This window comes from Balaenoptera musculus, chromosome 14, assembly GCF_009873245.2.
Source record: "Balaenoptera musculus isolate JJ_BM4_2016_0621 chromosome 14, mBalMus1.pri.v3, whole genome shotgun sequence".
NCBI lineage: Eukaryota > Metazoa > Chordata > Mammalia > Artiodactyla > Balaenopteridae > Balaenoptera > Balaenoptera musculus.
In genome coordinates, this window is record NC_045798.1 from 37346776 (window position 1) to 37418864 (window position 72089).

The following is a 72089-nucleotide window of genomic DNA, read 5'->3' on the forward strand; positions in this document are numbered from 1 at the left end:
GTTTTGTTTCTTCTTCTTTCTCTAGTTCTTTTAGGTGTAAGGTTAGATCGTTTATTTGAGATGTTTGTTGTTTCTTGAGGTAGGAATGTATTGCTATAAACTTCCCTCTAAGAACTGCTTTGGCTGCATCCCATAGGTTTTAGATCATTGTGTTTTCATTGTCATTTGTCTCTAGGTATTTTTTGATTGCCACTTTGATTTCTTCAGTGATCTCTTGGTTATTTAGTAATGTATTGTTTAGCCTCCTTGTGTTTGTGTTTTTTACGTTTTTTTCCCTGTAATTGATTTCTAAACTCATAGCGTTGTGGTCAGAAAAGATGCTTGATATGATTTCAATTTTCTTAAATTTACTGAGGCTTGATTTGTGACCCAAAATGTGGTCTATCCTGGAGAATGTTCCATGCACACTTGAGAAGAAAATGTATTCTGCTGTTTTTGGATGAAATGTCCTATAAATGTCAATTAAATCTATCTGGCCTATTTTGTCATTTAAAGCCTGTGTTTCCTTATTAATTTTTTGTTTGGATGATCTGTCTATTGGTGTAAGTGAGGTGTTAAAGTCCCCCACTATTATTGTGTTACTGTCAATTTCCTCGTTATAGCTGTTAGCAGTTTCCTTATGTATTGAGGTGCTCCTATGTTGGGTGCATATATATTTATAATTGTTATATCCTCTTCTTGGATTGATCCCTTGATCATTATGTAGTGTCCTTCCTGTCTCTTGTAATATTATTTATTTTAAAGTCTATTTTATCTGATATGAGTATTGCTACTCCAGCTTTCTTTTGATTTCCTTGGCATGGAATAACTTTTTCCATCCCCTCACTTTCAGTCTCTATGTGTCCCTAGGTCTGAAGTGGGTCTCTTGTAGACAGCATATATATGGGTCTTGTTTTTGTATCCATTCAGCAAGCTTGTGTCTTTTGGTTGGAGCATTTAATCCATTCACGTTTAAGGTAATTATCGATATGTATGTTCCTATTACCATTTTCTTAATTATCTTGGGTTTTTTTTTTTTAAGTCCTTTTCTTCTGTTGTGTTTCCCACTTAGAGAAGTTCCTTTAGCATTTGTTGTAGAGCTGGTTTGGTGGTACTGAATTCTCTTAGCTTTTGACTGTCTGTAAACCTTTTGGTTTCTCCATCGAATCTGAATGAGATCCTTGCCGGGTAGAGTAATCTTGGTTGTAGGTTCTTCCCTTTCATCACTTTAAATATGTCATGCCGCTCCCTTCTGGCTTGTAGAGTTTCTGCTGAGAAATCAGCTGTTAACCTTATGGGAGTCCCCTTGTATGTTATTTGTCATTTTTTCCTTGCTGCTTTCAATAATTTTTCTTTGTCTTTAATTTCTGCCAATTTGTTTACTGTGTGTCTCAGCTTGTTTCTCCTTGGGTTCATCCTGCCTGGTACTCTCTGCGCTTCCTGGACTTGGGTGGCTATTTCCTTTCCCATATTAGGGAAGTTTTCGACTATGCTCTCTTCAAATATTTTTTGGGTCCTTTCTCTCTTCTCCTTCTGGGACTCCTATAATGTGAATGTTGTTGTGTTTAATGTTGTCCTAGAGGTCTCTTAAGCTGTCTTCATTTCTTTTCATTCTTTTTTCTTTATTATCTTCCGCAGCAGTGAATTCCACCATTCTGTCTTCCAGGTCACATATCCGTTCTTCTGCCTCAGTTAGTCTGCTATTGATTCCTTCTAGTGTAGTTTTCATTTCAGTTATTGTATTGTTCATCTCTGTTTGTTAGTTCTTTAATTCTTCTAGGTCTTTGTTAAACATTGCTTGCATCTTCTCAGTCTTTGCCTCCATTCTTTTTCTGAGGTCCTGGATCATCTTCACTATCATTATTCTGAATTCTTTTTCTGGAAGGTTGCCTATCTCCACTTCATTTAGTTGTTTTTCTGGGGTTTTATCTTGTTCCTTCATCTGGTACATAGCTCTCTGCCTTTTCATCTTGTCTATCTTTGTGTGAATGTGGTTTTTGTTCCACAGGCTGCAGGACTGTAGTTCTTCTTGCTTCTGCTGTCTGCCCTCTGGTGGATGAGGCTATCTAAGAGGCTTGTGCAAGTTTCCTGATGGGAGGGACTGGTGGTGGGTAGAGATGGCTGTTGCTCTGGTGGGCAGAGCTCAGTAAAACTTTAATCTGCTTGTCTGCTGATGGGTGGAGCTGGGTTCCCTCCCTATTGGTTGTTTGGCCTGAGGCAACCCAACACTGAAGCCTACCTGGGCTCTTTGGTGGGGCTAATGGCAGACTCTGGGAGGGCTCACACCAAGGAGTACTTCCCAGAACTTCTGCTGCCAGTGTTCTTGATCTCATGGTGAGAAACAGCCACACCCCACCTCTGCAGGAGACACTCCCAATACCAGCAGGTAGGTTTGGTTCAGTCTCCTATGGCATCACTGCTCCTTCCTCTGGGTCCCGATGCACACAGTACTTTGTGTGTGCCCTCCAAGAGTGGAGTTGTTGTTTCCCCCAGTCCTGTCGAAGTCCTGCAATCAAATCCCTCCAGCCTCCAAAGTCTGATTCTCTAGGAATTCCTCCTTCCATTTTCGGACCCCCAGGTTGGGAAGCCTGACATGGGGCTCAGAACCTTCACTCCAGTGATTGGACTTCTGTGGTATAAGTGTTCTCCAGTTTGTGAGTCACCCACCCAGCAGTTATGGGATTTGATTTTATTGTGATTGCGCCCCTCCTACCATCTCACTGTGGCTTCTCCTTTGTCTTTGGATGTGGGATATCTTTTTTGGTGAGTTCCAGTGTCTTCCTGTCAATGATTATTCAGCAGTTAGTTGTGATTCTGGTGCTCTCACAAGAGGGAATAAGAACATGTCCTTCTACTCCACCATCCTGAACCAATCTCCAAGTCTATGGTTTTAAACACTTTTTATACTTGGGGAGTCTTAAATTTTTAACTCCAGGCCAGACTACCCTCCTGAATTTCATACTCTCATATCCAACTGCCTTCTAAATTTTCCAGTTGGATGTCACAGGTCTTATATTAAACTTATCAAAACTGACTCTCGGGCTTCCCTGGTGGTGCAGTCGTTGAGAATCTGCCTGCCAATGCAGGGGACACGGGTGTGAGCCCTGGTCTGGGAAGATCCCACATGCCGCGGAGCAACTAGGCCCGTGAGCCACAACTACTGAGCCTGCGCGTCTGGAGCCTGTGCTCCGCAACAAGAGAGGCCGCGATAGTGAGAAGCCCGCGCACTGTGATGAAGAGTGGCCCCCACTTGCTGCAACTAGAGAAAGCCCTCGCACAGAAACTAAGACCCAACACGGCCAAAAATTAATTAATTAATTAATTAATTTAAAAAAAGAAAAGAAAAACGGTTTAAAAAAAAAAAACTGACTCTCAATCTTCCCTCCAAAATCTGCTCTTTCCAACTCCCCACTGTCTTTCCCATTTTCATTAATGGTAACTCCATCCTTCTCATTGCTCAGGTCAAAAAATTTGAGTCATCCTCAACATTCTCCCATAACACACATCTAATAAGTCAGGGAATCCCACTGGCATTGTCTTTTTTCAGTTTGGGCAGGAGATGAGATTTTCCTAGTTACAAGTTTGATGTAAACCAAAACTTAGAAACAAAGTTAAATAAAGTAGGGATTATTCATCTCTGTATATCATTTTAGTACAAATGACAAAATCTTAGATATTGGCCTTTTAACTGTATCAATAAAGATGGCATGCAAAAATATTACAGAGCTCCTCAGTATAGGAATAGAAAGAAAGGAACTTGTCCCAACCAAAATACTTCCATAAATTTAGGGTATTTGAGTCTTATTTGATCTTTATATATTGACCATTTAATTTACACACAGATATATGAATAACAGTCATTAACAGTATTATTAAAATATCTTAAAGTATCATTATCAACATTAACAACTACATTATAAATAACATCACCAAAACTGTTGATTCAGGAAGTAAAGAAAATAGATTTATCTATGGATGCGATGTTCCAAGAATGTTATATATGTGATTGCACCATAGCCACTTTTTTTTTAATATGAGAAGGGCTGTGGTTTATTCCTCAGCTTAAATTGCATTTTCAAGCCTAAGACATCCTGCAAAATACACATGAAAATGTCAGTTGACTGTATTATTAACAAAACTAGTGGCATGAGTTCTTAATGACTTGTGTATACTCTATTCCCAGTTAAAACAATTGATAAATCACGAAGATGTGTCTTATATTCCTTCCTTCCTTCATCCTATTAAACTGAAATAAGCATACTCGATCATGGTTTATAGAAATTTATTCAAATTGAAGGTTGTTTAATCTTCTATCCCATGAGCAACCATCCGACTGCCTTTCCACTGGTAAGTGCATGATTGCTGCTGTCATAAATGCCCTTGAAGTCTTCAGACTCACAGGTCTGCTGCACTTCCCCAAATTTGAATATGTAATACTTTGCTTAAAACTTTTTGTCCCATGTCTTGTTGCTAACCCAACTCGTTATACTTTTATTTAAAAGTCTCTAAATCTGCACCCAAGCAAGCCATCCACTTAAAATAAAACAAAAACAAAAAAACAAACAAACAAACCTCCCAGAGGAAATGATTGATTGGTCTCAGTGTTGAAGTTAATTGCATATCCCCTGAGAAATTAATTTGACTTTATCTTGTTGCTGTGAATTGTTTAACTAGCCAGGTTTATTTTTTTGTTGTTGGCTACTTAGGGTCAAATTAACAAGCATACAGATTATTAGGTTATGCATGTCATGTCATGGCCCCACTGTAACCTTATATCTATGTCCTTTATTTTTTTATTCTTTCACTGCCATTATTAAATTCTGTAACTTTAATGTATTTTCTGTATCCTCCCAAGCCACTTTTATCTATTGTAAAATAAGGTGGGGGTACAAATAAATAATTGAGCCACTAAATAAATGTATACATACATAACACACAGACATACATAAACACAGAAGGGTTAACTAGAAGTCCAAAAAGGAAGATGTCTAAAGTTTAAAAGATAGGTCATCTGTGTTTCTATGTCAGGGCAAATTCTAAAAGAAGAGTGTGAATTGGTATCAGTAGGGAACAGGAAAAGCATTTATAACTTATTCCAGGATTAGTTCAGAAGGAATGGGGTTCTTCCTTTAAGAGATTTCTAAACAAAAACATATTGGATTACCTGCCACATGTTCTTAAAATCAAAGAACTGATATAATACTATTCAACCAACTAAAATAGAAATAATCATAAATATACATTATCTTTCTGGTCATGTTAATTTTGTTTTTCTACCAACGCCTGACAAATTTATTAAGCACAAAAGCTATAGCAGCTGATTTGGACCAAACAGCAACACAAAAATTTAGTGTGGACATGATTTATTTCACTCTTTCACACAGTTACCCAATCTATTTTTCTTATTTATAGGAAGAGATTCACTCTGTCATCAGATGAGGCAGAAGGGGCCAGAAAAGAATTAGATGTCTGAAAGACAAATATGGATGAAACACATTTCCTATGTGAAGTTACTATTTAGCACCAGTTGTTTTGATGACTAATTTTTTTTAATGAAATAGTTTAATAAAAGTTTTAATAAATAATTTTACTGTAGGATGTCCAGTCAGTTTATGTGTTTTCTGAGGTTCTGGGGCAAGTGAGGTACATTGGACCACATACAGAAAAAAATGAGGAGTGGTAGCAGTCTGCTATGTCTGATGGTAGCCACAAACAATTTATATCAGAAGTGGAAAACAGAGCTGGTTTCTGTGTCTTGTTACCCATTCTTCAAGCCAAATGTTAATAACTGAAGAATTTTCAGCATTTCAGACCAAGATTATACTGTGAGAGAACAATGATTCCCAAGCATGATGGGTAACTAGACACAGTAGTTAATTTTTTTATAACACTTTTTATAACACTTTCTAATGTGTTATAATAAAGCCAAAAAGAGACACTACACATCTTTAAAAATGTGCATGAAAACACCAGAGGGCAGACAGCAGAAGCAATAAGAACTACAATCCTGCAGCCTGTGGAACAAAAACCACATTCACAGATAGACAAGATGAAACGGCAGAGGGCTATGTACCAGATGAAGGAAAAAGATAAACCCCCAGGAAAACAACTAAATGAAGTGGAGATAGGCAACCTTCCAGAAAAAGAATTCAGAATAATGATAGTGAAGATGATCCAGGACCTCAGAAAAAGAATGGAGGCAAAGATTGAGAAGATGCAAGAAATCTTTAACAAAGACCTAGAAGAATTAAAGGACAAACACCTAGAAGAATTAAACAACAAACAGAGATGAACAATAAAATAATTGAAATGAATATACTACAAGAAATCAATAGCAGAATAACTGAGGCAGAAGAACGGATATGTGACCTGGAAGACAGAATGGTGGAATTCACTGCTGCGGAAGAGAATAAAGAAAAAAGAATGAAAAGAAATGAAGACAGCCTAAGGGACCTCAGGGACATTAAACGCAACAACATTCACATTATAGGGGTGTCAGAAGGAGAAGAGAGGGAGAAAGGACCCAAAAAATATTTGAAGAGACTATAGTTGAAGACTTCCCTATCATGGGAAAGGAAATAGCCACCCAAGTCCAAGAAGCACAGAGTCCCAGGCAGGATAAATGCAAGGAGAAACACACGGAGACACATATTAATCAAGTTGACAAAAATTACAGACAAATAAAAATTATTGAAAGAAACAAGGGAAAAACGACAAATAACATACAGGGGAACTCCCATAAGGTTAACAGCTGATTTCTCAGCAGAAACTCTACAAGCCAGAAGGGCGTGGCATGATATATTTAAAGTGATGAAAGGGAAGACCCTACAACCAAGATTACTCTACCCGGCAAGGATCTCATTCAGATTCCACAGAGAAATCAAAAGCTTTACAGACAAGCAAAAGCTAAGAGAATTCAGCACCACCAAACCAGCTCTTAAGCAAGTGGTAAAGGAACTTCTCTAAGTGGGAAACACAAGAGAAGAAAAGGACCTAAGAAAAAAACCCATAACAACTAAGAAAATGGGAATAAGAACATACATTTCAATAATTACCTTAAACGTGAATGGATTAAATGCTCCAACCAAAAGACACAGTCTCGTTGCATGGATACAAAAACAAGACCCATATATAAGTTGTCTACAAGAGACCTACTTCAGACCTAGGGACACATATAGACTGAAAGTGAGGGGATGGAAAAAGATATTCCATGCCAATGGAAATCAAAAGAAAACTGGCATAGCAGTACTCATATCAGACAAAATAGACTTTAAAATAAAGATGTTACAAGAGACAAGGAATGTTACATAATGATCGAGAGATCAATCCAAGAAGAAGATATAACAATTATAAATATATATGAACCCAACATAGGAGCACCTCAATACATAAGGAAACTGCTAACAGCTATAAAGAGGAAATTGACAGTAACACAATAATAGTGGGGGACTTTAACACCTCATGTACACTAATGGACAGATCATCCAAACAGAAAATTAATAAGGAAACACAAGCTTTAAATGACAAAATAGACCAGATAGATTTAATTGATATATATGACATTCCATTCAAAAACAGATTACACTTTTTTCTCAAGTGCACACAGAACATTCTCCAGGACAGATCACATCTTGGGTCACAAATTAAGCCTTGGTAAATTTAAGAAAACTGAAATCATATCAAGCATCTTTTCTGACCACAACACAATGAGATTAGAAATCAATTACAGGGAAAAAAATGTGAAAACCACAAACACATGGAGGCTAAACAATACGTTACTAAATAACCAAGAGATCACTGAAGAAATCAAAGAGGAAAACAAAAAATACCTAGAGACAAATGACAATGAAAACACGACAATCCAAAACCTATGGGATGAAGCCAAAGCAGTTCTATGAGGGAAGTTTACAGCAATACAAGCCTCCTCAAGAAACAAGAAAAATCTCAAATAAACAATCCAACCTTATACCTAAAGCAATTAGAGAAAGAAGAACAAACAAAACCCAAAGTCAATAGAAGGAAAGAAATCATAAAGATCAGAGCAGAAATAAATGAAATAGAAACAAAGAAAACAATAGCAAAGATCAATAAAACTAAAAGCTGGTTCTTTGAGAAGATAAACAAAATTGATAAACCATTAGCCAGACTCATCAAGAAAAAGAGGGAGAGGACTCAAATCAATAAAATTAGAAAAGAAAAAGGAGAAGTTACAACAGACACAGCCAAAATACAAAGCATTCTAAGAGACTACTACACGCAACTCTATGCCAATAAAATGGACAACATGGAAGAAATGGACAAATTCTTAGAAATGTATAACCTTCCAAGACTGAACCTGGAAGAAATAGAAAATACGACCAGACCAATCCCAAGTAATGACATTGAAACTGTGATTTAAAATCTTCCAACAAACAAAAGTCCAGGACCAGATGGCTTCACAGGTGAATTCTATCAAACATTTAGAGAAGAGCTAACACCCATCCTTCTCAAACTCTTCCAAAATATTGCAGAGGAAGGAACACTTCCAAACTCATTCTATGAGGCCACCATCACCCTGATACCAAAACCAGACAAAGATACTACAAAAAAGAAAATTACAGACCCATATCACTCATGAATATAGATGCAAAAAATCCTCCACAAAATACTAGCAAACAGAATCCAACAACACATTAAAAGGATCATACACCATGATCCGGTGGGATTTATCCCAGGGATGCAAGGATTCTTCCATATATGCAAATCAATCAATGTGATACACCGTATTACCAAATTGAAGAAGAAAAACCATATGATCTCAATATGATGATCTATGATCTCAATAGATGCAGAAAAAGCTTTTGACAAAATTCAACACCCATTTATGATAAAAACTCTCCAGAAAGTGGGCATAGAGGGAACCTACCTCAACATAATAAAGGCCACATACAACAAACCCACAGCAAACACCATTCTCAATTGTGAAAAACTGAAAACATTTCCTGTAAGATCAGGAACAAGACAAGGATGTCCACTCTCACCACTAATAGTCAACATAGATTTGGAAGTTTTAGCCACAGCAATCAGAGTAGAAAAAGAAATATAAGGAATCCAAATCGGAAAAGAAGAAGTAAAGCTGTCACTGTTTACAGATGACATGATACTATACATAGAGAATCCTAAAGATGTCACCAGAAAACTACTAGAGCTAATCAATGAATTTGGTAAAGTTGCAGGATACAAAATTAATGCACAGAAATCTCTTGCATTCCTATACACTAATGATAAAAAATCTGAGACAGAAATTAAGGAAACACTCTCATTTACCATTGCAACAAAAAGAATAAAATACCTAGGAATAAACCTACCTAGGGAGACAAAAGACCTGTATGCAGAAAACTGTAAGACACTGATGAAAGAAATTAATGATGATACAAACAGATGGAGAGATATACCATGCTCTTGGACTGGAAGTATCAATATTGTGAAAATGACTATACTACCCAAAGCAATCTACAGATTCAATGTAATCCCTATCAAATTACCAATGGCATTTTTTACACAACTAGAACAAAAAACCTTAACATTTGTATGGAGACATAAAAGACCCTGAATAGCCACAGTGGTCTTGAGAGAAAAAAACCGAGCTGGAGGAATCAGACTCCCTGACTTCAGACTATACTACAAAGCTACAATAATCAAGAAAATGTGGTACTGGCACAAAAACAGAAATATAGATCACTGGAACAGGATAGAAAGCCCAGAGATAAACCCACACACCTATGGTCAACTAATCTATGACAAAGGAGGCAAGGATATACAACGGAGAAAAGACAGTCTGTTCAGTAAGTGGTGCTGGGAAAACTGGACAACTACATGTCAAAGAATGAAATTAGAACACTCCCTAACACCACACACGCAAATAAACTCAAAATGGATTAGAGACCTAAGTGTAAGTCCAGACACTATAAAACTCTTAGAGGAAAACCTAGGAAGAACACTCTTTGACATAAATCATAGCAAGATCTTTTTTGATCCACCTCCTAGGGAAATGGAAATAAAAACAAAAATAAACACATGGGACCTAATGAAACTTCAAAGCTTTTGCACAGCAAAGGAAAGTACAGACAAGACGAAAAGACAACCCTCAGAATGGGAGAAAATATTTGCAAACGAATCAACGGACAAAGGATTAATCTCCAAAATATATAAACAGCTCATGCAGCTCAATATTAAACAAACAAACAACCCAATCAAAAAATGGGCAAAAGACCTAAATAGACATTTCTCCAAACAAAATGTACCGATGGCCAAGAAGCACATGAAAAGCTGCTCAACATCACTAATTATTAGAGAAATGCAAATCAAAACTACAATGAGGTATCACCTCACACCAGTTAGAATGGGTATCATCAGAAAATCTACAAACAACAAATGCTGGAGAGAGTGTGGAGAAAAGGGAACCCTCTTGCACTGTTGGTGGAGATGTAAATTGATACAGCCACTATGGAGAATAGGATGGAAGTTCCTTAAAAAACTAAAAACAGAATTACCATATGACCCAGCAATTCCACTACTGGGAATATACCCTGATAAAACCATAATTCAAAAAGCACATGCACCGCAGTGTTCATTGCAGCACTATTTACAATAGCCAGGTCATGGAAGCAACCTAAATGCCCATCGACAGACGAATGGATAAAGAAGATGTGGTACATACATACAATGGAATATTTCTCAGCCATAAAAAGGAATGAAATTGGGTCATTTGTAGAGACATGGATGGATCTAGAGACTGTCATACAGAGTGAAGTAAGTCAGAAAGTGAAAAACAAATATCATATATTAACGCATATATGTGGAACCTATAATAATGGTACAGATGATCCAGTTTGCAGAGCAGAAATAGAGACACAGATGTAGAGAACAAACGTATGGACACCGAGGGGGGAAAGCGGTGGTGGGTGTGGGGTGTTGGTGATGAATTGGACGATTGGGATTGACATGTATACACTAATATGTATAAAATGGATAACTAATAAGAACCAGCTGTATAAAAAAATTAATGAAATAAAATTCAAAAAAATGTGCATGAAATAGTACCAACTTTATGAAATATTTTCTTGTATATTAACACTCCAGAAATCCCTGGTGAATTTTTTCTCTAAAAATGTCAAGTCTTAGACTTACACATGTTTTCCAAACCTCATCATGTATCTTCGTCATTTAAAAGAAAGTTCCATAGAAACATTTGCTTGGATTGGTTTTATTTTTTCTCCAAGAATTACCAAAAGAAAAATGCATTATTAACATGTAGCTCACAGTCATTTGACAGCCAGGGCGAGAAGCGAAACCATTTTCAAGAAGCAGCTGATAAAGGGCTAGACTCATTAGAGTGAATTCAAAGGCTCATGGCTAAGTGGTAAAATATTTCAGAGGATCAACTCTAATAAACTAATAAGAAAGCTAAACAAATCCCATATCTACTATGCACCAATTTAATTCAATGGTGCATACATGGTAAACCTCTTAGCCCAACACTTGATAAAATAATTACCTCATTAAAGGAAGAGTGTAAGTGTAGTTTAGAAATCTTCATGGACTCGGGTTTTCCCAAGAAAAATAAAAGCTTTATATAATCCATTCTCTGCTTGATAAGAGAAAACAGAAACTTAAAAATGGTATCAGATGGGCTTCCCTGGTGGAGCAGTGGTTAAGAATCTGCCTGCCAGTGCAGGGGACACGGGTTCGAGCCCTGGTCTGGGAAGATCCCACATGCCTCCGAGCAACTAAACCCGTGAGGCACAACTACTGAGCCTGCGCGTCTAGAGCCTGTCCTCCGCAACAAGAGAAGCCACAACAATGAGAAGCCCGCGCACCGCGATGAAGAGTAGCCCCTGCTCGCCGCAACTAGAGAAAGCACACGCACAGAAACGAAAACCCAACACAGCCAAAAATAAATAAATAAATAAATAAATTTATTTATTTAAAAAAATGGTATCAGGTTTTTTTTGGAGAGTTGAAACAGGACTCCTCTTAAAAAATAAAAGCATATAGACAGAATTTTTTAAAACATACAATTTATATTTTTGTTTTATTCTCTACTGTATTTATGATAGTAGCAGAGGTCCAAGCTTTGCTTTCTTTGTGGAGTACAACATATATTTTCAGAAAATAGAATTACAGGATTCAGTTAAGATAGGAATGGAAGGAAAGATCCTCCAGGCCAAGGATTCTCAATCTTGTACATTAGAATCACCTGGGAAGCTTTGAAAACTGCCTATGCCTGTGTTTCATCCTCGGGGTTCTGATTTTAGTTGGTATGCGTTCAATGTCTAGGCATCTATACTTTTTTTAAAAAAGTATTCAGGGTTCCTCTAATATTGAAGCAGGGGTGAGAAATCACTGTTCTAAGTAAGTGACCATATCAATTACTGGAGTGCTTTGGAGAGTAAAAGGAGCCCCATTAATAATTACACCTGAATTAAAGAGTAAACAGCCACTGTCATGGGCAAACTGAGAGATATGGTCACTCTACCACATACCAATGCTGAATACACCTACAATGTCTCTCATAGGAGACAGAAATAAGAGTCTACACCTCATTACCTGCAGACTAGGAAGTTCCTTGTTTCTCAAGACAACACCTTAGATCTTTTGACAACTGGAATATGCTCCCCGTTAGTTTTACCCATTGTTTCCTGAATTCACACATAAGAGTTTAACCACTCTTCCACAGACAAGCCCTTAAGATATTTGGAGATCTATATCTTGTCCTAGTTTTATGGTTAGGGATACTGTTATTACTACTGATGCTGTTGGATTAAAGATTTTTGTAACAGTTCATTGGCCGGAGTAAAACAGGTTAATGATAACAGCTATTATAAGTAACATTGATGCGGTCGCTTGTGTTAGAAAATATTTAGTGGATGCTTCTATAGCTCGTGGGTTAAACCTTTTTATTATAATGGGAATAATGGCTAATATATTTATTTTGAAACCGATTCAGCTAAGTAGTCAGTGGGAGCTGGTTACTACAATTTATGATTCCTGAGATAAAGGTTGTTAGGATGATGATAAAAATTATGTGATTTATTAGTACGGGAAGCATATAAACCAACATTTTCTGGGTATGGGCCGGATAGCTTATTTACCTGGCCTTATGTGGTAGCATGAAGAATTTTGAAATGTTAAGGGTAGGTTCAATTCCTATGATTCTAGAAATAAGAGGATTTAAACCTCTATTATTTACTCTATCAAAGTAACTCTTTTATCAGACATATTTCTTATGTTTGGAGGAATGCTTGATATTATAATAGGTAGTAAAACATGTCATATGCATAGCGCTAGTGTTAGTGGTACCAAGTTTTTTCAAAGTAAAGGTATTAGTTGATCATATCGGAATTGAGGGTAGGATGCTCAAATTCATAGGAAAGTTATTGTTAGTAGTAGCGTTTTGATAATAAGGTGGGTTGTTTATAGTTCTGGTATGTAAGGGGTTATGGAACGCTCCTAGAAATAGGATTGCTGTGAAAATTTTTATTATGATAATTTTGGCATATTCTGCTAAGAAAAATATGGCGAATGGGCCTGCTGCATATTCTATGTTTAAGCCTGATACAAGCTCAGATTCTCCTTCTGTTAGGTCAACTGGGGCTCGGTTAGTTTCTGCTAGAGTAGAAATAAATCATATTATAGCTAAGGGTCATGATGGGAAAATTATTCACAAATGTTCTTGTGTTGTGATATGGGTTGAGAGGGTGAAAGATCCATTTATTAAGAGGACTGATAAAAGGATAATTGCTAGTGTTACTTCTTATGAAATTGTGCTACTGCTCATAGGGCTCCCACTAATGTGTATTTTGAGTTGGAAGCCCATCCAGATCGTAAAATGGAGTATACAGCTAGGCTTGAAATAGTTAGCATAAATAATACTCCTAGATTTATATTAATGAGGGGATAAGGTATGGATAGGGGAGTTCATATAGTTAGGGCTAGAGTTAGGGCTAGGATTGGTGCAATGATAAATATGGAAATGGAGGATATAGCTGGTCATAGCGGTTCTTTAATGAATAATTTGACTGCATCAGTGATGTGTTGTAATAGGCCATATAGTCCCACAATATTTGGCCCTTTTCAAAGTTGCATATAACCTAAAATTTTTCATTCAGTTTATGTTAGGAATGCTATGGTTAAAAGAATGGGGATAGGGCTTCCCTGGTGGCGCAGTGGTTGAGAATCTGCCTGCCAATGCAGGGGACACGGGTTCGAGCCCTGGTCTGGGAAGATCCCACATGCCACGGAGCAACTGGGCCCGTGAGCCACAATTACTGAGCCTGCGCGTCTGGAGCCTGTGCTCCGCAACAAGAGAGGCCGCGATGGTGAGAGGCCCGCACACCGCGATGAAGAGTGGTCCCCACTTGCCGCAACTAGAGAAAGCCCTCGCACAGAAACGAAGACTCAACACAGTCATAAATAAATAAATAAAAGAACGTGAATTTCTTTAAAAAAAAAAAAAAAAGAATGGGGATAATGAGTATTAAGATATTAATTATAAACATTTTGTTAGGGAGAAGATTTGAACCTCTGGTTATAAAGGTTTAAGTTTTACACAATTACCAGGCTCTGCCACCTTAACAAACCCTGATCTTGGGTAAATGTTTTGTATATATTAATTAAATTGAGATTATATCATTAATTAGTTTTAAGGCACTTTTTAAAGTGGGCCTTGGGCTTCCCTGGTGGCGCAGTGGTTGAGAGTCTGCCTGCCAATGCAGGGGACACGGGTTCGAGCCCTGGTCTGGGAAGATCCCACATGCCGCAGAGCGGCTAGGCCCGTGAGCCACGACTACTGAGCCTGCGCGTCTGGAGCCCGTGCTCCGCAACAAGAGAGGCCGCGACAGTGAGAGGCCCGCGCACCGCGATGAAGAGTGGACCCCACTCGCTGGAACTGGAGAAAGCCCTCGCACAGAAACGAAGACCCAACACACCCATAAATTAATTAATTAATTAATTAAAGTGGGCCTTATTTTTCTTGTCCTTTCATACTGCAAGAAATATATAATAGATAGCAACCAACCTGGATTACTCCAGTCTGAACTCAGATCAAGTAGGACTTTAATCATTGAACAAATGAACATTTAACAGCAGTTACACCATTGGGGTGTCCTGATCCAACATCGAAGTCATAAACCCTACTGTCGATATGAACTCTAGAATAGGATTGCTGCTGTTATCCTTAGGATAACTTGTCCCGTTGATCAATGGTTTGGATCAATAAGTGATAATATGTTTTGACTGGTAAGTCTAGACTTTAATCACTTGGAGGCTTTTTTGTTCTCTGAGGTCACCCTAACCAAACCTGTCAATCCATACAAAATTTTGTTATCCATTGGTGGTTTAGTTAGGTTTTGGGAGGACAGTTAATTAAAGCTCCATAGGGTCTCTTCTCATCTTATTTTGTTATTCCTGCCTCTTCACAGGAAGTTCAATTTTACTGATTGAAAGTAAGAAACAGTAAAACCCTCATGTGGCCATTGATACAAGTCCTTATTTAGAGAACAAATGATTATGCTACCTTTGCACAGTCAGGATACCATGGCCAGGCAGTACTCTAATGCTAGTTATGCTAGAGGTGATGTTTTTGATAAAGAGGCAGGGTTTGTGTTTCCCGAGTTCTTTTTACTTTTTTTAATCTTTCCTTGAGTGTATGCCTGTGTTGGATTAACAGTGTATTTAATAAATAATTTAATGTCAAGTTGTATTATTTACTGTTAATTATCAGTATATTATTAGTTACTGATGAAAACTTATACAAGGAGAAATACTTCTTGTTACTCATTTTAACATTATTGCCTCTATTGGTCAATAGATTAGTTCAGTATAAATCTAGGAGTTGGTTTGCTTGTTATTGGTATTAAGATAAAATTATTGTTGACCTTGAATGCTTTCTTAATTGGTAGTTGCTTTTAAGTCAACTATGGTGTTGCTTGTCTCTAGATAAGATTGTACCCATTTCTAAAAAGCTGTACCTTTTTAGATTAACATTTAAAAATACATTAAAATTTATAAATTTTTTTGATAATTTTTAAAGTTGAACTGAAATTCTTTTCCTGGACAACCAGCTATCACCAGGTTCATTAGGCTTGTCACCTCTACTTATAAATCTTCTCACTATTTTGCTACTTAATAAGTAGCTGGTCTGCTTTTGGGATATTTAACTTAAGTTCTCTTTGTTAAATGTTTGCTAGTCAAATCATTATGTGAAAGGTACAAGGGGTAAACTTTGCTTTTTCTTACTTTTAATGCTTCTTTCATCACTCCCTTATGGTACTTCCTCTATAGCGCCAGAGGATATTTTAAATTTCTATCTCATATACTTTAAATGTTGAGTGAATGTTTTATTTAGCTTGCTTGTACTAGTAGAACAGGGAGGGAGGTGTTGGGCTAGATTTAGTTCAAAGTATTCATAAATTATGAGATCTCCTAGGTTTAAACTAGGTGCTTTATTTAAGCTATGCTTTGATTTATTCAAGCACACTTTCCAGTATGCTTACCTTGTTACAACTTGTCTCCTCTCATATAATTAGTATTTGCTAATAGATTATAGGAAATTATTATAATACTTGAGGAGCGTGACAGGCAGTGTGTGAGCGCTTTTCATGGCCTTATTCAATTAACCACTCTATTCTTAATTTACTAAGTCCTCCTTTGGTTTTTAATTTTCATAAAAATTTTCATGTGGTGAAAAATATATTCTTAAAGTAGAAAATGTAGCCCATTTCTTCCCACCCCATAGGTTACACCTTGACCTAACGTTTTTATGTATAATAATTATGCTTACTCTTATCCCTTTTTAGGGTTTGCTGAAGATGGCAGTATATAGACTGAATTAGCCAGGGCTGGCGAGGTTTATCGGGGTTTATCGGTTATAGAACAGGCTCCTCTAGAGGGGTGTGAAGCACCGCCAAGTCCTCTGAGTTTTAAGCTCCTGCTAGTAGTACTCTAGCGAATAATTTTGTTCTTATAATTATTTGGGTTTAGGGCTAAGCATAGTAGGGTATCTAATTCCATTTTGAGTTTTAGCTGTCGTGTAATCAGGAAATACTAAAGTCACTTTCATAGTCTATTTTTACTTTAGTTATGGCTTTTTACAGCTTAATTAAAATTTAACTTTATTTTATATCACTCTTTAACACACTTTCTGCCGAATTTCTATTAACTGGGGTTAATCATATGACAGAGGTGGCTGGCACGAAATTTACCAACCCTAGTTAGTATAACTTAGTTGAACTTTTGTTTATGGCTTAGTTTTTAACACTGCTGTTTCACGTGGGGTGTGGTTAAGCAAGACATTATGAGCTACTAATATTAGTGTGCTTGATGCCTGCTCCTTTTAATTTTAATTATTTAGAGGGCATTCTCACTGGGGCAGGAATGCTTGTGTGTGTAATTTTATTAAAAACTAATAGAAAGGCTGGGACCAAACCTATGTGTTTATGGAGTTGGTAAATTCATCTAGGCATTTTTAGTGCCTTGCTTTAGATTTTAAGCTACATTAACATGCTGTTTTTGCATAGTGAAGTAAAGTATATAGTTGTTTTATGTGGTTTATGTTGGGTTTAGTGTTAGAATTTGGATAAAAATGGTTGATAGATCTAGGGAGATGTCTGTCTATATAGACAGTAAATATCTAAGTAGTTTATTGGTACGATTAGGGTTTATTTTCTAGGTCTATCTAATTTTGAGCATTAAGTTGCTCATGTTTATTGGGTAGATAGCTAAGTTATATTATTTGTATGTTTTTGCCTCATTTTGGGGGTTTGGCAGGGCATTATAGGCATGTAGAACATGGGAGTTAATACGGGGTAAGAGAGGTTTGTTAAACAGGTCATTTACCTGTTCAATGCATGTGCATGTATGCCTACGTGTATATGTACATATACATGTACATGTACACACATGCACGTGTACATATGTGTATGTGTATGTGCCTGCAATTTCCATATGTCCTGTAACCATTGACTGAATAACACCTTATGGTTGATGATGTTGGTAAATAATATTCAATTAAAGTCCAGCTACAATTTATTTGACTGTGTCAAGGCCTCAGATGGCCATAGCTGAGTCACAGCATCCCTTTAAAAATTAAAAAATACCAAATGCATGAAACCAGTTATGTGTGAGCATGGGCTGATTAGTCACTAGTCCATGGAGATGTCTTATTTAAGCAGAAAGAGTGGGCGATTTTAAGTGAGATGGTCCTGAAGTAAGAACCAGATGTGTGATAAAGTTCATTAATAGAAACTCCCACAAATTATGGTACCGGCGTGAGAAGGACACCTGCCAAGCGGTTGATGGTTTCACGCGGCTTACTGATTAAACTCGTGAGCTATTGGATATGATACACATGTTGACTAGAATTGATTTGACTTAGTGTGCTATGTACAACTAATAATAATATGTACTATGTAATATCAAATATATGACTTGCAAGTTTTTCATTCTGTGGATTGTCTCTTCCCTTTCTTAATGGTTTCCTTTAAAGGACAAACATTTTTAACATTATTGTACTCCAATTTGTCAATTTTTTCTTCTACTGCTTGTGCTTTGGGGGGTCATATTTCAAAGGGTTTGCTTAACCCAAGATCACTAAGATTCACTCCTCTCTTCTCTTCGAGACTTTTATGGCTTTTAGCTCTTATATGTAGGTCTATGATTTATGTGAAGTTAATTTTTGTGTATGATGTAAAGAATGGATCCATCTTTATTTTTCATGTGATATCCAGTTGTCCCAGCACCATTCTTTCCCACAATAAATATCCTTGGCACTCTTGTTGAAAATCTATTAACTAAATGTGAGCATTTATTTCTGGACTCTTAATTATATTCCATTAACCTATATGTCTATTCTTAGGCCAACCACACTGTCTTGACTATTCTACTTTAGTACTAAGCTTTGAAATCAAGAAGTGTGACTCCTCCAACTTTCTTTCTTAAGATTGCTTTGGCTATTCTGAGAACCTTGCATTTCCATATGAATTTTAGGATCATCTTGTCAGTTTCTGCAAAAAGCCAGCTGTGCAGCTAGAATTTTGATAAGAATTGTGATTAATCCAATTGGTAGATCAGTTTGGGGAGTATTGCCATCTTAACAATATTAAGATTTATGATCCATGAGTATGGCATGGGTTTCCATTTATAAAGGTTTTCTTTAATTTCTTTCAGCAACATTTTATAGTTTTCAGTGCACAAGTCTTGCACCTCCTTGGTTAAATTTATTTCTAAGTATTTTATTCTTTTTGACACTATTTTAAATGTTGATGCTGCTGTTCATTTCATTTTGGAATTGTCCATTTCTAGTGTATAGATACACAAGTTATTTTTGTATATTGATCTTGCACCCTGTAAACTTTGTTAGTATTTTCTATACACTAGGTCATGTTATCTGCAAATAGATAGTTTTACTCTCTCCTTCCCAATTGGAATGACATTTTTTTCTTGCTTAATTGCCCTCACTAGAATCTCTAGTGCAATGTTCAATAGAGTGGCAAGTGTGGACATCCGTATCTTGTTCCTGATCTTATGCAGAAAGCATTCAATTTTATCATGAAGTATGGTGTAATTTTCACCATATGTATGGTGGGATTTTCATAGAAGTCCTTTGAAGTTGGACAATTTTCTTCTGTTTTTTAGTCTGATAAATGCTTTTTCATAAAAGGGTATTGGAGTTAGTCAAGTGCTTTTTCTGTGTCTACTGAGATTATCATGTGGTTTTGTCTTTTATTCTATTCAAATGGTATATTACATTAATTGATTTTTTAGATATAAACCAACCTTGCATTCCTGGGATATTTCCCACTTAGACATAGTCTGTAATTCTTTTTACATGTTGCTGAGTTTAGTTTACTAATATTTTGTTGAGGATTTCTGTTTGCCTACAATCATAAGAGATATTAGTCTGTGTCCTTTTTTTGTGATGTGTTTGTCTGACTTCAGTATCCCGGTAACTTTGCTTCACAGAATGAACCAAAATTTGTTCCTCCTCTTCTACTTTTTAGAAGAGTTTTTGAAGAATTGGCTTTAATTCTTCTTTAAATATTTAGTAATATTTACTAGGAAATCTTGGCTGGCTTTTTCTTTGAAGGAAGGTTTTTAATTACAAATTCAATCTCTGCTTGGTGAAGGTGTATTATGGATTTTCTGTTCTAGTATAAATTTCATTAATTTGTGTTTTTCTAAGAATTTTCTATTTCATTTAAATTTTCTAATTTGTTGGCATAGAGTTGTTCATAGTATTAACATACAATCTTTTATTACTCCCGTAAAGTCGGTAGTAATGTCTCTTCATTCCTGATTTTAGTAATGTGAGTCTTCTCTCTTTTCTTCTTGGTAAGTTTAGACAAAGATTTGTCAACTTTGTTGATCTGTTCAAAGAACCAATTTTGATTTATTGATCTTCTCTACTGTTTTTCTCTTTTTGATTTCATTAATTTCCATTCTAATCTTTATTATTTCTTTCTTTCTGCTTGCATAGGTTTAGTTTGTTCTTCTTTTACTAGTGTCTTAAGGTGGAAGGTTATGTTATTTATATTTTTATTTTTATTGTGGTATAATTGATGAGTAAAATTATGTATATTTAAAGTATAAAACATGATGATTTGACTTGCATATGCTTTAGGAAATGATCATCACAATCTGGATAATTAACACATCCATCATCTCACATTTTTACCTTTTGGTGTCTGTGTGGTGAGAATGCGGAAGAACTACCCTCCTAGCAAATTTCAATCACAAAACGTAGTATTATTAACATAGTCACCATGCTGTACATTAGATCCTCAGAGCTTATTTATTGTAGGCTTGTAACTTTGACCAGCATCTCCCCAACTCCCTCACTCCTCCAGCTCTGGGTTAACTACCATTCTGCTCTCTGCTTCTATGAGTCCAACTTTTTTTTTTTTCAGATTCCACATAAATATGATATCACACATTATTTCTCTTTTGCTGTCTGGCTAATTTCACTTAACATGATGTCCTCTAGATTCATCCATATTGTTGCAAATGGCAGGATTTCTTTCTTTCTCATGGCTGAATAGTATTTCACTGTACATATATACCACATCTTCTTTATCCATTCATCCATTTACAGGGACGTAGGTTGTTTCCACATCTTGGTTATTGTGAATAATGCTGCAATGAACATGAGAGTACAGATATCTCTTCAAGATACTGATTTTGTTTCCTTTGAATATATACCCAGAAGTGAGATTGTTGGATCATATTATAGTCCTATTTTTAATTTTTTGAAAAACTTTCATACTGTTTTCCATAATGGCTGTACTAATTCCCATCCCCCATGTACAAAGGTTCCATTTTCACATCATTGCCTGCACTTGTTATCTGCTGTCCTTTAGAAAAAAGCCACCCTAAGAGTTGTGAGGTGATATCTCATTGTGGTTGTGATTTGCATTTCCCAGATGATTGATTAGTAATGTTGAACACCTTTTCATGTACCTGTTAGCCATTGGTATGTCTTCTTTTGAAAAAATGTCTATTCAGTCCTTCTGACCATTTTTTTAATCAGATTATTTGTTGTTTTGCTATTGAGTTGTATGAGTTCTTTATATATTTTGGATACTAACCCTTTATCAAATATATAGTTTACTAATATTTTCTCCATTCCATAGGTTGCCTTTCATTTTGATTGTTTCTTTTGCTGTGTAAAAGCTTTCTAGCTTTATGTAGCACCCCTTGTTTATTTTGCTTTTGTTACTTGTGCTTTGGTGTCATATCCAAAAAATCATTGCCAACACTGATGTCAAGGAGATTTATGGGAAAAAAATGTTTTCTTCTAGGAGTTTTACAGTTTCGGTTCTTATGTTTAAATCTTTAATTCACTTCAAGTTAATTTTTGTGTGTGGTATAAGATAGGGGTCCAATTTCATTCTTTTGCTTGAGTATACCAGTTTCCCCAATACCATTTATTGAAGAGACTATTTTTCCTCATTCTTGGTGCCCTTGTCAAAATTAGTTGACCATATATGAATGGGTTTATTTCTGGGCTCTCAATTCTATTCCTTTGGTCTATGTATCTGTTTTCATACCAGTATGGTACTGTTTTATTTGCTATACTTTTGTAATATAGATTGAAATGAGGAAGTGTGACGCTTCCAGCTTTGTTCTTCTCAGTATTGTTTTGGCTATTCAGCATCTTTTGTGGTCCCATACAAATTTTAAGGTTTTTTTCTGTTTCTGTGAAAAATGCTAATGGAATTTTGATAGGGATTGCATTGAATCTGTAGATCACTTTAGGTAATATGGACATTTTAACAATATTAATTCTTCCAATCCATAACCATGGGATATCTTTTCATTTATGTCTTCAACTTCTCTCATTAATGTTTTTTAGTTTTCAATAAGGATTGTTTTCTTAATTTCTCTGATAGTCTGTTGTAGTATATAGAGACACTGTCTTCCTTTGAGAACTGATGATTTTCCATAATGATATGTTTTGATTTCCACCTCTTTTCTTTAGTGAACCCACTGTAGGTTTTTGCTTTGTAGTTACCATGTGGTTGACATAAATACTTATAATAGTCTATTTTAAGTTGATGACAACATTAATTGCATACAAAAACTCTATTCTCTTATTCCTCCACAGTTTATATTTTTATTTACTTTACAATTTACTTCTTTTTATATTGTGTATTCATTACAAAATTATTGTAGCTTTAATTATTTTTAATACTTCTGTCCTTAACCTTTGTATCAGTTAAGTGGTTAACACACCACCATATTATAGTATTAGAGTGTTCTCAATTTGACTATATACTTACCTTTACCAGTGTGTTTTAAATTTTTATATGCTGATATGTTTCTAATCAGTGTCCTTTCATTTCAACTTGAAAAACTCTAACTTGAACTCCAGCATGTCTTGTAGGCAGGTCTAATGGTTATGAATTACCTCAGTTGTTATTTGCCTGGGACTATTTTACTCTCTACTTCCTTTCTAAAGTACAGCTTTTCTGAGTGAAATATGCTTGGTTGGCAGTTTTTTCTTTCAGCGTTTTGAATATATCATCTACTCTCTCTTGTCCCGCAAGGTTTCCGTTGAGAAATCTGCTGATATCCTTATGGGTGTTTCCTTGTATGTGAAGAATTTTTTTTCTCTAGCTTCTTCCAAAATTCTTTGTCTCTGATTTTAGACAGTTTTATTATAATATGTATTGAAGATCATTTGGGTTGAAATTTGGGAGGGAACTTGAGCTTCATGAATTTGGATATCCCAATCTTTCTCCAGATTTGGGAAGTTCTCAACCATTTTCTTTAAATAAGCTTTCTACCCCTTTCTCCCTCTCTTCTTCAAGGACTTCAATAATGCACACATTGTTTTGCTTCATGGTGTCCCATAGATCACATAGACTTTCTTCACTTTTCTTCATTGTTTCTTTACTCACCTTTGGTTATTTCAAATGGTCTGACTTCACAGATTCTGCTTGATCAAGATTGCTGCTGACGCTCTCAACTGCATTTTTTCATTTCATTCTTTGTATTCTTCAATCCCAGAGCTTGTTTTGTTCTTTTTTTCATTATTTCTGTCACTCCGTTAAACTTCCCATCTTTTTCATGTATTGTTTTCCTGATTTCATTTAATTGTCTTTGCTTTCTTATAGATCACTGAGCTTCCTTAAGACAACTATTGTGAAGTCTTTGTCGTACAAATCACAGACCTTCATTTCTTTGGAGTCAGTTACTGGAAAATTAGTGTGTTCTTTTGGTAGTATCACATTTCCTTGATTTTTCATGTTCCTTGATGTCTTGCATTACTGTCTTTACATTTGAAGGAGTAACTTCCTCTAGTGTTTACTGACTGGCTTCAATAGATAAATAACTTCTGCCAGCTCTGCTAGGGATTCTGAGGCTTTCTCATATATTTTCTATGGATACACCTGATCCACACTTCTTACTCCCTCCTGAGGGAGAATTCTTAAGATTGTTTGCCTGCCCTGTCTCAATCTGCAAAGTTAGGCTGGGTGCTGACAGCCTTCCATTTGCTTTCCCTAGGGTGGTGCTGAATGCTCAAGTTTGTATGCTTTCTCCCAATCCCACAGTTTGGGGCCAACTTTCTGTGCATGTTCACTAGCCATGTGCCTAAGCTCCCACTCTCTGCCCTCAAGGACACACACAGGGAGCTGGCCACAGGGTGGGGGGTGGGGTAGGTCAGATGTGCAGAATGTTGAAAGTGACTGTGGGCCAGGTGGGGGGATCTGCAGGCAATGTATCCCCAATGGCTCATACGTGGCATTCCTGATGGAGTCCATGAAGCAGTTAGTAGGATCCTCATCCCCAAATATAGCCAGTGAGCAGGTGCTGTCCTTATTAGTTTGAAAAATCAGTGATAGTTCCAAGAACCAGCTTCACAATCACCAATAAATGAATGTCTTCCCATTGCCAAAGGACCAATTTGAGTGTATCTAGGACTGATGATTTGCTGAGCTCCTACTATATGTCTAACATTGTATAAGATGTGTGGGAGATGTGGTAAAGACATGATATAAGGTCTCTAACCTTAAAGAGTTTATGCTCTTTTTTGGAAAGATAACTTTAATAAACAAGGGTTAAGTCACACATAATAGACTATAAATATCTCCAAAACTCAATGATGAAACCACTGTATGCTGAAATGCCTAAAAAATCAATTCTTAAACAACCCTATAATTGTATGTTGTTTTGAATCTGGCCTCCACTACTTCCCATTGGTGTAATTTTAGGGATATTATTTTATCTCTTGATCCCTTGTCTTCTCATCTGTAAAAGGAAATTATAGTACTTGTGTCAGAGTTCTTTGGAACATAAAATGAGATGAGTCACCTGAACATAATGTCTGACATAATATAGGCACGTGATCAACAATAGTTGATTTAGAGAATGAGAAGGATCTGGACTGACCGAAAAAAAAAAAAAAAAAAGGCAGGAGGAGATTTCCAGGGGAGGAAAAAATAATGTAAAGTATCAAACTTTAACTAGGATAAAAATAAACAGTTTGCTTTTTCTTCTATTTTAGGTTAAAATATATCTAAAACTCTGGTAGTTTTGTCAATTCAAATCACCAATATACTAATTTCTCAGTCATATCAGAAATATTTTCTCTGGAAATATCTGCTAAATATGTGCTAGTTCAGAATATTTTTTGTCAAGGAGGTGGAGATCACTTGGACCACTGTATCTATTTCAGATCATTACTTAGAACCCCATGAAATGTTACATGTTAAAAATGGAATTCAAAGCATGCTATATATCAGCTCGTTTTAAGTGATTTTCCAAATTGATTGTTTCCTTTTCCTAATTTTGGATTGTGTTTTCTATTTTAAAGTGATATGTTGGCATGCTTACTATTTTTTCTTCTTCTTCAAGTCTGGGTGCCCAACTGTCAAACTTCTAAAATTTCACTTCCTACAGCAAGATGAACATGTTTTTAGATACACTTTAAAACTTCTGCTCTAACTTATTTTGCCAAAGCAATGGAGTCATTACGACAGAGAGAGATGCTTGCAGCAAACAGAGAAGAAATGATGAAATCTTGCCAAGCACAGGCATTTTATAAACTAGTTAACACATGGAAGGGGCTGCTGAAGCTGTCTTTCCAAGAGCTCACAAATTCCCTTTTGCTTTTTTTATGTCTCATATTTTAAATTTGCTGCTGTAAGCTGTGTTTAGAGTTATACTATTAAAATGTATCCACGAATAAGCAGAATTTTGTGAGAGATTCAAATCTATAACATTTTTAACTCAGAAACAGTGATAAATAATTGAAACACTACAAATTCTGACACCAGTTAGACTTAATGTAAAATCTGGTCTGCCATCCACCAGCTATGTGATTTTGAACAATTCACTTCTTATCTGAGTCTGTTTCCCAATCTGTGAATTGGGATAACAATAAATGATGACCACATAGAGTCCACGAGGGTCATATTAGATAGTCAATATAAAATTACTGGAAACTAGAAGATGCTCATTAATTGTATCTATTATCATTTTTATTAGAGAAAGGAACTGGTTATCATTCAGAGCACATGGAAAATTATTTAGGGGATGTTGAAAAAGTGTGGTCAACTTTAGCTTAGAGACCCAAAATATAAAGATAAATATGGTATCACAAAATAGTACATGATAGAGAACTAATTGAATAGGGCAGGCAACAGATCTATAGGAGTAATTGTTCATAATATTAAAATATCTGTTTTCTTTAGTGAAAATTGGCTATTACCTCATTGTCTCTAGGGAGGTTTTTATAGAGGCAAATGGCAACAGAAGGGATTCTTTTGCTCACAGACCATGGGGAAATGATTTTGAGAATCATTTTTGACATTAAAAGGACTAATCCAACTTTCAAAGTCCGAATATTTTGTGGTAAATGCTCACCGGAGAGATTTCTTACCACTGCCACATTAATGCTCCCTCTCCTTGCTCTGTTAAGCACTTTTTTTAAGGCAATACATATTGGATTCAAAATACAAGATGTGGTAGGCTAAATAATGGCCCCACAAAAGATATTTATGTCCTAATTTCAGAGATGTGTAAATGTTACATTATATAGCAAAAAATAATAATAATACTTTGTAGATATGATTATGTTAAGGATCTTGAGGTGGGGAGGCCATCCTGTATCATCCAGGTGGGCCCTAAATGCTATCACATATATCCTTAAAAGAGGGAAGCAGAAGGAGACTTGACACAGAACAGAAAAAGACCATGTAACAGAGCAGAGGGACATAGAGGGAGAGGGCGTTACCCCACTGTTTTTAAAGATGGAAGAATGGGACATGAGCCAAACAATACAAGGAATGCAGTTCTAGAGAATGGAAAAGGCCAGGAAATGAATTCTCACCTATGTCCTCTGGAAGGAGTATGATGCTATTGACACCTTGATTTCAGCTCAGTGATACTTATTTTGGACTTCTGTCCTCCAGGACTGTGAAAGAAACTGGCTCAAGAAAAAGGCATTTATCAGGAAAGGTAAAAGACATTAAATTACAATTCTAGTTAGAACCACACAGATATCCACAATGTTTCATCCCTAAAATAAGAAAAAGAAGTCATGAATAAGAAACAGAAAACAAGACAGAACTTGTGATTGCCAAAAATAATAATAATAATTTCTAGAATTGGAATATAAAAATCAATGAAATCTTCCAGAGTATATTACAAAAGAATAGACAGAAATATGAGAATATGAAAGAAGATAAAATATATAGTAAATAGCAAATTATAGAAATTCTAAAAAGAAAATGGTAGGAAGGAAATTAAAAAAGGAAGTGCAAAGGATTTTCCAGAATTAAATGAAGCAGTAAGTCTTCAAACTTAAAGGCCAACCAAGTACTGATCAACTTAAATGTACTTAGACTTATCACTGTAAAGTGTATTTACATCGTGTCCTTATGATTTCCAGAAAGAAATGGATTTTTTAAAATGTTCTTCAAAAGACCCAGAATCAAATTGGTGTCAGACTTCTCATAAGCAATATGCAATGCTTGCAGACAACAGTGTTTGAGGGAAATGACTTTCAACCAAGAGAAGTATACCTAGTAAAACCACCAATCTACTGGGAGAGGGACAAATTACATACAATCTTAGCATGCAAAGATTTAGACAATTACCTCCCTCCCTCACCTTCATAGGAAGTTACCTGAGGATGCATTCTAATAAATGAGAGAAAACAAGAAAGAAGAATACAAGAGATTTGGGAAATGGTACATCAACACCCAGGAAAAGAGTGAATGAAAGACCCAGGACTGCAGCTGCAGAGCAGATCTTGAAAGCAACCAGTCCATATCGGAGCAGGATGATGCAAAACTCCAGGAGAAAATCCTCTGGAAAATAAAGTGGAGACCATACTACAGTTACTATGAGTGAGAGACCAGAAATACCAAGAATGGGGAAAAGGCCAAAAAATGCAAGGAAAAAAAAGACTACTTGAATTTCAAGAAACAAAATCTGTGCAAGAAATGTATAGTACATCAGTCATTGTATGAAGCAAAACACCAGTGTAGAACTGAAAGTCAGTGGCAGTCAAGTGGAATGTACAGGCAGTAAACAAAATAAGCATGTACTGGGAAAAGATTGTGCTTAAATGGGAAAAATAGAAATTATAAGAAAAATAAAAAAGATAAAGAAATACATAGTTAAAATATGAAGCTACCAAAAATTATATCATGATTTTAAGCTATTGGTTGAGTGTGAAAAGAGACTCATTCTTTGAATATGATACTGAGTACTCTCCCTTGGATATCCAAAAGTAATGGGTGGCATCTACAGTAGAAATGTAGATGGGAATTATAATAATAGCTCATTAAATAGCTTTGTAGTAAATAATAAATCATCATGACAATTTAAACATTGTTCATCATTTCAACTTTTAGAATCAACCTATATACAAAGCATGAAAGGTGTAATTATGTGTGCAAGAAATAAAAATATTATAAATTTTGGTAAGGTAAAAGTAAAAAGGAAAGAATTTAGGAGTTTGTTGGCAAAGGGGGATGTTAAATGGAAGAAAGGGTAAGGATATTAATAGCATCATCTTAACATTGTAGAGAGTCAAGAATTATGGCTATAAGTAAAGGAACAAATGGAGGCTTAAATACAATACTTAATGGAGGATTAATGGATTATTTAAAGTGAGTTAAAGTAATATTGGGGAAAACAGAAGATACAATGATAATGGGAGATACAGAGTGAAGCAAGTCAGAAAGAGAAAAACAAATACTGTATGCTAACACATATATATGGAATCTAAAAAAAAAAAAAAAAAAAAGGGCAAGAAGAACCTAGGGGCAAGACGGGAATAAAGACCCAGACCTACTAGAGAATGGACTTGAGGACCCGGGGAGGGGAAAGGGTAAGCTGGGACAAAGTGAAAGAGTGGTAGTGTATATATGGACATATATACACTACCAAATGTAAAATAGATAGCTAGTGGGAAGCAGCCACATAGCACAGGGAGATCAGCTCGGTGCTTTGTGACCAGCTAGAAGGGTGGGATAGGGAGGATGGGAGGGAGGGAGACACAAGAGGAAAGAGATATGGGGATATATGTATATGTATAACTGATTCACTTTGTTATAAAGCAGAAACTAACACACCATTGTAAAGCAATTATACTCCAATAAAAATGTTTTTAAAAAAAGGCAGATATATTTACTTCCATAACGCACATACATAAATATGTGAGAAATGAGACTAAAATTAAAACAAAAAGCTTTCATGTGCTCTTTCTTCATATGTATTTCACAGTCATTTTTTGTTGCCCCTCTCCTTTCTTCCTTTTACATTTCATGTAGTTAAGTCTTCTCAGTGCCTTATTTCTTATTTAAATTTGAGGCAACTGTTCTCATATTTGTGAATTTTTCTTTCAGTTTTTTAAAAGTAATTGTATTACACGATATTTTACATACATACACACAATACAGATACATATATATGTATGTATTCTTGGGAAACCACCACTCAACCTAAGAACTAGAATATTACCAACATTGCTGAAACTATCTGTGTGCCTCTCTAATTTCACCCTCCGTTCTTCTCCTTCCCACATCTAGTCATAAACACTATCCTGTGTTTTTAATAATTATCCACTTTCATTTATTAAAATATAATTTACCATATTTGTATATGAACAAAACATATAGATTGTTCTGTTGTTTTGAATTTATATAAATGGAATCATGTTGTACACATAATTAGAGACAGCTTTTTCACTCAATATCATGTATATAAGAATGACCCATGTAACTACCCATGCGTTTCTGGTTCATTCATTTTCACCAATATGTAACATTTCACTTTGTGAATAAATCCAATTTTATATTTCCATTTTCCAAAAAAAAAATGATAATGGGAGAAAAGGAACAGAATTAAATTGCATTCTATCACAGAAAGAAGTCAATATATAATGTCTAAAATTGATAACAGAAACAGACTCACAGATAACAGAGAACAAATTAGTGCTTTCCAGAGGGAAGAGGAGTGGGGGGAGGGGCAAAATAAGTGAAGGGGATTAAGAGGTACAAACTGCTAGGTATAAAATAAATAATTTACTAGGATGCAATGTACACAGGACACAGAGTATAGTCAATATTATATAATAAATTTGTATGGAGTATAATCTATAAAATATTGAATTACTATGTTATACACCTGAAACTAATATTGTAAGTCAATTATACTTCAATTTAAAAAAAGATAATCAGAAAAAAACTGTAGTATGTTATTTAGCAATAAGGATAGTACCAACAAAAGGGCTTTCTTTAAAAAAAAAAAACTTCAAAAATGAAGTGAAAGTTCTAAAGAAAAAAAAGAACAAATGTTAATACTCATTAAATCTCGATGATAAATATACAGATTTACTACTCTCTGTATTCCTCTAGAATTACACACACACACACACACACACACACACACACACACACAGAGGTTGTGGAATCGAAAAGACTCAGTCAAACCCATAGAACTCCCAGAACTAACTAGCTGTGTGACTTAGGATATCTTCACTTCTCTGAACATCCTGATTTGAAAGGTGGGTAATACTATCTATGACATATAGCACTGTTGTGAGAATTAAATGAGACTGAATATTTAAAAGGCTCAATATAGTTTCTGGCAACAGAAATCTAAATTAACGATAGCTTCCTTCCAAAGTCCCTTCCCCTGGTGTTGATAATATACAACTAGAACCTGAAGTCTACTCATTTATATTAACCTCAAAAGCAGAATTTCAGAAGACAATAAAAAGAGTCTCAAAATTTGTTTATTATCTAGGCTTTATAAAACACAGCCAAGGCAAGCTAAGCGTGGACCATCCTGATACAAATTTGTGAAATAACTAAGACAATCATTCAAGGAGCCCTTCATCAAAAAAGTACAAACGATTAGCCCCTGCCTACTAGTGATGTCATAAATGTTTCTGTAATAACCCTTGTGAGCTATTTTTAAAACTCCATGATTGTACATAGCATATGTGCCTATAGAAAGTAATTAATAAATTTCTACTAGACACCTACTAAACGCTGAGAACTACAAAATAGTGTCCTCCAGGTTCTTATGATATGGTGGAATATATACAAAAAGGTGCACACCACACAGTTCCTGTTAAGTTCCAAATGACCATCTTCAGCCTTAGAATTGTCCTACTGAATTATAATTAAGATCTCCACTGTTAACAGATACAGCCAGATGTTACAATGGAAATAACACTAGGATTGATGTCAAGAAACCTGGTTTATAAGCCAACTCTTTGGGTGACTATGTTACATCGTCACTTAATCTCTCTGAAATTCAAGTTGTTCACTAGTAGTATACCATGTAGCCCGACTACCTCAGGTGCTGTTGTGAATGTTAAAATGAGTTGACACATGAGAAACTGCTCTTGAAGAAAACAGACTCTTGCTGGGAAGCTGCTCCCAGCTGTGTCCAAAACAGTTGCTAAATGTTCATCGATTTCCCCAGAGCAGATCCTCCAGTTTTCCTGTTCTTATTTCAGAAACTGATTTTAACCTTCTTTTCTCTTTCTTTAACCTTCTATTCTCTTTTAGCCGCCTCTCCTCCTGCAGTTACAAAACACAAGATCAAATCAGCAGCATTGCCTTTCTTTCCATGGGACAGAATTATCTTTACTTATGTGCGTAAATGCCGGAGGCCAGAAATATAGCCTAGGACTCCTGACTCCCAGCCCATTACCCTTGTAATGTCATAATGCATCTCTCTCTGCTCACAAAGACTAGAGCAGGGGAAAAAAAGGCACCTCCAAGTAGAAATTTAATACCCTACTACCCAGCATTACCACACCACCTCTACTCACCCACGTGTCAAGAGGTCAAAATTATCTTAATTCCATATTTTGATGACAGTGGTTTATCAAGTAATCAACTTTTCCCTATTCTTTTCCCTTTCCTCTGTATTCTAATGTCTAATGTCATTGTTTAAAGTCTGAAAATATTTATGATATATCAGTAAATATAAAGCAGTTGTATCATTGGTCTGGCGTGGTTACTTTACATGAGGAATTATTTCCTTTAGGCTAAGTGTATATGCTGGTACTACAATGAAACTTTGCAAACTTGAAATTATAAAGACCACATTGTTGTCTGAAGCTCTTTAGACTTGATGCCTTCCAAATCCAGAGAGTTAGGCTGAACTTTGTATAGATGATCTTATTGGTACAAGCTCTTACAGCCTCATATAACTTCACATCTTTGTTTCTAGGCAACCAGAAAGTCAGAAATATGACAACCTCATATTTGTAATGTAGAATCATGCTGGCTTCAAGATCATTTATTGTAATATTTCAGTACTTTATTTAAGCTTATAGGCTTAAATTAGGCCCTGGTTGACTTTAAAAAGTAAAGAACTATAGTTTACTTCCCATTCAACCAACATTTATAGGATTCCAACTATATGTCCAGTACCATTTAAGGAAGAAAATTAAGTCAAGGTCCCTTCCCTAAAAGATCTTACAGTTTATTGGGGAAATCTAAGATACATATAAATATCTAAATCAGACAGTTATAGTAAGTGTTATAAGGTAGGGATTTCCACACTTGCTAATTTCTTCATTTATTGTAATTATTGGGAACCTCCTGCTATATGCCAGAGACTGTATTAAGTATAGGGACCCAAACATAAATGCTGTATTGTATCTACCTTCCAAGCTTACAATCCAGTGAAGGAAGTTGGCAATAAGAAACTGATTTTACATCACCATATGGTAAGTACTGTATTAGATGTTCAGATAAAATATATGGCAACACGTAAGAGAGATATTTAGGCCTTGTCCCTCTGCTTGAAATGCATTCTCCACCCCTTACTTTACACACATACTCTTTTGTCATCCTTGTAATCTACTTACTCTAGAGGACTAAGCTCAATTCTCAACTTCTCTGATGCCACTTTTGCTACACACCACAGGAAAATTAGGTTGCTCTATGCCCCATACACCTACCTAATGCTTAACAGTTAGGATATCTGGAACTTTTTTTTAAGGAATGGCTTTGCAGTGAGAATACTAATGCTCTACTGTATCATTTAATTTGGAGACCTATACCATTCTCCTTAAAGAACCAAGAAATTCTGGCTATTCACCATATACGGACTCTGATATTTAGTAGTCATTACATTCAATTCTTTACGATGTCTAAACTACATAAATTATATCTGACACAAGTACAGCTTATTTCCAATTTAGACTCTTAGTTTAGCAAGTTAATACACCCAGTTCAAAGGCTGGAGCATCGTGCCTGGCAAGATCCTAAATGAACATCAAGTACTTAGGAGGTTAACACTAAATGTTTGGTTTTTTCCAGTTCTGTGAATTTAAAGAGAGAACCCTCTTCATGCTATCATACTACACATCTGTCAAGCTTACTGATTCACAGGAACTTCACATTCTTCCCATAAATTAGATTGTTAACTGCCCTAAAATATCTGCTTATTGAGAAGAACATTAAGCATCAGTTGCCTATAGAAATATTAGTCCTAGAGCAATATCCCTCTCACCAACTCTCTCTTTGCTAAGTATTTTTTAGGGAGTCTATTTCTAGTTCTCTTTTCTTTGTTCCTCTTTTTCTCTTCAATAGCCTAGCTTTATTACCTTTAGATGTTTCAGTGCATGCAGTCTCAAAATTATATTAAATTACCAAATGTATAGCAGAGTTGTTGCAGATCAAAGTATTTACTTAAAATATTCAGAAGCAGTTTCCCCTCTCTTAGAAAGTCAATTTAGTTGCTCTTCAAGACCCATTTATATCACAGAGTGAAACACACACACACACATGCACTTTCTGAGCTGAGAATTTTATATACAAAACAAAAACAGCATGAATATCAATAAATGCACAAAATTTTAAATGCAGATTTCATCTAGAAGCAACAGAATGTTATGACTAAAAATGAAACCAAAAAGCAAATAGCCTGTATCTGTGTTTTGGTTACCTGCTGCTGTGTAACAAAATATCCCAAAACTCAGTGGCTTAAACCAACACTCTAGTATTCTCTCTCATAGTTCTGGGTTCAACAGGGTGGTTCTCACTTGGAGTCTCTCATTGGATTCAGTTAAACAGCACGCTGGAGCTGGGATGGAGCTATCTGAAGGCTTAACTGGCCTAGACAACACCTTCACTCACATATCTTTACCTCAGGTGGGTTGAGTAGAATAGCTGAGGAATATCCATACATCTCCATTTCTCTATGTGGCCTCACTTCTGGATACCTAGAGAGTTTGCTTACAGCATGGTGGCAGCCGGCTTCTCCCAGAGCACTTGTTTCCAAGAGACCTAGGTGAATGCAAGGCCTCTTATGACCTTGCCTCAGAAGCCAGGCAGCATCACTTTCACCACATTCCACTGGTTAAAAACTAGTCACAGGGCCATCCCAGATTCAAGGAGAGGGGACTGCTCAAGAATGTACACACTGGGAGGCATGGCTCAAGAGTGGGCCATCTGTGGAGACCAGCTAGGTCAGTCTCCAACAGGATTTGTTTAACAAGTGATATTTTAATTGAATTCTAAATTGTATGTCAAATGGGTGGCACTCCAAGAATATAAAGAGATAGATAACTCAATGGATTTTATAAGATAATGTCTCACAATGTTAGTTAACATTAGCAAATGAAAATGTGTTTGACTTCTAATTTTCTGTATTTATAAATAGTTCATATAAATAAAATTTATAGATAATTCTTAAATCTTCATTTATGTATTATCAATCCCTATTTCTTTAAAAAAAATAACTTTATAAAGAAGGTAATAAAAAGCATTTGTTGTATACTTCAATACAAAGGTTGTTTAAAAAAAAGAGCACCTAACGCATTTGAGTTTTCTCTCTTTTGCTTTGGTACACATTCTAACAAGCAGTAGGCCGGCAAAAAAAAAAAAAAAAGCATTAAACAATAACATGCCTAAAAGATGGCACAGAAAAATTAAGAGAGCTATTCCTTCCTGTGACTACTAGAAATGTAACAAAATGAGTTGCTAAGACTTGAGAGAGCCATGGACGTCAAAGGAAAACAATCTCTTTACCACAATATAAAAAGACATTCTTCAACTGTAAACTTTTATATCTCCCTCCTGAAAAGGCCTATGTTGCTTACAGTTGAGAGCAGTATGACTATGCATACTAATAATATGCCTTATTCCAGCACTCACTATTTGGTTAGAATTTATAACTTGATTTGGACCTGACTAGAGATATGATTCTGTTGACTAATCCACTTCTGTCTTAAAACAAGCAGATTATGTTTGTCAGTTTTTGAATGCTATTAGGTTAATTCAATTTAGGAAAGCTAATTGGTTTAGTGTGTTATTTTTAAGAGGAAAAATTATTCCAAACCTAAGATACAGAGTAGAGATGTGTGCCTTCCTGAAGTGTTTAGAGTCAATGAAGTTCCCTTTCATAGGATGTACTGTGACCCCAGGCATAAACTGAATACCCCCCAAGTTTCTGCAGTTTTGAAAATCTGATGGGAGAGCAGAGTTTGTAGGTTGCCTGAGAATAAAGATAATAATTTTTTTTCTGATTATGTTAGAAAAAGAAAGAATAACTTCTTGAACTAGGTAAGATGACATGCTTCCTGCTGGTCTATGTCTTGAGGCCTCATTAAACCTAAAGATTATTCATCATACTGTGAGTTTAAATTGATCTTTATAAAACTTTTCAAGATGTCAGTTTAAACATGTAAGTGTGTGGTATTCCAAGAAATGAGAGTTTAAGAGTATTGATTGTTCTGTAATTTTCAGGAATTCAGATGATGTTTTCAGTCTCTTATGCCTCAATAACTGATTTGTGTCTAAACTGTACGGACATCATTCTGTTTTCCCAGTAACTATATAACATGGACAATAGTGTTTCAACAGAGGAGATAAACCACAACCCAGATAGTTTGTTGCATTATATTTTATTTTGCAAATTTTCAGGAAAAATAAATGTATATTTTCTCTTTTTTGACACAGCCACTTTCAAATTAAGTAACAGTATTCAGATATTTCATTATCTATAGTAATAATCTCACCTCAACACATGATGCTTTTTATTACTGGTTATTTGGGGGACAGATTGTTGTGTAATATCGATCAGAAAAAAAACTGTATTAAAAGAGACAGATGTATCAGGATTAGTTTGTAGAAATGGAATCTATTAATCCAGTGAACATTTACAAGTCTCTATGTCACTCTGGAGGAACAAACAGTTAAGGACAGGAAGACTGCAGAAATATTTACTTTCTTGTGACTTTGTGTGAGTTAAGCAAGGAATGAAGTAGGAAATTGACAGTGGAACAGAGAATTTAGCTTGCAATAAACCATACAGGCCTAATTCTTGGTTGTCCTGGTAACAGTGCCACCTCCTCATAACAAGGGTATGACAATGAGAAAAGACTTAAGCAAGTGAAGTAACTATGGATAAAAGGTAGAGCAATACATGGTCTGGATCAGGGTTAGCAAATTACTCACCGTGGGCTCTTTTTGTGTAGCCCTCAAGCTAAAAATGTCTGTTACATTTTTAAAGGGTTATAAAAAGAAAACAAAAAAGAGAGGACAAGGAGACCATATGTGGCCCATAAGGGCTAAAATACTTTCTGGTCCTTTGCAAAAAGAGATGGCAGACTCCTAGACTACGTCACTGTACCTTGAGGGACACCTGCAGGGAGGTTGAGGAGAGGTATGCGTGATAAGTAAAGAATAGGAACACAAGGAGCACGGGCTTAAATTTTTATTTTTAATTTATTTTGTTCATTTACTTATTTATTTTTGGCTGTGTTGGGTCTTCGTCTCTGTGCGAGGGCTTTCTCTAGTTGCGGCAAGTGGGGGCCACTCTTCATCGTGGTGCACGGGCCTTTCACTATCGTGGCCTCTCTTGTTGCGGAGCACAGGCTCCAGATGCGCAGGCTCAGTAGTTGTGGCTCACGGGCCTAGTTGCTCCGCGGCATGTGGGATCTTCCCAGACCAGGGCTCGAACCGTGTCCCCTGCATTGGCAGGCAGATTCTCAACCACTGCGCCACCAGGGAAGCCCCACAGGCTTAGATTTTGCTTCAAGAAGTTATATTGCATCTTTGTGCTTGCAAATAACTTAGGTATTGCACACCTATTGTATCTCTGGATGAATCCGATTGTAGTCAATTTAAATATTTATTTAAGTATATGTAGATATACGTTGCTCAAGCATAATAGTCTTGTAGATACTGCGAATTATTCTCTTAAATTAGTTCTTCATTTCTTGTCTCAGGAAAAACCTAAAGACCTATAAACTACCATGCCCAGGCTCCCTTGCAGCTAAGGTTCTGGACGTAAATTAGGTTCCACTAATTGGATACTCTCAGATGAGATTTGAAAAACAAAAACTATTGTTACTGGCAAGCCAGGTCATGGTGACATGATGGTTAAGACAGTTCTGGTGACTGGAATAAGTGCCTGAGTGTCCAGTCACCAGTTTGGTAAGTGTGAAGGCAGTTGTGAGAACAGTAATCACCGAAGCAACAGTGGCTAACAGAACTCTGTGTATTTTGTTCACAGCTATAATGATCTGCTCTTCTAAGTCCTTTTACACACTTAAATCCCAGTATTGAATCTCTTTCTATGTAAAATTGGAGTGACTTATGTTTCATGCACTAAACCCTGATTGTAATAGTGAGTCAGCTGCTATTATCTGACTACACTTGCCTCTTCACTAATTTCGATGATGAGAATGATTAAAATACCCTTTCATTCCTCTTCTCTGATGATTTTCTTCAGTCAAAAATACCTTTTTGGAGACCCTGGCTTTTAAGGTTTCACCTTGGGCAATAATATCTGTAAGCCTCCTCTTGTGGCAGATAATTGTACAGGCATCATTTTGAAGTTCATACTAATATTTAATGTTAGTATACTAACATATTATGAACATTTCAAATTCATAACTCCAAAACAAGAAGTTTCCTACATTTCTCTTCAGAAACACTCTGCAAATACAGAGCACAATGATGTGTACAATCAAATAAACTGCAGTCCTACAAAATGCACACCAGAAAGGAATGAGAAACATAGGTCAAAAACACATTAGAGCAGAGTATGAGGTAGTGTGCCATAACCCCAAGTAGAAAATGTAAGCAATAATGTTTAGCAAGTGTCCCCATAAAAAAAGCTGAATGCACAGCAGCAGCAGACAGATAGTCCCTGGTGAGAAGCAGTGAGGAATATAATAACAGTGAGAAGCAAGCAACCATGCTCTTCGGAAAACTAAGAGGCAAAAGGAACAGAATAAATCTCTTACCAACTATCAGCTATTGTCATTATCTAAAAAACATCCCATTTAAAGAGCCAGCAATGGAAACAGCTATGGGTCATTCTTTGTTGCTACCTTCATACACTTGGGGAAATTTTTCCCAATAGATGACAGTACCCAATCATCTGTAAGATGCATATATGCTCTTAGTTGAAACTATTTATAGTAGAATACATAATCCCATACATCTGCATTCAGTCCCTTCCCATTATTCTCTATAAGAGCTTTAGAACCAAGATATGTAGGAGAATGACTGCTAATTTGACAATGACTTACTTTAAACTAAACCATATTAGGATACCTCTGAACTCAGAGGACAGACTATTAAAATCTGCATTATGCTATGAAGCCATGTGGAACAACAAATATTAGTCTTACCAATTACACAGAGGAGAAAAAAAATTAAATTTATCCCTTAAGATATGGAGTTAAAAGATGTAAATCCAATGAAAAGGTGATAACTTCCAAACACCATCAACCTGTATGGGATCTCATCTAACAAGTAAAGTGGTTCATCCTACTCCCCAAAACCAGATCACCACTCTTACACCACATTCAACTTTTCTTATTTCTATCACTAACACTGTAATTTATTTAGCTTTCATTTATTTATTCAATAAATATTTATTAAGCACCTACCTTATACCAAGAACTGTGCTAGAAAATGAGAATACAGCAGAAAAGAGAATAAGAAAAACATGGTGTTCTTGCTCTGCCTGGCTAGCAGATCTTGACACATTGTTAATGGAAAACCCACCCATCTGCACACCCACTCCCGAAAAAAAAAACAAAACAACTTTTGCTCATGACTGAATTTTTGCCAATGTAGTAGTAGTAGTTCCCTTTAACTTCTAGGTTTATGGAATTTGCTTGAAAGTAGAGTCAATGGCTAATGTTATGAGGTTGGAAACAGTGCACTCTGCCCACTTTACAATAAGATTTTTCCTTTATACTGCATTTTCTATAGCCTTGTTTATAAACACAAAATATGTACCAATTATGAAGCTTAACAACCATCTCCCTACTGTATGGAATTTTAGTAGGGGTGTCATTTTCCTATTTGCCTCATTAGTACCTCTAATCACCATGACTCAGAGACTACAATTCCTAAAAACAGAAACTAGAAAGAAAATACTATTGTTCAATAAGAACACATTTTATCTTGGTCAATATGTCCCACAATCCAGATGCTGGAGGTTAGATATTTCCACATCTTAAGTGAATGCTAATGTCCCTGCAAAGACAACTAGAAAAATCTAATAAACTAGAATTCTAGAGAAGAGAGAACATTTCTTAGATGAGCTTACAATCACCCAGGGGCACTTACCAATTCTGAGAGTGGGCTGAGGATCAGGTTTAGCCCAAGAAAAAGTCTCTTCTGGAGGTAAAAGAAAAGTATAAAGACCTTAGTAGCCATGTGGAGCTGGAATAATAAATTCCAAACTTGAGGGGCCTCAATTGCACTGTATGTTTCTTTCAAAGGGCATTTGTTGAATTTTGGAGCTGTGTCAGAGGCTAAGAAGTTAGAAAGAAAGCTTATAAAGGTTATAGTAAATCTCCTGTAGTCTCACAGTACAGATAAAGAATGTTTTGGAAAGAGGGCCTTCCTCATTCACATGCCAGTCTCCCCATCAAGACATTTGCCATATTCTGAAGCTACATGGGGCTGGACTCTGGAGCTCTGGCCTAGGAAAATCAAAAATACAGAGTCGAATCTCCTAAATACTTTGAAGAACGTAGACACAAACACTTTAAAAACATTTAATCAAAAGCCTAGAATGTTTCTAAAAGAACATGAGAGAAACAAAAGTAGACTAATCCTTATGAAAACTATAATCCCTCTTAACTCCAGTTCAGTCCTTGATGGGCTTAAAGTGATCAACTCCTAAGTCCTAAATGCCTAGCAGAGGAAAGTGAGGCACCTCCCTGATGGAAGATCACAGGGCAAACTACTGCCCAATAATTGGAAACATAGACAGCATGCTAATGCTCCTGCAAAGACAACTAGAAAAATCTAATAAACTAAAATTCTAGAGAAGAGAGAACACTTCTTAGATGAGCTTACAACCACCAGGAGCATTTACCAATTCGGAGAGTGGGCTAAGGATCAGGTTTAGCCCAAGCAAAAAGTCTCTGCTGGAGGTAAAAGAAAAGCGTAAAAACTTTAGTCATCCTAGGAATTCTAGATAATGCAATAAGATAAGAAAGAGAAATGAAAGGGTATATAGATTGGAAGGAAGAAATAAAAATTATCTTTGTTCACAAATGACATGGTTGCCTATGTATAAAATTTAAAAAGAATCAACAGAAAAACTCCTGAAACTAATGAGTGATTAAAGCAAGTTTTCAAGGTACAAGGTTAATATTTAAAACCAATTACTTTCCTATATACCATCAATAAACAAGTGGAATTTTAAATTGCAAAACATACCATTTACATTAGCACCCAAAAAATGAAATATGTAGGCATAAATCTATCAAAATATGTACAAGATCTATATAGGAAAATTATAAAACTCTGAAATTATAAAACTCTGATGAAAGACATTAAATAAATGGAGAAATATTTCATGTTCATGGATAGGAAGACTCAATATTATAAGAATATCAATTCTTCCCAACTTGATCTATAGACTCAATGTAATTCCAGTCAAAATTCCAGCAAGTTATTTTGTGAATGTCTATAAACTAATTCTAAAGTTTATGTGGAAAGGCAAAGACTTATAATGGCCAACATAATACTGAAAAGAACATAGTTGGAGCACTGACACTACCTAACTTCAAGACTCTCTATATGGTAATCAAGACAATGTGGTATTTGTGAAAGAACAGACAAATAGATCAATGGAACAGAAATAAACAGCCCAGAAATAGAACCACATAAATATAGTCAAATGATCTTTGACAAAGGAGCAAAGGTAATACAGTTTACAGGAGAAAGGATAGTCTTTTCAACAAATGGTGCTGAAACAGAATCCACATGCAAAAAAAAAATCTAGACATATAATATTTGCCTTCCACAAACATTAACTCAAAATGAATCATAGACCTAAATATAAAATGCAAAACTATAGACTCCTAGAAGATAACAGCAGAAAATCTAGGTGACCTTTGTTTGGTGATGACTTTTTTTTCCCCCGACACCATGTTTTTTTTAATTATTTTTTTTACATATACACGTATCTGTTCTTTTCCAAACTCTTTTCCAATTTAGGTTATTACAGAGTGTTGAGCAGAGTTCACTGTGCTATACAGTAAGTCCTTGTTGGCTATCTATTTTAAATATAGCAGTGTGTACACGTGTGTACATGTGTGTACAATTGTGTGTACAATCCCAAACTCCCAATCTATCCCTCCCCCTCACCCTTTCCCCCTGGTAACCATAAGTTCATTCTCTAAGTCTGTGAGTCTGTTTCTATTTTGTATATAAGTTTGTTTGTATGGCAATGACTTTTTAGATACAACACCAAAATCACAACCCATGAAAGAAAAAACGGAGAGTTTGGACTTTATTCAAATTAAAAACTTCAAACACATTGGAGAGAATGAAAAGACAAGAAAAAGACTAGGAGAAAATGTTTGCAAGCATATAAATGATCAAGAATTGATATCAAAAATGTACAAGGAGCTCCTCAATAAGAAAACAAAAAACTCAAGTAAAAACAATAGCTCAGTATATGTATAACTGATTCACTTTGTTATAAAGCAGAAACTAACACACCATTGTAAAGCAATTATACTCCAATAAAGATGTTTTAAAAAACAAAAAAACAAACAATAGCTCGTGATCTGAACAGACATCTAACCAAAGAAGATACACATATACAAATTATACAGATGGCAAAGATGCTCGCCCTCATGAATTATTAGGGAAATACAAATTAAAACTAAATGAGGGGACTTCCCTGGTGGCGCAGTTGTTAAGAATCCGCCTGCCAATGCAGGGGACACAGGTTCGAGCCCTGGTCTAGGAAGATCCCACATGTCACGGAGCAACTAAGCCCGTGCACCACAACTACTGAGCCTGCACTCTAGAGCCCACAAGCCACAACTACTGAGCCCGCATGCCACAACAACTGAAGCCCATGCGCCTAGAGCCCGTGCTCCGCAACAAGAGAAGCCACCTCAGTGAGAAGCCCGCGTACCGCAACGAAGAGTAGCCCCCACTCGCAGCAATGAAGACCCAACACAGCCAAAAATATAAATAAATAAATTTATTTTTTAAAAAAACTAAATGAGATAACCAATATTCTGTGATAACCTATATGAGAAAAGAATCTGAAAAAGTGAATATATGTATATGTAGAACTAAATCATTTTGCTGTACACCCGAAACTAACACAACATTGTAAATCAACTATACTCCAGTAAAATTAAAAAAAAAAAAAACTGAATGAGATACCACTACATGACTGTTAGAATGGCTAAAATCCATAAAACTGACTATATCAAACGCTGACTAGAATGTGAAACAAAAACAACTCTCATTCTTTGATGATACAAATGCAAAATATTACATCCACCTTGGAAGGGAGTTTGGCAGTTTCTTATAACGTGAAGCACAGTCTTGCCATATGATCCACCCACCGTGTTCCTAGGTATTTAACCAAGTGAGTTGAAAACTTATGATAACCCAAAAACATGCACACAAATGTATAGAGCAGGTTTTTCAAAATTGCAAATGATTGGAAGCAACCAAGATGTCCTTCCATAGGTGAATGGATAAACAAATTGTGGTATAGTCATACAATGAAATATTCAGTGATGAAAAGAAATTAGTTTCCAGGACACAAAAAACACATGAAAGAACCATAAATATATATTGCTAAGTTAAAGAAGCCAGTCTAAAAGGCTACTACCTATTATACAATTTCAACTAAGACATTCTGAAAAGGCAAAACTATAGAGACAGTAAAAATATGAGCAGGGGCAGGGGCTCAGCAGGATGGAAGGAGGTAGGGTAGACAGGGATGCATAGGTGGAACACAGGAGAGTTTTAGGACAGCAAAACTGTATGACACTCTAACAGCAAATATACGACATCATACGTTTGTCAAAATCCATAGACCTGTGCATGACAAAGACTGACTCCTAATGTAAACCAATCAATATTGGTTCATCAATTGTAATAAATGTACCATAGTAATGCAAGATGTTAATAATAGGGGAATCTGTAAGCTGGGGGAAGAGGGAGTTAAGGGAATACTCTGCTCAGTTTTTTGTAAACCTTAAATTGTTCTAAAAATTAAAGCCTATTAATTATTGAAATACTCATTCTAATCTCTGTTAAAAAATTAATTATTACATATTCATTTGGAGTTCATATTATTTAGAACTTACGAATAAATCATGTATGCACCATAGGTATACTTGGACTTTTTTTCTTTTTAAATAAACTTCAAATCTTTAAATACTTGGATATTTAGATCCTAACCCAAGGAACGAATATAGCATATATTGTCTCATAGCTCTGATATTTTGGCTAGTAAATATTATAAAAAGCAGTTATTATTACTGATTCAAAGTGAATAACATCATTTCTTACAAAATTAAAAATCATCTACACTGTTCCAACACCTAGGTATTTGAAAACACACCCAAAGATACTAATCATCTCACATGCATAATTGAAATTGCTGCAGTATATAATTCTGACAAATAAAGCTCAGGAGAGTCACAGAAACTGCTAGAGACCTGAAATTAAAAACATAAGGAAAATCAAAACAAGCTAAAAATGTATGCTGTTGGTGAAGAAGGGAGAAAGGGCATTTAATCTCTGAGGGCAAATGATTTAAGGGAATGTCATTTTTAACCAACTGACTCAAAACATCACACATTTTTTTCATAACCATAAAAGGAGGAAAAGTAACAGGGGAGTTTTTTCTTTTATTCTCTTTTTTTTTTTTTTTAAACATCTTTATTGGAGTATAATTGCTTTACAATGGTGTGTTAGTTTCTGCTTTATAACAAAGTGAATCAGTTATACATATACATATGTTCCCATATCTCTTCCCTCTTGCATCTCCCTCCCTCCCACCCTCCATATCCCACCCCTCCAGGTGGTCACAAAGCACCGAGCTGATCTCCCTGTGCTATGCGGCTGCTTCCCACTAGCTATTTTACATTTGGTAGTGTATATATGTCCATGACACTCTCTCACCCTGTCACATCTCACCCCTCCCCCTCCCCATATCCTCAAGTCCATTCTCTAGTAGGTCTGTGTCTTTATTCCCGTCTTGCCACTAGGTTCTTCATGACCTTTTTTTTTTTTAATTCTCTTTTTTAAATTGTTTTTATTTCAATCTCAAATTTATAGAAAATTTTCCAGTACAGTATGAAGAACCTCTTTGCTTCAACGAATTGAGACTAAGTTGGAAACCTGATGCCACATCAGCCCCAAAACAGTGTGTACTTCCTACAAACGAGGACTGTCTCTTTCACAACTACCACACAATTACCAAAAATCAAGAATTTGATTGATCTGATACTAACATCTAATCGTCAGAAACCATTCAAGTTTCACCAGTTGTGTCAATGGTGTCCTTTATAACAAAAGGATCTAGATCAATCCTATGTTGCGCCTACTTGCAGTGTCTTTTCAGAGTCTATCAGTCTGGAACAGTTCTCCATCTTTCCTTGATTTTTATGACAATGACACTTTAGAAATCCCAGGCTGTTGTTTCGTGGGCTGTTCTTTAATTTGGATTTGCCTGATTTGTCCTTATGATTTGATACCAATAATACACCTTTGCCAAGAATATCACAGAAGTGAGGTGTTCCTCTCATTGCATCCTATCAGATGGCACTTGATTTTGATTTATCCCATTACTGATAATGTTGTTATGTATATTTTATCACAATAAAAATATAGAAAAATATATAACATGCATTGATTCAATATTTAATATTTCAATATACCTAGTAGATCTAAATGTCACATTACATAAAAGCTTTTCATTTTACTAAAATAAAAAAGTCACTTCTTTTCCCTTAGTTTTTCCTATAGCCCTTACTTTTTAACTTCATATTATACCAATGTACTTATTTCATAATTCATCAGATAATATAGCTATTGTTAAAAATCCTTGGGGGCTTCCCTGGTGGCGCAGTGGTTGAGAATCTGCCTGCCAATGCAGGAGACACGGGTTCAAGCCCTGGTCTGGGAGGATCCCACATGCTGCGGAGCAGCTGGGCCCGTGAGCCACAACTACTGAGCCTGCGCGTCTGGAGATTGTGCTCCGCAACAAGAGAGGCCGCAACAGTGAGAGGCCTGCGCACCGCGATGAAGAGTGGCCCCCGCTCGCCGCAACTAGAGAAAGCTCTCGCACAGAAACGAAGACCCAACACAGCCAAAATAAATAAGTAAATAAACAGCGTTCCCTTTAAAAAAAAAAAAAAATCCTTTAAAGATCTTAATAAGCAATGAATAATTTTATAAAAGTCATTACCCCACCATCCCCTACCCCAACTAGTCTATTTTGAAATTATTGATTTCCACATGTGGAGTTTCTTAAATAAACACCTGTGTTATAAAAACATTTTGTTTCAGCTTTCTTAAAAGTGGTGATTCAGTTGTTGGCTTGTAAACTCCTAAAGTTTTTATTCACAAAGAAGACTCATCATTTTCAAAACAAAAGGTCAGTATATGAAATAGTCATCATTCTGACTAAATAAAGATTTATACAGGCATTACAGATTTTATTTACTGCAATTACATGAGGGCTATTTCTCACAGAAAACAAACAGAAGATATTGCCTCCTTCACTAGTATAACATTAAGTTTTTACCAAGAAATAATTTTATTTCATGTAGCTTCATTTATCAATGATAAAGTTTACAATGTCCAAATAAAAGAGTAATGATAATAATTTCCATCTGTAGGTTTTAAGTTTCCAAAGAGTTTCCATATGCTTGCTTCTTTTGATGAAGACAATCTTGTGACACAATGTCAGTAGGTTTTATTCATATATTTTATACATGAGATAACTGAGGTTTAAAGAATTCTAATTGGTTATCTATGATTTCACACTAAAAGACCTCCATCTTAAACCAGGATTCTGTTCACCACCTTCACACTACCTCTCACGGCTATGATGACAGAAAACCTTTACCCCCAGTTCACCACTACTTACAACCTGCTTCATTAGCAATAAAGAAGGCTGGCAGGAAAAGTGTGTGGAATTGTGTGATTCCAACATTACCAATGAAGGAACATCTCAAAGAACATATCTTATGGTGGCCACTGACATACTTTTTACATAATAATAAAGAGTCCAAAAAAAAAAAAGAGTCCACAAAAGGAGACCTACCACTTCTGCAGGCATCATCCTATTTGATCTTTACAACATACCTGTGAGGTAGCAGGCAAGACAGATGTTAACATGCCTGCTTATTTGGTAGACAAAGAAACCAAAACACAAACAGTCAAGTGTGCAGCATGGTTGTGTTGGGATATAGTGCTCATGGTGCCTAGGTTTTCTCAGTCCAAATCCTGAGTTATTTTACTTCATTAACGTGGAAGATGAGTAAAAACAGAGTGGATTTTATTACCTACATTATCTAATATTTCTGATGCCTAATGATGAACTCCCATGTTTAATGAATATTTTCCAATCTGAAGTTTTCAATTTTTACTTCTAGAAAATATTTTTCTATTAAAAATTATTCCCAAATAGTTCTGCTTGTTTTCAGATATTCAGCTGAATTCAGGAAATCCTTCATTTTCACTGCAGACATCTGTAATACTTAAGATCTCAAGCCAGTTAGTGAGTAAAGGAACTTGTTTTTCTTTTTTTCCAAAGGATAAAAATGAAGAGTTTTCTCCTGAGAAAAGTGAGAAGCTGAAATATTTTCAGCCAAAAGGAACACTATTGAAAAGGTAAGATGTACACAACAAAATACTGAGGTAACATTCTATATAACTAGAGATCGAATTCCCCCCTCGGTAATCACATAAATCATGTTTATGGGATGCTGCTTTTCACTACATGAATAAATCATGGTGGCTAAGTGCTGAATGTACCCATGTTCCATGTACAGGTCCTGTGCTCCCTCTTGGAATCTTGTTCTCTTGAACCACGAATTTTAGCTTCTGGCTGTCAAGTATTTTTATGTCTTCAATAAACTAAACTGAACCAAGCTATTCTTACTGAATTGCAAACTATCAGAAACCAAATGTAGCTGTTGGTGTATCACCATGGGAAATAAAAACTTATTATGTTCATTTTGCACGTAACCTAGGCAGTTGCATTTGCAAGCCATCAACATTTGCAAGGGCTGTTTCAGATCTGGAGAGGTTGTATAGGAGGCCTCATCACAGTTTCTGTACATGCTTTGGATTCCTAAGCCACCTGCCACAGAACTTGTTGTGCAGGAATTGAATAATCAAAGTCCTGTTCCAGGCTGCAATGATATTTGCTTCACTCATTTAAAATAACCTTGTCCTTCATGCACACAAAAGTGAGCCCTATTTTTAAAAAATAATAACAATGAATAAAATAAAGCAATGAAGGGTGGGCAATAGCAGCATGGATGGACTGCATGAGGTGAAAAGCACCAACAGATTTCATGCCATAAGCATTCCATCACCAAGCACACCATAAAAGAAATACAATTTCTAGAAAAACAATGACTTAAAAACATCTTGCTAAAGAGACAGAAAATAATGGTTTTTCCCAACACAATATCTACTGAACAAGTAGTATTAGCTAATATCTTCAGTGGAAGCCAGAAGTAGGTATAAAGGCCAGACCCAGATTAGAGCAATTATCTACTTAATTATCAAAGTTTCTCCTAGCCAAAGAGCTAAACCATAGCTCAGTAATCCAATACAGCATGAGATTCCCAAGCTTTATAAAGTGTTTCAGAAGATAAATACACAAAACTTGGAGGTTTCCTCAAATTTTATCTTACTCTCTGGTGAGAGAATAAAATTAATCTTTTCATTAACTATTTAAAGAAAGAAGAGCATTAATCTTCCCCTAATATATTTTATACATTATACAGTAACAACACATTATTCTAGTTAATTTTTCTACTGCTTCTGTGACCAAATTCTTCTACTTCAGAAAGGACATGAAGTCCATGCAATAAAGCTTTATTTTTTCCAGATAGAAATGAGTTTGTATTCAAGCCTACTGACCATGATATTAGAACAATCTGAATCTATCACTTACAATATTAGGTTCTCTCCAAAGGTCTTTTTCAAAACAACTAGGCAAAAGTCAACAAATCTAAAGGAATAGGAAATCTCACTTTCCTTTTATTAAGAAGATAAACAATATTCTAAAAAGGAAACAGACAAACACAAATAGAAAATCGAGTGTCTAGTCCATACCAAAAAAATACTGGCGTTTTCTCTTCTGGGTTATGCATGTATACAGAGCCCTCAGAGGTATTTCCAAATGATTTTAAAATGACAATTCCTTTCTTAACTGTAGTAGGCAGAATAATGACTCTCCAAAGATGCCTAAATCTCAACCCCTGGAAACCCGGGAATATGTTACCTTACATGGAATTAAGGCTGCAGATGGAATTAAGTTTGCTAATCAGTTGATCTTAAAATACAGAGATTATCATGGATTGTCCAAGTGGGCTCAATACAATCACAAGAATCCTTAAAAGTAAAGAGGGAGGCAGAAGAGTTGGTCAGTGATATAATGTAAGGACTATACCTGACGTTTCTGGGTTTGAAGATGGAAGAAGGAGGCCACAAGTCAAAAAATACAATCTCTACGAGACATCTCTACAGATGACCGCTTGCCTTGGAAGAGGCAAGGAAATGGATTTCCCCCCCGGAGCCTCCATAAAGAAATACAGCCCTGCTTACACCTTGATTTTATCCAAGTGAGACCCATGTCAGACTTCTGACCTACAGAACTGTAAGATCATAAATTTGTGCTGTTTTAAGCCACTAAGTTTGTGATAATTTGTTACAGCAGGAAATAGGAATCTAATACACCAACCAAATTAAGATATCTTGAACATTTCCTTCTCTAAATTGCTATATATAATTAGCGGCTTAGAGTTTTTTTGCTTGTTTTTTTGTTTTTGTTTTTTTTGCCGAGTTTAATGTGAAAAAATACATCTGTTTTTGGTTAAGAGGCTTTCTGGATGGGTCTCTATCCTGAGCCTTCTATCACGTTTCCACCATTTTCTAGGGCAGTGTTGGCAAATTTGTCCCTGTTAAGGGCCAAATAGTAAATATTTGGGGCTTTGAAAACCATGCGGTCTCAGTTATAAGTACCCTACTCTGCCATTATAGCACTGAAGTAACCATTGACAACATGTAAATGAATCGATGTGGCTGTATTCTAATACAACTTTATTTACAAAAAAAAGGCAGCATCCAGATTTGGCCTCCAGGCCATAGTTATTCAACTTCTGGTCTAGGGCCTTGGAGTTATTTGTTTCCTGTCCACTTCTAACTGGCCAGAACTTAATCCCATGTTCTAATTTATATATGGCTGTGAGTCAGTGAGAGACAGCTAAAAAAGTCAGTTTAACTGGGTGACTACCAAAGAACTAACTTGGTGAACTATAGAAGTCTCTTCCATACCTTATTCATGCTTTGAGAAATTTTTTTTGAGATTCCCATATGAGTTGTCTCACAGGCTCCACTAATCTTTATACATACCACACGGTTATAGCACTCAATCAAAATCATTTAATTGTCCATTTGTCTATCTTCCCTACTGAACTATAAGTACCTACAGAGCAAAGATTCTACCAATTTACTTTTGTCTATTCCTGGAATACATTAGAGACATGAATAATTTTTCAAGGAGGGGCAAATTACCCAAAGCCTGAGGAAGACTGAAACCAGAACTACAAAGCAGAGATTTCCAGTTGGCATTTTTCTGTCAGTCATTACTTAATTACATAGCTCTATGTACAAACACCTGATCAGTCTCTTCACACAGCTACTTATTACTGTATAAATATGCACAATCTCATACTGTTAACTCCTGCTTTTTCCTATTAAGGATGTCATTTCAGACCTACCTGCCTTATTTTTTAAACAGTTCTTAACCATTTTTAACTCTGGTTTATGCAATCTCAGAGGTCTGTCTGCTTAGTCAAGCAATTCACAATGCCTTTCAATCAAAAGTATTAAACATTCACAAGCTGTGCATCTGTCTTTTCCACGCTGGTTATCAATCATGTCTACAGCTCCAGAGCACATCTCTGGATGCATCAAAACCAGAACACTGCCCAGGGGACTTCCTTCTCCTCCCTAGAGACCAGAGCCCTCTAGAAGAACACGGTAGGGCTTAACTCATTCATTCATTCAACGAAGCTTGCTGAGCATCTATTATGTGCCAGGTACTGTGTTAAACACTAAGGATACACAATGAACAAGACAATCACAGCCTTTGTCCTCAAAGAGCTGCCTATATGATGTCTAGAATCTCCATCTACTGAGTATAAGCAAGCCCTTAGCACCTCCTGCCACTGCTCCCTCTGAAGAAAAAAATATCCTGATGGGAACTCATGGTAAATTCTTCAGTGATCTCCTAACATCTCATCACTGTGATATCTGTACTGCAAAGATAAGGATACTGTTGTGGCCAAACTTTGGTTCAGATGTCAAGACTGATAAGACCATACAGGCACCATGAAGGTATTAAGATATTTATTACTCACACAATGAGGCTTTCTGGGGAGAGCCAGGTCAAGCAGGTCTGAAAATAGCTTGAGAGAGCAAAGAGGGGTAACTGACTTTGGCTTTTACTGTGGTTAAAAAGGTGGGGTTCAGTAATGGTTCCCATAGGTGTGACGGCCTTGAGTGGTTTGAACTTCCCACCCACAACAAAAGTGAGTGTTCACACCCTTTCTTGCCCAGATATGGGGCAAGAGGGAAGGAGGGAGGTGTGGGTCTTGAACACTGTCAGAAGTCAAACATCAAAAATGGAATCAGAGGGCTTCCCTGGTGGCGCAGTGGTTGAGAATCTGCCTGCTAATGCAGGGGACACGGGTTCGAGCCCTGGTCTGGGAAGATCCCACATGCCGGGGAGCAACTGGGCCCGTGAGCCACAACTGCTGAGCCTGCGCGTCTGGAGCCTGTGCTCCGCAACAAGAGTGGCCGCGATAGTGAGAGGCCCACGCACCGCGATGAAGAGTGGCTCCCGCTTGCCACAACTAGAGAAAGCCCTCGCACAGAAACAAAAGACCCAACAGAGCCAAAAATAAATAAATAAATAAAAATAAATTTTAAAAAAATGGAATCAGAGTCTTTATTACAGATAATGTCATTATTTTGATAACATGGTGATTGCCTTAGTAACAAACAAAGCCTCTGGTAGCAAGACAGTTTTTAAAAAGCCAATCTACAGTGATTGGAGAAAGCATCTTATGTCTCCACAGTGAATCAGTAAGTAATCATTTTGGCAGCCAAGAAAAAGAAAAGTTAGTAGCAAGGATAGGGTCTGAGGGGAAGGTCAGTATCCTGGTGGACAAAAAAGTGCTCCCCATGTACATGTGTCAAGGCATAAGTCTGGTCCTAAACAAGGCAAGAAGGAACACACACACACACATACACACACACACACAAACACACACACACACACTGATACCAGTGAGAGCTTAGAAAGATCACAACAAAACCTACCCCATCTAGAAGGAAGCAAAATGGAGAGTATGCCCTAGTTAAATGATGAGGAGACCTGCCTCTAAAATACTGTTATGATTCCATAATTGATACTTCCAGTGATTTCATTCTGGATCAGAGTTTCAATGGGGTGCCTATTTTTACTGAAACTTTAAAACATATGTAGCTCACACATCTTTGCCATGTAGCTATTGGTTAGCATTAGAATTGCATCATTTAATATGATCTGGGTTATAAGTAGCAGAATAGCCAACTAAAAAAGGCTTAAACAATAAAGTTGAGACTTCTGCTTCCACTCAGATGAATCTCTCCTCCTTAAATTTAAAAACCCTACATAAGCCAAAAATCAAGCAAAGGAAGGCTCCAAAAGGTGGAAAGAAAGGAACCTTGACTTTGAGGAACATCATGGTGGTGAGTTCTCTGGGTTTCCTTATCACCCTATGTATCCTAGACAGGGGACTGCAGAAGCCTCTGATCCAGAATTGCCAACAAGCACATACAGGAAGGAACTCTAAGACATACCTGTTTCCCTTAGCCAAAGAACTGAGGAAAGGGTACCCTAAGACCAGAAAACCTTTTTGGCAATACCCAACCTACTCCAACCAAACGCCAACAGAAAAACCACATAACCCTTGCCTAGCAGTTTCAAAGGGGCCAAGGGGGGGAGTTGATCTTCATTTCTTTGCCCAGTGGAAGCAGGCAATGATCTAATTCTCCATCAGGGTGGTGTAAGAGGGGTCCTGGGATGAGCTGAGCCTCCACCTCCAGCCAATAACTACAAGACTTAACAAGGTGGTGCAAGGCAGAGTTACTTACCCCTGGGCTTCACCACCACTCCCCCACTCCAATGTCAGCAAGGCCTAGTGAGCCTCCACCTGACATCCAGAAGGTGTCCAAGGTCATGCAAATCCAGGTGAGAAAACACTCCACTTCCTCCTCTTCTGGTGTCAGAGAGGCCCACTGCCATTCAGCGTCAATTAAACTGAAGAAGCAAGAGGTCCCCCACACCTCTGGTGGGTAATTTCTCCTCTAAAGAAATTCAGACTAGTCGACACCAATTTCAGTGAGTTTTCTGAACTGCACAAAAGGGATATCCTGTGAGTAGCACTTCATAGGTCTACTCAGTAAGTCACACAATGCTTCTTGCACTATTCCCATTTGTTTTTTAAAAAATTCCCTCCTTTTCTTTCTCCTTCTTCACTACAGTTTCCATCAATTGTTATTACATATTACATCTATTATTATATGTATTATGTGTTATACTGAATATCAGTTATAAGTGAAAAGTCAATACCATGAACATCACGAAGAAACAGTGATTTATTGCAAAAAATATGCCACACTTCATTTTTTTTTTTTAATTAATTTATTTTTGGCTGTGTTGGGTCCTCGTTTCTGTGCGCGGGCCCCCCCTAGTTGCGGCAAGCGGGGGCCACTCCTCATCGCGGTGCGTGGGCCTCTCACTGTCGCAGCCTCTCCCGTTGCGGAGCACAGGCTCCAGACGCGCAGGCTCAGTAATTGTGGCTCACGGGCCCAGCCGCTCCGCGGCATGCGGGATCTTCCCAGACCAGGACCCGAACCCGTGTCCCCTGCACTGGCAGGCAGACTCCCAACCACTGCACCACCAGGGAAGCCCCACACTTCATTTTTTAAGATCTCATGCGTATCAGCCCATATGTTCATTTATTCATCCAACAAATATTTATTAACTGCCTACTATGGATTGGCATGTGAACTTGTTCCCAGTAAATGAGTCAGCTGAGAATGGAAATGTTAATATATTTAAATGTCAATATTGCATGTCAATATTTGTCTGAATAAATGTGGCCCCAGTACAATCACTGTTGTCACAGAGCATGTGTATAGACATCAAGAAACAGACCTAGGATGGAGGCTGGGACATACATCTACCCTGTTCCTCAGTAATCTTAAGTCCGTGGAACCCGGGCACTCACTGTGTTCCTCTGCTATACTCCATAAAGGTTTGAAAAGTGTCTTGAATGCATCTAACACAAAACAAGTGATGCAGATTGAACTTCTGACATTTTTTTAAAGATTTTTTATTATTCATAGCAAAGATTACATATAATATCAGATTTATCAGTAAAAAAAAACTAAACAATACAGTTTGGACAAGTACCCTGATATTTACGGGTTTAAACATCATAGACAAATTTTCACATTTAAGAATGTGAAAACGCTGTCTACCAAATTATAGACCAAATGTCATATGAGGAAAGAAATGTACTAGGTTACATTGACAGTACCCTCGGCATGGGTTTTAAAGAAAATACTACGTACATTGCCAGTTTGAAGCAGCCTCAACCTGTTGCCCAGAACAGAGTTAAAGATGTAAATATAATGAGTATTCTTGATAGTCTTTCCCCTAGAAAAATAGAAGATAGTTTTCTTGAAAGAATTAATTATCATATAACAGTAGTCATATTTTAAGGTCACAAATCCATGTTTAAAAACTGTAAACTTTATTTTTCTGAATCTCATCTTGCTTTTGGGCTCCTATGCCCCATGACAGCAGCAGGTAAGGTATGGAGTAGGGAGAGGAATTTTAAAATTGCCTGTTAAAAGTAATTCAGTCTCTTCCAAGTTAATATGTGTCTTTCAAGTAAATATTTGTTCAAATCCAAGTTAAAACTTCTCTTGGAGAAAAGCTCACACCATCTCTTTGGCTCCTCTCATCCCCTCATCCTCTGTGTGCAGGGGGAAGGATGGCAGCCAAGAAGGGGCTTTGGTCCTTATTCTGTCCTTTGGGACATTACTGCATCCAGAGAGATGTCTCTTGCCATTCTTTTTTTTTTTTTAATAAATTGATTGATTGATTGATTGATTTTTGATTGCTGTGTTGGATCTTTGTTGCTGCACATAGGCTTTCTCTAGTTGCAGCCAGCAGAGCTACTCTTCGTTGCAGTGCACAGGCTTCTCATTGCGGTGGCTTTTCTTGTTGCGGAGCACAGGCTCTAGGGACATGGGCTTCAGCAGTTGTGGAGCACAGGCTCTAGAGCGCTGGCTCAGTAGTTGTGGCACATGGGCTTAGTTGCTCCGTGGCATTGTGCGATCTTCCCGGACCAGGGATTGAACCCATGTCCTCTGCATTGGCAGGCAGATTCTTAACCACTGCGCCACCAGGGAAGCCCCTCTCTTGCCATTCTGAGGCTCTGGCCATACTCTGCAGCTGTTCTCGGAGGTGTGGCCTGTCCTGCTTCTAGGCATCACACTGCACATGATGCTGAGGACACTGGCCTTTATCACAAACTCTTATGGTACGGTGTCTTCACTGTACCACCTCCCCATCAGATCCCAGGTGCCCCATTTCTCACAACATCCTCATTCCCCCACCAGAAAAACCACCTCTAAGGGGTGATAAGTGGAAGTAGGAGCATCCGCAGTCAAACACAGCACTTCTCAACAGGCTGCTCGAAACTGGGAACAAGCTTCAATAGTCCTATATGAATAGCCCTAAACCTCTAAAGATATTTTAACTATCCCCATTCACTACCTGTGAGTTTCAAAGGAAAGAGCTTAGAAGTAGAAAATCTCTCCCCCATAAAACAGGCAAAAGATTTGAACATATACCTTACAAAAGAAGAAACATGAATGGCAAAAAAAGACAAGAAAAGATGCTTAGCATTATTAATCATTATGAAAATGTAAATTAAAACCACTATGTGATATGGCTACACTCTCTATTAGAATGCCTAAAAAAAAAAAAAAAAACACTGACAATACCAAGTCCTGAAGAGTGGGCAATAAAAATGATACAAGAATTTTAGAAAGGAGTTTGGTAGTTTCTTTAAAAGTTAAACATTCATTGTATTAGTCAGTGTTCTCTAGAGAAACAGAACCAATAGGATGGATGCATAGATGCAAACATACATGGTAGGCAGATACATATTATAAGGAATAGGCTCATGCAATTTTGGAGGCTAATAAATCCCAAGATCTGCAGAGTTAGTTGACAGGCTTGAGACCTAGAAAGAGTTGATGTTTTAGTTCAGATGTTGCTCAAGAGTACAAACTTGCAGTTAGAAGATGAATAAATTCTGGACACCTAATGCACAGCACTGTGATTATAGTTAACAATACTGCATTACATTCTTGAAAGTTGCTAAGAGACTAGATCTTAAATGTTCTCACCACAGAAAAGAAATGATAATTATGTTAAGTGATGGAGGTATTAGCTAACGCTACAGTGATAATCATATTGCAATATATAAGTGTATCAAATCAACACATTATAGACCTTAAACTTACACAATGTTATATGTCAATTATTTTTCATTTTTTTAAAGAAAGTCAACGTCCCAGTTCAAAGGCAGTCAGGCAGGAAGAACTCTCTTTTACTGAGAGCAGGGGTCTGGGTGGGGGGAGGGAGTCAGTCTATTTGTTCTATTGAGGCCTTAGGTAGATTGGATGAGGCCCACTCACGTTAGGGAAGCCAATTTGCTTTATTCAGTCTTCCAATTTAAATGTTAATCTCCGAGACTTTCAAGATGGCAGAGGAGTAAGACGTAGAGATAACCTTCCTCCCACAAACACATCAGAAATACATCTACATGTGGAACAACCCCTACAGAACACCTACTGAACGCTGGCAGAAGACCTCAGATTTCCCAAAAGGCAAGAAACTCCCCAAGTACCTGGGTAGGGCAAAAGAAAAAAGAAAAAACAGAGACAAAACAATATGGACGGGACCTGCAGCTCTGGGAGGGAGCTGTGAAGGAAGAAAACTTTCCACACACTAGGAAGCCCCTTCACTGGTGGAGACGGGGGTGGCAGTGGGGAAGCTTCGGAGCCACGGAGGAGAGCACAGCAGTAGGGGTGCAGAGGGCAAAGCGCAGAGATTCCCGCACAGAGGATCGGTTCCGAGCAGCACTCACCAGCCCGAGAGGCTTGTCTGCTCACCCGCCGGGGAGGGTGCAGGCTGGGAGCTGGGGCTCTGGCTTTGGAAGTCAGATCCCACGGAGAGGACTGGGGTTGGCTGTGTGAACACAGCCTGAAGGGGGCTAGTGCGCCACAGCTAGCCGGGAGGGAGTCTGGGAAAAAGTCTGGAACTGCTGAAGAGGCAAGAGACCATTGTTTCAGGTGCGCAAGGAGAGGGGATTCAGAGCACCGCCTAAATGAGCTCCAGAGATGGGCACAAGCCACGGCTATCAGCGAGGACACCAGAGACAGGCATGAAACACTAAGGCTGCTGCTGCAGCCACCAAGAAGCCTGTGTGCAAGCACAGGTCACTATCCACACCCCCGCTTCCGGGAGCCGGTGCAGCCCACCAATGCCAGGGTCCCGTGATCCAGGGACAACTTCCGTGGGAGAACACACGGCGGGCCTCAGGCTGTTGCAACATCACACGGGCCTCTGCTGCCGCAGACTCACCCCGCATTCCGTACCCCTCCCTCCTCCCTGGCCTGAGTGAGCCACAGCCCCTGAATCAGCTGCTCCTTTAACCCCATCCTTTCTGGGTGAAGAACAGACACCCTCAGGTGACCTACACCCAGAGGCGGGGCCAAATCCAAAGCTGAACCCAAGGAGCTGTGCCAACAAAGAAGAGAAAGGGAAATTTCTCTCAGCAGCTTCAGAACAGCGGATTAAATCTCCACAATCAACTTGATGTACCCTGCATCTCTGGAATACCTGAATAGACAACGAATCATCCCAAAATTGAGGCGGTGGATTTTGGGACAACCGTAGACTTGGGGTTTGCTTTCTGCATCTAATTTGTTTCTGGTTTTATGCTTATCTTAGTTTAGTATTTACAGTTTATTATCATTGGTAGATTTGTTTATTGATTTGGTTGCTCTCTTCCTTTCTTTTTATATATATAGATTTTTTTTTTCCTTTTCTCTTCTTGTGAGTGTGTATGTGGATGTTTCTTTGTGTGATTTTGTCTGTATAGCTTTGCTTTTACCATTTGTCCTAGGGTTCTCTCTGTCCTTTTTTTGTTTTTTTGTGGTTTTTTTCAGTACAGTTTTTAGCGCTTGTTATCATTGGTGGATCTGTTTATTGGTTTGGTTGCTCTCTTCTTTCTTTCTTCTTTTTATGACTTTTTAATGTTTTTATTTTTAATAATATTTTTTTATTTTAATAACTTTATTTTATTATATTTTTCTTCCTTTCCTTTTTTTTCTCCCTTTTCTTCTGAGCCGTGTGGCTGACAGGGTCTTGGTGCTCCAGCCAGGTGTCAGGCCTGTACCTCTGAGGTGGGAGAGCCGAGTTCAGAACATTGCTCCACCAGAGACCTCCCGGCTCCATGTAATATCAAACAGCAAAAGCTCTCCCAGAGATCTCCATCTCAACGCCAAGATCCAGCTCCACTCAACGACCAGCAAGCTACAGTGCTGGACACCGTATGCCAAACAACTAGCAAGACAGGAACACAACCCCACCCATTAGCAGAGAGGCTGCCTAAAATCATAAAAAGGTCACAGACACCACAAAACACACTACCAGACGTGGACCTGCCCACCAGAAAGACAAGATCCAGCCTCATCCACCAGAACACAGGCACCAGTCCCCACCACCAGGAAGCCTACACAACCCACTGAACCAACCTTCGCCACTGGGGGCAGACACCAAAAACAACAGGAACTACGAACCTGCAGCCTGCGAAAAGGAGACACCGAACACAGTAAGTTAAGCAAAATGAGAAGACAGAGAAACACACAGCAGATGAAGGAGCAAGGTAAAAACCCACCAGACCAAACAAATGAAGAGGAAATAGGCAGTCTACCTGAAAAGGAATTCAGAGTAATGACAGTAAAGATGATCCAAAATCTTGGAAATGGAATGGAGAAAATACAAGAAACGTTTAACAATAACCTAGAAGAACTAAAGAGCAAACAAACAATGATGAACAACACAATAAAAGAAATTAAAAATTCTCTAGAAGGAATCAATAGCAGAATAACTGAGGCAGAAGAACGGATAAGTGACCTGAAAGATACAATAGTGGAAATAACTACTGCAGAGCAGAATAAAGAAAAAAAGAATAAAAAGAATTGAGTACAGTCTCAGAGACCTCTGGGACAACATTAAATGCACCAACATTCAAATTATAGGAGTCCCAGAAGAAGAAGAGAAAAAGAAAAGGACTGAGAAAATATTTGAACAGATTATAGTTGAAAACTTCCCTAATAAGGGAGAGGAAATAGTCAATCAAGTCAAGGAAGAACAGAGAGTCCCATACAGTATAAATCCAAGGATAAACACACCAAGACACATATTAATCAAACTATCAAACTGATTCACTTTGTTATAAAGCAGAAACTAACACACCATTGTAAAGCAATTATACTCCAATAAAGATGTTAAAAAAAAAAAAAAGAATTGAATTACAGGAGTATTTCCCACATTGCAATCCTTTACCACAGCGACAGTTTTCATTGTGTAACACACCTGTAATGTTATTTGCTGTTTTAAAGTGGCCTCATTTTGTAAACTTAACCTAATCCTAAACATATTATCTAGGCAGTGGCACATTTGCTATATTGATTCTATTTTGTTCTAATATAAAGATAACTTCATGACTACTAAAATAAAAGATTCCTCTATATACCACCTAAAAAAAAAAAAACTATCAAAACTTGAATACAAAGAAAAAATAGTAAAAGCAGCAAGGGAAAAATAATATACAAGGGAATCCCCATAAGGTTAACAGCTGATCTTTCAGCAGAAACTCTGCAAGCCAGAAGGGGGTGGCAGGACATATTTAAAGTGATGAAAGGCAAAAAGCTACAACCAAGATTACTCTACCAAGCAAGGATCTCATTCAGATTCAACGGAGAAATTAAAACCTTTACAGACAAGCAAAAGCTAAGAGAATTCAGCACCACCAAACCAGCTTTACAACAAATGCTAAAGGAACTTCTCTAGGCAGGAAACACAAGAGAAGGAAAAGACCTACAATAACAAACCCAAAACAATTACGAAAATGGTAATAGGAATAATAATATATATGCTGTCAACAAGAGACCCACTTCAGACCTAGGGATATACAGACTGAAAGTGAGGGGGTGGAAAAAGATATTCCATGCAAATGGAAATCAAAAGAAAGCTGGAGTAGCAATTCTCATATCAGACAAAATGGACTTTGAAATAAAGACTATTACAAGAGACAAAGAAGGACACTACATAATGACCAAGGGATCAATCCAAGAAGAGATATAACAATTGTAAATATTTATGCACCCAACACAGGAGCACCTGAATACATAAGGCAAATGCTAACAGCCATAAAAGGGGAAATTGACAGTAACACAATCATAGTAGGGGACTTTAACACCCCACTTTCACCAATGGACAGATCATCCAAAATGAAAATATATAAGGAAACACAAGCTTTAAATGACACATTAAAAAGATGGACTTAATTGATATTTATAGGACATTCTATCCAAAAATAACAGAATATGCTTTCTTGTCAAGTGCTCATGGAACATTCTCCAGGATAGATCATACCTTGAGTCACAAATCAAGCCTTGGTAAATTTAAGAAAATTGAAATCGTAGTAAGTATCTTTTCTGACCACAACGCTATGAGACTAGATATCAATTACAGGAAAATATCTGTAAAAAATACAAACATATGGAGGCTAAACAATACACTACTAAATAACCAAGAGATCACTGAAGAAATCCAAGAGGAAATCAAAAAATACCTAGAAACAAATGACAATGAAAACACGACAACCCAAAACCTATGGGATGCAGCAAAAGCAGTTCTAAGAGGGAAGTTTATAGCAATACAATCCTACCTCAAGAAACAAGAAACATCTCAATAAACAACCTAACCTTACACCTAAAGTAATTAGAGAAAGAAGAACAAAAAGGCCCCAAAGTTATCAGAAGGAAATAAATCAAAAAGATCAAATCAGAAATAAATGAAAAAGAAATGATGGAAACAATAGCAAAGATCAATAAAACTAAAAGATGGTTCTTTGAGAAGATAAACAAAATTGATAAACCATTAGCCAGACTCATCAAGAAAAAAAGGGAGAAGACTCAAATCAATAGAATTAGAAATGAAAAAGGGGAAGTAACATCTGGCACTGCAGAAATACAAAGGATCATGAGAGATTACTACAAGCAACTCTATGCCAATAAAATGGACAACCTAGAAGAAATGGACAAATTCTTAGAGAAGCACAACCTTCTGAGACTGAAGCAGGAAGAAATAGAAAATATAAAGAGACCAATCACAAGCACTGAAATTGAAACTGTGATTAAAAATCTTCCAACAAACAAAAGCCCAGGACCAGATGGCTTCACAGGCACATTCTATCAAACGTTTAGGGAAGAGCTAACACCTATCCTTATCAAACTCTTCCAAAATATAGCAGAAGGAGGAACACTCTTAAACTCATTCTACGAGGCCACCATCACCCTGACACCAAAAGCAGACAAAGATGTCACAAAGAAAGAAAACTACAGGCCAATATCACTGATAAACATAAGATGCAAAAACCCTCAACAAAATACTAGCAAACAGAATCCAACAGCACATTAAAAGGATCATACAGCATGATCAAGTGGGGTTTACCCCAGGAATGCAAGGATTCTTCAATATACACAAATCAATGTGATAAACTATATTAACAAATTGAAGAAGAAAAACCATATGATCATCTCAATTGACACAGAAAAAGTTATTGAAAAAATTCAACACCCATTTATGATAAAAACCCTCCAGAAAGTAGGCATAGAGGGGACTTACCTCAACATAATAAAGGCCATATATGACAAAGCCACAGCCAACATCATTCCCAATGGTGAAAAACTGAAAACATTTCCTCTAAGATCAGGAACAAGACAAGGTTGTCCACTCTCACCACTATTATTCAACATAGTTTTGGAAGTTTTAGCCACAGCAATCAGAGAAGAAAAGAAATAAAAGGAATCCAAATTGGAAAAGAAGAAGTAAAACTGTCACTGTTTGCAGATGACATGGTACTATACATAGAGAATCCTAAAGATGCTACCAGAAAACTACTAGAGCTAATCAATGAATTTGGTAAAGTAGCAGGATACAAAACTGATGCCCAGAAATCTCTTGCATTCCTATACACTAATGATGAAAAATATGAAAGTGAAATTAAGAAAACACTCCCATTTACTATTGCAACAAAATGAATAAAATATCTAGGAATAAACGTCCCTAAGGAGACAAAAGACCTATATGCAGAAAATTGTAAGACACTGATGAAGGACATTAAAGATGATACAAATAGATGGAGAGATATACCATGTTCTTTGATTGGAAGAATCAACATTGTGAAAATGACTCTACTACCCAAAGCAATCTACAGATTCAATGCAATCCCTGTCAAACTACCAATAGCATTTTTCATAGAACTAGAACAAAAAATTTCACAATTTGTTTGGAAACACAAAAGACCCCAAACAGCCAAAGCAATCTTGAGAAAGAAAAACAGAGCTGGAGGAATCAGACTCCCAGACTTCAGATTATACTACAAAGCCAGTATGGTACTGGCACAAAAACAGAAATATAGATCAATTGAACAGGATAGAAAGCCCAGAGATAAACCCATGCACATATGATCACCTTATTTTTGATAAAGGAGGCAAGAATATACAATGGAGAAAGGACAGCCACTTCAATAAGTGGTCTTGGGAAAACTGGACAGCTACATGTAAGAGAGTAAAATTAGAACACTCCCTAACACCATAGACAAAAATAAACTCATAATGGATTAAAGACCTAAATGTAAGGCCAGACACTATAAAACTCTTAGGAAAACATAGGCAGAACACTCTATGACATAAATCACAGCAAGATCCTTTTTGACCCACCTCCTAGAGAAATGGAAATAAAAACAAAAATAAACAAATGGTACCTAATGAAACTTAAAAGCTTTTGCACAGCAAAGGAAACCATAAACAAGACGAAAAGACAACACTCAGAATGGGAGAAACTATTTGAAAATGAAGCAACCAACAAAGGATTAATCTCCAAAATATACAAGTAGCTCTTGCAGCTCAATATCAAAAGAACAAACAACCCAATCCAAATATGCGCAGAAGATCTAAATAGACATTTCTCCAAAGAAGATATACAGATTGCCAACAAACACATGAAAGGATGCTCAACATCACTAATCATTAGAGAAATGCAAATCAAAACTACAATGAGGTTTCACCTCACACCAGTCAGAATGGCCATCTTCAAAAAATCTACAAACAGTAAATGCTGGAGAGGGTATGGAGAAAAGGGAACCTTCTTGCACTGTTTGTGGGAATGTAAATTGATACAGCTACTATTGAGAACAGTATGGACGTTCCTTAAAAACTAAAAATAGAACTACCATACGACCCAGCAATCCCACCACTGGGCATATACCCTGAGAAAATCATAATTCAGAAAGAGTCATGTACCACAATGTTCACTGCAGCTCTATTTACAATAGCCAGGAAATGGAAGCAACCTAAGTGTCCACCAACAGATAAATTGATAAAGAAGATGTGGCACATATATAAAATGGAATATTACTCAGCCATACAAAGAAACAAAATTGAGTTATTTGTAGTGAGGTGGATGGACCTAGAGTCTGTCATACAAAGTGAAGTAAGTCAGAAAGAGAAAAACAAATACCATATGCTAACACATATATATGGAATCTAAAAAAAAAAAAAAAAAGGTTCTGAAGAACCTAGGGGCAGGACAGGAATAAAGATGCAGACATAGAGAATGGACTTGAGGACACGGGGAGTGGGAAGGGTAAGCTGGGACGAAGTGAGAGAGTGGCATAGACATATATACACTACCAAATGTAAAACAGATAGTGAGAAGCAGCCGCATAGCACAGGGAGATCAGCTTGGTGCTTTGTGACCACCTAGAGGGGTGGAATTGGGAGAGTGGGAGGGAGATGCAAGAGGCAGGAGATATGGGGATATATGTATATGTATAGTTGATTCACTTTGCTATAAAGCAGAAACTAAAACACCATTGTAAAGCAATTATACTCCAATAAAGATGTTAAAAAAAAAAGTTAATCACATCCAAGAACACCCTCACAGAAACATCCAGAATAATGTTTGGCCAAATATCTGGGCATCCTGTGGCCCAGTCACACTTACCTAAGTACTTACCCCAAATAAATAAATAATAAAGATACCTGTCCATACCAAAAACTTTATGTAATTTTTTACAGTAATTCATTCAGTCATCTAAAACTAGAAACAACCCAAATGCCCATCATCTGTGAATAGATGAACAAGGTGTGGTAAATTACAATGGATTACTGTTCAGCAATTTTTTTTACTATACAGATACATGCTACAATATGGATGAATCTCCAAATCGTCATTTTATGTGAAAACATTCTGCCACATTCAAAAAGCTACATATGATCTATTTATATGATATGCTGGGAAGGGTAAAATTATGGGAACAGAAAAGAGATAAGTGGTTTCCAAGATCTAGGAAAGGGAATTGACTACAAAGGGACACAAGGGAAATTTGGGGCTGATGTAAATCTATATCTTGATTGTGGTCGTGGTCACATTTGTAAACCGTGTATGTTTGTTAAGTTTTATCAAACTTTAACATGTAATCAGAGTAACTTTTTTCCCTCATGTAAATTATACCTGATTTAAGTGGCACAAACTTTGAAGGGAAGGAGATCCAATTCTGTGATGCTAGCTGGTTTCTTAGGAACCTTCCACCAGTTGATACTTCCTTTACCTTTGCACTAAGCCTCTAAAGGACATTCCCCCTTCTAAGTTCCCTTCTTTCCCCAAAAGTGGGGCCTTCCCAAGACTTCACCTCTGATGCCACTTATCTGCCAAGGCCCCTCGTTTTGATTTCCATGTAGCCCATGCTCTGACCAGACCTGTTCTGAGTATATCCCTTCTGAGAGGGACCCTCTCCTCAGGCAGTTAGTTCCTCAATGCTGGGAACTGTTCTTTCCACTCCTCTATGCAATCCCCCAAGACTCCACTCCAGAAAGGCTCCTTTGGTGTTGGATGAACACCAAGATGGATCCTTTGGTGTTCATTCATTTCCAAGCTCACACGAAAATTGAGGTTATAGAACTTCCTGTCTCATTTTATAGGTTATATACAATTTTATTTGTTCCCCTTGGTTCACATGATTTGGGGACTGTAAAGAGATTTCTATTATCCTAACGGGTATGTTGTTCTGCATGTTAACTGTTTCGGGGGAATTTGTTGAAACTTCCTTTTTGCCTATTCTGTGATCAGATTTGGTAAATTTTCCATATGTTCTTGAAAAGAATATGAATTGCCTTTTTATTGAGCACAGGAGCCATATAGTAGGTCAAGCCTGTTACCTGTATTGATAAATTCATCTGAAGCTTACTAAATTTTTGTTTGCGGAAAAGTGTTCAAATAATCCATTAAGGGTGTAGATTTTTCAAATACTATATAATACATGTGAGTTTCCAAAATAAAATAACCTATATGAGGAAACTTTTTAACTATGAGCTCTACACACATTTATTATATTACCAGAGAAACAAATTAAATATATGACAACACTTGACATAAAAGTACCAATTAAAAGTGTCCTGAAGGGAATTCATGTTGGATAATGAAGTAGGTGCGACTTAGAGCATTTCTCATTAGCCAAAAAGGCGGCCTTAAAAACCTTTGCATAATAACAGTCAAAAGTGTCATAACCTTCGTATCTGTGAGTTCCCAGAAGATTTTATCTTGAACGACTACTGTTCCCAGGGCATACCATGGATATGTCATTTTAGTTCTGTGTCTTCCAACAAAGTCTTATTTGAGTTCAGTAAATCTCAAGGAATCTTTTGGTAGAAGATATAAACCTCCAAGACTTAAAAATGTCAAAGAAACTTTTGCTAGCTATTTCATAGAGTCCCAAGGAAATCGATCTTCAAGGGTTTTTTTGCTTTTGTTTTTCTGGGTTTTTTTTTTTTTTTTTGGATCATCAGGTTTTACTGATACAAACAGGGTAGCTGGCAGTGAAAGACTATCAACAGACAGGAAAATATATATTTTAAAGGTCATTGTTTTCATTTGTTTTCTCTGTAATAAAGAGCACAGCATTAAGACAAAGATTTCAAGCAGGCCTTTCAGGGTCACTGCAAGATGTTATTGGATGTCATGATAGTGGGGGGAAAAGCCCCTAGTGTTTTCCCTCAATATTCTACTCTACCAACTCATAAACCATTAAAAGGGTTGGAACTTAAATATTTTGTTCTTTTGCTAATGGTTCTGTTATTACTCTGTGCAGATGGGAAACAAAACACTTAAGTAATGGAAGACAAATCCATTTTTCTCTAATGAATAAAGAGACTTTCCATATCTGATATACCATATAGAATAAAGGAAGGGCAGTTTTTTAAAATGTGCACACATTTGCATTCTGGAGCCCTTTCTGACTAGTTAACTTGAACTAACAGAGGAAAATAACAGCGTTCAATTATGTTTTTTAATTCACTCGCTTTTAGACAGTTTATGACTCCAAGAAGTTAATAGTGGGATTAGGAGTCAAGTGTTCCTGTCTCGACAAGGCCATTGGAGGTTATAAATTATGATTATGGGACTGCTCTAGTAGTCCATCTGTATGGAGTCCAGTTCTCAACTGGCATGGAAACCACTTTGACGGTCTTCTCAAGAGGCCTCAATAGCAGAATTCAAAGTTTAAAGAGGGGGTAAAATGTGTTTATGAAGTCTTTATGTAAATTCTGAAAACAAAATGGAATGAGAGTATATTTACCAGTGTAGTTCAACAGCCAGCCTTAATTGCAGGAAAAGGATGTTTTATTAGCAAAGCACATTTTACCAGTGATATTTTCACTATTTTACAGAACTGCTGGGGGGAAGGGGTGAGATGTGAGAAGGAAAATGTTAGCTAGAACTGGCTTGCTTTTCTGAGGGTTTAAACTACATACTTCCTGTGACCAAAAAAAAAAAAAAAAGCCAGTATCAGCTGTAAATCTTCTTCTCTGTTATTTGAATTATGTATCTTTCTCCAGAATCCACCAGGATGGGAAAGGAGGGATGTTGCTCAAAGGAGTTCCCTCTGGCACAGTTATTTTAAGCGATTTTTTGCCTCCTTCAGATAGACTGTGGCCTGCCATAGCCCTTCAGGCTTCAAGTGTATACTTGGCATTTCCCTGATGCTTGGAGGTGAAGGAGGGTGCATACGGTGGCAAGGAGGAGTAACAGAACAAGTAAGCCCCACAGTTACGATATTTGCTATTGCTTTTCCCTGTAAAAAATAAAGTCTTGCTATTGTTCAAATTTCTCAAAAATGTTGCTTTTTCCTTATCTAGCTCAAGTTCAAACATTAAGTAGTGAGACTATAAAACTTAGCAAAAGAAAAAATGGGGGAAGGTATGCTTTGTAAAGGGATATCAAACCTTAAAGACGAAATTGGAAGTCTTATTCCAAATGGCACATTTTCATTTTTTTAATGGGATGCTTTTTCTTACCTCTTGAGAATTATAAAATGCCATTCCTACCTTGCCATTTCTCCCTCTATTGCCTCTATTTTCATTGTCAGGTGAACTTGTTTTTCATTAACTGAATCAGGCGAGATGAGAATGCCCATTATTGAAGCATCAGCCTGCAAACATCACTGGGTTGGTGGGAAGAGGCACCAATATACCATGCTGATTCTAGATTTCTTTCTTCTAGAGTGTAAAATATTTTTTGCAATCACAGAATCTGCGAAACTACAAGAGGATTCTGGAGCACCATATTTAGGGGATGTGCAGAAAACAGCTTTATGGGATAATGGTTACAGTTCTCACTGAATAACCATTCCTGCTAATTTCAAGGTTAACTCAATTTAGACAAGGAAAGGAACAAGGTTTGGCTATGGATTCAACTACCTTATCAGGGAATAAATTACCTACTGTTGAAAGACCACAAGGCAGTGGGTAAGCGAGGCAGGTAAAATTCTGGAGTTCTATCAAGACACTTAACATACTGAGATATAGATGATATAAATTGTCACCTACATTCTTTGAGAACAGAATCACAGATTAGTCATTTTTGCACCTGCTTTAATGCCTCCCCACAGGTGATTTCATCCATTCCCATGACTTCAAATGCCAATGTATATCCTGCCAAGGAATGTATATTGGCATTTAAATGTATGACTTCCAAATTCGCATCTCTAGCCTACCCACTTCGTTGAACTCCATGCTTGTGTGTCTAAGAACCTGACCTGGATATTTAATAGGAATCTCAAAACTAACATGGCCAAAACAGAATCCTTGATTTTCCCCTGAAAACCTGCCCCACATGGCATTTTCCATTCCTGTACATAAAATAACCAACCAGTTACTAAAGCCCCAGATATAGATGTCATCCTCATTCTGCCTTTTCTCTTGTATCACCATCCACTCATTCAGTTCATCAGCAACTCCTATTGGCTGTATCTCCAAAATAGTACCCTTACCCATCTACTGTTTCCTGTGTTCACTACTCCCACCTTCATCTAAGCATCATGATTTCTTGCCTCTTCCACTGCAGCAGCATAACTCTTCTCCCCACTTTCACTCCTGACCTGCTAAAAACTATTTCAAACATTGACTTAAAATGTAAACCAAATAATATCATTGCACTGCTTTCTCATTACAGACAGAAAAAAAACCCAACTCATCACCCTCATCTATGAACCCCTACAAGATCTAGCCTTGACCATTTCTCAGCAAGTGAGACCATACAGGTGGGGCTGGCAAAACAAGCTGATGGGGAAGTCAACCTCACTTTTAAAACTGTTTAAAGACCTTCAGGGAGAGAGAATGTGCTTAGGGAAAGACAGTGTGTAGCTCATTCTCAGCTATGTTTCTAAGAATGAGAAATTTTTCACCTATAGCACAATCAACTTGAGAGGAAAAAAATTCTAAAATTAATTCTAAATTAATGAAAAAAATCTAAGCAGCCAAACTGCAGTTCTTCTCTAGCACTGAGCATAGGATCATAATGGGAACCAACTTGGAATTGAATAACTATCTTGGGATCCTACAGCATCAACCCCCACATTCCTTCATCCCAGAATGTTATCTCCAACCTGTGACCACTCCAACCTAAACCTGACCTCCTATAAGGAACTTGTGAGAAGACCTGCCTCAACATTTCAGTTCTCTGTAGTGTCCCCTTCACCTTTATAAATCAGTTTGTATTTCACTGAAAGTTTGAAAAGGTGTTATCCGGGAGCTCTTGCTAATTTTAGTTTTAAATCCTACTGCTCTTTTATTTTTTTTTAATGTATTTATTTTTTATTTATTTATTTTTGGCTGCATTGGGTCTTTGTTGCTGCGTGCGGGCTTTTCTCTAGTTGCGGCGAGCGGGGGCTACTCTTCGTTGCGGTGCGTGGGCTTCTCATTGTGGTGGCTTCTCTGGTTGTGGAGCACGGGCTCCAGGTGCACAAGCTTCAGTAGTTGTGGCTTGCAGGCTCTAGAGTGCAGGCTCAGTAGTTGTGGCTCGCAGGCTTTAGAGCAAAGGCTCAGTAGTTGTAGCGCACAGGCTTAGTTGCTCCGCGGCATGTGGGATCTTCCCGGACCAGGGATCGAACCCGTGTCCCCTACATTGGCAGGCAGATTCCCAACCACTGTGCCACCAGGGAAGTCCCAACTGCCTTTAAGCAAATTCTTCAGGCGTTTATTACCTGAACCATACTGAATGTAGCCTTAAGCATTTAAGTTTTTACCAAAACCAGAACAACTGTGGAAATTTTTAGGATGTGGCTCCAATGTGCATTTATACGTAGCTGTTGCTGTGCTGCTTCTGAGAAGTCTCAATGGTGATTTGAGTTTCTCCAGGCCTGCACTGTGACCTCTCCTATGTAGTAATCTGCAGCATCCCTGATTAGCCACTTGCAAGAGTGTAAGTCATAGCAAACATCCTTCTTAAAATAAAGAACGTATTAGTCTGCTAGGGCTGCCATAACAAAATACCACAGACTGGATGATTTAAACAAGAGAAATTTATTTTCTCACAGTTCGAAGCTAGAAGTCTGAGATCAGGTGCTAGCAGGATTGGTTTTTGGAGAGGCACCTCTTTATGGTTTGCGGACAGTATCTTCTCACTGTATCCTCACACAGCCCCTCCTCTGTGCACACCCAGAAAGAGATAATCTCTAATTCTCTTCCTCTTCTAAGGACACCTGTCCTAGTGGCTTAGGGGCCCCACCCTTATTACCTCATTTAAACTTAATTATTTACATTGGGTACTCATATTTTGACACATGTATTGGGGGTAGGGGCACAACTTAGTCCATAAAAAAAAGATTAGCAATATTAAAAGAGGTGTCTTAAAAGAAACGTCTAGTTAACACCAAATAATCCAATACATCTGAACTATAAACTAAAAATGGTGTCACAAATTTGGCCCTAGGGGTCATGCAAACTGAGCTGAACTATGTAGACAGAATTGTAAATCTAGTTGATGCCAGTCAAAACAAAACACACCACAGTTTCAGCTTTAAATGAAAGAATGTGCTCTATTTTTTATTGCTAAAATGAATTCTGATAATAAATTAGGTCTAAGTTAAGTACACAAGGATGCAGAGTGTTGTTTTTTTCTTTTCTTTAGAGATCAGGGGGTCATTTAATGCACTGTAGGAGTAATTTACTAAATAGCACTCCAGCGTCTTACTAATTAAAGAGTGACTCAGGCCATGCACTTAAGTTCACAGAGTCCCCAGATGTCTCATAAGTCAACACACTACATAAACAACACTGTTTTGTCCTGAATTAGGTATATGGAACATTGACAAAGTTCAAATTTGCTAGAATACATGCTTTGTAACCTGCACGCCATTTCAAGTATCTTGAACAAGGGAAGCTAGCTGACAACCATTTTTCCTTTGCTGATTCTGTGGTATAACATAACTGTTCAACCATGTTAATAACTTTGACAATATCCAAAACTATCTCGTCAAATTTATGAAAGCACTAGAGCTTTGCCAAGCCTTATCTCTTTAATTGGAGTCAAATAGCTGTTTCTTTGACACTAAGAGTTGCCCACCTAGATTTTGTAACCTAATTTGCTTAGCTAATGAGAACAGTATGTCACAGTAGATGGAATTTATCTGAAAATTAAAGCAGCAAATATAACTGAGCTCTCTTTCCTAGGGAGGGTTACTCTGAAACCCAGTTAGGACACCACTGATTAAAAAGGAGGTAGTTTAGCTTTCACTAGGATTTCCAGCGTGTGTGTTCTTGCACGTATAAATGATGAGACCAATATACAAAGTTAGTCATAATCGAGGGGGTTGTTCACTTGTTATTTAGCTGCTCTCTTACCCTCTGGTTAATGTTATAGCTGAAAACTGACATACCTAAAAATGGCTTCTAAAATAACCCAGGCATCAGATAAGAACTTGGAGCTGAGGAAGGTATACAGTATTTGCTTATAAAATAGAATATTAAGACTTTCAAAAAACTATACTAGGATAGTCATTTTTCAGTGGGAAGCTTACTGAGGTTCCCTAGGGTATTTGTAAGTAAAATTAGGTCTTAGGTGTCTGTGAAATTATGAACCTTTTCACACATTAATTTGTGCGAGGATAAATAAATTTCTGAATCTAGATCTAGGCTATATTGCTGTCTCTAGACTACAGTGCCAACTTTACCTCCTAGGAGATCATTTCAACACCACTGTCAACAAATACTGAGGCCTTTTATGTGCCAAACACTGCTCTGGGTGTTGCAGCTGACAGCCTAGTGGAGGAAATAGGCAATAAATAAGTGAAAAAGCAGACTTAATTCCAGATGGTGATTCATGCAATGAAAAAATAAAGGAGAGGAATGAGTTAAAAGTGATGGGGAATAAGGACCATAAGGTAAATAGGGTGGTCAGGAAAGTCCTCTCTGGACATATGACATTTAAGGGGGCAACCGAAGGATAGGGAACTATCTACATGAAGACATAACGGAAGAGCATTCTGGGCTGTTGAAAAATCCTGAAGTGAGTATAAAAATGGTGTTTTTAAGGAACAGCAAGGGGGCTTGTGTGGCTCAGAGTACAAGGCAAGAGTGATAGGAAAGGAGTTGAGGTCAGGGAGCTAATTTAATGACAACTGACCCACTCCTAATGCCTATAGGTAGGAAGGACATGAGGGAAGGATATAATGTGTAATTTCCTATCTAGGAATGCGGAGAATCAAAAGCGGAACTTCAAGGGCAGTAGAAGAAGAGAATGACCTCCTCTGTGCTCCCCTAATATAATTATTT